This window comes from Vitis riparia, chromosome 2 (genome assembly GCF_004353265.1).
Source record: "Vitis riparia cultivar Riparia Gloire de Montpellier isolate 1030 chromosome 2, EGFV_Vit.rip_1.0, whole genome shotgun sequence".
In the NCBI taxonomy this organism is placed as follows: domain Eukaryota; kingdom Viridiplantae; phylum Streptophyta; class Magnoliopsida; order Vitales; family Vitaceae; genus Vitis; species Vitis riparia.
Genome location: NC_048432.1, coordinates 953,120 through 1,025,208, shown reverse-complemented (window position 1 = coordinate 1,025,208; position 72,089 = coordinate 953,120). Strand labels below are relative to the sequence as shown.

The following is a 72,089-nucleotide window of genomic DNA, read 5'->3' as shown; positions in this document are numbered from 1 at the left end:
TTGTGAAAATTGCTTTCCAGAAAGAAAGATGACAACAAAATTTTATTGGAAATGGGACTCTTGGGTGATCTTAAAAACTCTAAGGATGAAAGATATGATGCTTTGAAATGGTTTTTTTTTAAAAAGAAGTTATAAAACGAGGATCCAAACATGTCTGACGGGGGAAGGTGAATCGCCTTCTTCTCTCATCTAGCGTCAGGCGTCGGATGTGAGATATCCGGAGAAGGCGGAACCTCGGCTGGACAGAATTCCGGATGCGAGACATTCGGAGAAGGTGGAACATCGGCGGACAGGATTCCAGATGTGAGGCATCCGGAGAAGGTAGAATGTCGGCAGGACAGGATTCCAGATGCGAGACATCCGGAGAAGGTGGAATATCGGCGGACAGGATTCCGGATGCAAGACATCCGGAGAAGGTGGAATATCGGCCGGATAGAATTCCAGATGTGAGACATTCGGAGAAGGTGGAACATCGGCGAACAGAATTCCGGATGTGAGGCATCCGGAGAAGGTGGAATGTCGACCGGACAAGATTCCGGATGCGAGACATCCGAAGAAGGTGGAATGTCGGCCAGACAGAGTTCCAGATGCGAGACATCCGGAGAATGTGGAATATCGACCGGATAGAATTCTGGATGTGAGACATCCAGAGAAGGGTGGGACGATAAATAAATAAATAAACAAACGAAATGCAAGCACGACCCCACAAATCAAAAGCATGTGATGAATTTTCTCTCAAAATTTTCCAGAACAAAGAGAATGAGTAAGTATACTCCAGGCATCAAGGATAACCGCAAACAATCAAGAAGCAGAGGAGAGTAGTTTAAAATATTCGGTGTAAACAAGTTGAAAGCCAAGTTAGAAATCAAGCACAACATGGAGGCAAACGAACTCAGATTCCATAAGAACATAATAAAATCTCCAATGCTCGCATCCAAACACCAAAATAGAATCTTATCGATATCCAAAAACAACATAGAGAAGGTAATGAACAAGGTCCATACCTGAAAAGCTTCCTCGCAGATGGAAGCTCACCTAACTTCGAGCCCTATTTTTATGACCCTTTTGGAAGATGCCCAAATCAGGACCTCTTTTCCAAAGGCTACTCTTCGAACTCTCCTCTTCTCCTTTTCAAATATCTCTAGCCAAACACCAGGAAAAACTTGAATGCTCTCCTCCCTCCACTCACTAAAACCAAGCTCTCCCTCAAAAAAATGCTTTTCCCCTTACTCCTCCTTCCTTCTCTCTTTTTTCCTTACTCAACTGGTCACCATCCCAACTAACGCCATGGCCACAGTCAGCTGCTCCGGCACGTGTTTCATGTAGCTAGCTTGAAGAAAATAGGTCTCCCACTTCTGGCAACTGGCCCTCTCCATAACAGAAGGAATACACTCCTGCAGATTCCTTGCCAGGTGTCGCCTTTTGGTTGCTTCTTCAAAAGAACTATTGTGATCCCTTACCAGTCAATCAGGAGACAGCATGTGGCACCTTGAGAGCCTTCCACCTGCAAAGATGAGCTGTAGGAAAAATGAGGTATAATGAATCCCAAACGGGGTCTATAGTAGGTTAAAAACATTTCATGTTCCTAAATAGATTTGTTTTAAAAAATAGTTATCAAATAGGACCTAAATATTTGGTAAAATTTAGAAAGCACTTTAAAATTTTTTTTAAATTGCTTGCAATGTTAAAAAATTATTTGTAGTATTTTATGGAAAAACACTTCAAACTTTTGTACTGAACTGTTGTATGAAAAATCACTTGCAATATTAATTATAACTTTTATTATACCATAAGTATCCTTAAAAATTATAACTAAAGCTCCAAAACTAAAATCAAAACCAAAAAAACTATCCCAGAAGGTCTTTAGATACATTTCATCTTGCTTAAATAAAACCCAATATTTTCATAACCAAATCGGTCATTGAATTGAAAAAGTTTTCAATTCACGTTCACTGATCGGACCAGTGGTCGAATTGCTGTTGAATCAATGATATTATAATTATATAATTTATATATTATATAAAATTAAATTTTTTAATAATATTTCATTTTTATATTTGATATGTCAAATTAAATTATAAAGATAAATATAAATATATTAATATTTTAAATTTTATTAAATAGAACTTGTATAATATTTAAGTATGAAATATGTTTAAGATAAAAAAGAAAATTATAATATTGAATTTTACCTCCATATCTTTTTATTTTATTATTTTAAAATTATTATATTAATTATTTATATTATTTTCATAATTTTTATTATAAAAATAAACATCAATGTAAATATTTACATTTGTTCAAAGTTTTATATGACAAATATTTGAAAAAATAAAATAAAATCTTCCTATATATTTAATATTACAACACTAATTTACTACTGCTGACCATTACTTGGCAGGCCTTCATATGGATTGGCCTTTGGGTGGTTGAAGCCTCTTTGGGCTTTTGTTAGTGGGACTCAAGTGATTTTTGGCCTCCTTGGTTTTCTGGGCTTCGCCATCCCCATATGGCTCCACAGCAAGAGGAAGATTGGCCCAGTTTTGAGCTTCACCAGTTCGACGGTTCAATTGCCGGCTTGGGCGGTTCAATACCAGTTCAATAGGAAAACGGTTTTCGGGAGTAAACCGGACCAAAGAGATCGCCGGTTGACGGTCCGACCGATGGTCCAATTTTCAAAACATTGATAAAACCTCTCCTTAAATTTGGACTTTCTAATGGAAATAATAATAATAATAATAATAAAATTATTAAATTTGGTTTTCTGGGTTGGTTTCTTTCTACTTTTTTTTTAATAATATTATTAATCAATTTAATTACATTTTAATGTACTCTTCTACGTGCACTAGGTTGTATTATTCATTTAAAATTTGGGGCTTCTACATAATTTGATTCAGGAAAAAGTTAAAAAAATAAAAATTCTTCATAAGAAGCATTTACTTTTGGTGTTTAGTTCGCGGTCCATTAACTTTAAAGTTATATTTGGTTTTTAGAAAATATGAAGAAAAATGTATGAGAAATAAAATAGAAAAGAAAAGCATGATAAAAAAAAAGTGAAAAAAACTAAAAAATAAAATTAAAGTAAATAAATTATTTTTATTTGTTATTTTAAACTCATTTTATTTATTTTAATACATTAATATAAAAATTAAATAATTTAAAAATATGTCTTTAATTAATTCTAATTATATTTGATTTTTTTTTTGAAATTTTTCATAAAAATCTTTTTTTTTTTTTAACATTTTTTTCTTCTCTTTTAACACTTTTGGAAACCAAACATAACCTAAGAGTTTGCCTAATTAATAGCCTGGATATACCTCAATGAAGTCTTATGGAATAACTTGTTACCTATTGTTAGCTTGACCTATATGGATGCTATGGGGTAGGAAAAATGAAGATTAGTTTGTATCTTATGCATGGATGAGAATGGAGTTAGAATGCTGCTCAATGGTCACCCCAGTTTCTAACCAGGAATAGGGCAGACTATTTTTCATTACAGTATAGTTAAGGAGAAGGAAGAAGGCCCATCCTATAACCTAGCTCCTTGTTGCCAACCCTAGTAACACTAGATTGCATGAGATAACCAAAACTCTGGCATTTGTTCAGTCTCGTAATGATGTGCCTGAAAAGTTCATTAAATGGACATTTTATGATCTTGTTTATGAAACTACCAAAATTTTGATTTTTAATTTGTTTTTTTTGCTCCAATATTAATTGAAAGTCTATGATATTGTTTACAAAATTGCCAAAGGGGGTGAGTAGACGGCACTCCCCTTTAATTTAGCCCAAAATTTATCAATGTTTTTCAATGAGCATACGAATATGTTTGATATATATGAAAAATCACCTATAAAGTCTCTCGGAGGTTTTGCCGATGCAAAAATCATAGAATCAGGAACTGTGAGTTATAATTAATCCACTAAATATGAAGAAGAGGTATACAAATTTTAGTTAAGGGTTACTACTTCCCTAAGACTTATATCCTATAACCTACACCTAATATAACCTCCACAAAGCAACATCATTGTACTCTTTTATGGACTCCCCAATGTCTTAAGGGGATGTAAACCTCTCTCACAAATCCAAGAATGAAACACAAATCGATTTTGAGAATTTTGGGATAAGCGCATAGAACAATGACAAGCTTAAGCACATAAGTTCTTGAAAACCTAGTGGACTGGGACTTAATTTAGAAATCATATTTTACCAAAAAAATAAAAATAAAAATAAAAATAGGGAACTTAGAAAATTTTAAAAAGATTTGAAAATATTCTTTCTTTTGAATTCAAACAGATTTCTTTTGCCGAAATTTTTCTTTTTAAATGAAAAGAGATTTGGAAAGATTTTCTTTTTCAAAATTTTAAATTTAAATTTGTTTCCAAATTTCATTTATTCTTAATTTTCATATAAGCCCATTAAATGTCTTATATATACTATTATTATCAATTAACCCAGCCATACTTATATGTTTAATCTCGGGTTGATTATACAACAACCTTGAATCTTTAAAAAAATGTAAATCATGAGAAAAAACGCAAAACCCTAAACCAAACGGGATGGAACGAAATTATCAACTTAATTTAAATAATAATAAAAATGTACATTGTTTAAATAGATTGATAGTGTTGTATGTACGTAATACAAAAAATGCCTAAATGAAACTTTTCACCAAAGGCTCCATTTCATGATGAGCCACCCCTAGAGTTGATGAGCTAGTTTATGTCTAAAACCAGAAAGAAGCATTAGAATATTATTAAATGGATATTTTGATATCTAAGGGGCTGTAGAGGCGTTGGTCTGATGTATGAAAAGTGGCAGAATGCAGAAACGAAAATAGTGGGCGGTGGACCACGCCCTCTCAGTATATGATTCAATGATAGTCAAAGTGTAATTTATCTCACAAAGAATCAAATTTTCCATGAGACCATAAAGCACGGTGACATTAGACTACATTCATTTCATAAGGGATGTGATTGACTAAGGGGCGCTTGAAGTTAAGAAAATCTTTCAACTTGAAAGCATATATGATTACAAAACCTCTTCCCAAATTCAACTTCAAATTCTGCTTTGTCAAAGGTTTAGAGTTGCCCTCCAAGGGCTCTCATGGTGATCAAAGGAAAGATTAATTAATGATCCAAGTGGAGAATTGTTGTAAGGGGCTTAATAAACCTTTCTAGCTCAAGGGCATCGGTGGAAGAAAGTTGGAGAAGAAGATAACTAGTGTTGCAGTTATAGTTTCAGGACACACCCCATATATCTGCTGTGGGAAACTTAATTCTGCTTTTCCATACATATGGTATAAGATAGGATCTTCCCCCAGTGTGAATGGGTAAGTGAACTTTTAGAAGTCTCCAAAGAAAAAGTGCTTAGGTCCTTGGGGTTTTGGTATCTGTTGGAATGCTTGTTTGGATTGTGAGAAAGTGAAGGAATTGAACTTGTTGGGTACAATCTCGATTTCTTATTGTTAGCTAGATTGATTTCTTTGACTGCTTATGTATGCAAGTTCTTTGTCGAACTGAACTACTACGTAAATCTCTGTCTCTTGAGTCAGTACTTTCCTATTGCAACTTGGTTGTCATCTTGATCAATTGCTTCTATGATTCTGTGGTCTCCAGATGGTGGGGTGCAACAATGCTACTCTTAAGCTTGGGGGTGGATCACCCAAATGATGGCTCTTAGAAGAGGCACGCAAGGAGTGATATCGATCAATTAATGACATGAAAAGTTTGGCCAACCCACTGAACGCCGATTAGTTTTCAGATGAGAAGGTCAAAGCCCGATCCAACAAAACTCTTGCCGTACCAGATTAGGCTTTAATAATGGTTCCAAAACACTACAAAAAATAATGGCAATTTAGTAGAAACTTTTTATTGCTGAAAATTTGAACTTCCGGTAATGGTTAAAAATCTATTATCTTAAAACTTCATTTTGCAGTCTCGTTGCATATTGTTGAAGATATGTTCTTAATTTTCTGGTTGTTATTTTATGCTTTAACCTTAGAATCAGGAATTTGTTGTCGATATGCTTGAGGCTAAAAGAAAGATACCCTTATAATTCTGGTACCAGATACTAATCACCTGAACTTCCATGAACCCATTCCTAATTTATTACATCTGTCGATTCATATACACTTTTAGCCACATACTTTTGTTATTTTTATCAGGACAGAAACTATTTTTGTCTTGATCATCAGCGTATACTAATACAATGGCTATTTAAATGTACAAGCAGTCGATAAGATGGAATATATAGCAGCTAAAGTTGAAGATGAGTTGCAGTCATGGGCTGCAAAATGGAGTCTGATTCCAGTGCAGCAGCCAGTTCCGGCCATAAGATGGCGGACACAGTCCAAGAGCCATCACCTCTAGCACTCTGCCTTTGGTTGATGTAACCAACACCAAGCCTTTCTATAGTGGAGCAGACAGTTCCAAGAACTGGAGTTCCAAAGCCGAAGTCCAGTTCGCTAACAGGAAACCGCCTTCCTGAGGACACAACAAGTGTAGGTCCACCGCGACCTAGTACCGTCCTTGACAGCATCAGTCCAGGCCTGTGGCACTCAATCCAGTCGATCAAATCCAAGAAATGAGCTTTGTTAGTTACCTTGGAGATTACTTTGTGGACGATCTTGGCGACATCCAATATAGAGCCTTGCTTCACTTCAACCACACTGGCCTCCCCAACAGCGACTGATAGGACATTTCCTATGTAATTCGACAGGGAGTTCTGGCCTGCACACATGCTCATCCGTCCATCAACTAACCATCCCATGTTACACTTTTCATGTTTTTCATCTATGGCCTTGACCATAACCTTCCATAAGTAAGCTGAGAAAGCCTCAATTTTTGTTCTCTTATGCCCATTAAGACATGCAAGTTTTTGCAGATGATTAATGCTTGATGCATCAACATGATAAAGGCGCTTAAGCAAGGTGTTCATTGTTGGAATATTGACAATCTCTTCCATGGTACACTTCACAAACGTACGGTCCAATAATGGATCATAAGTAGGAGGGCAGCGCGCGTGAAGGTTCCTCCGATGATCAGGTATGCAGGAAAGTGGCCTCCTTAGCGCTATTTCAGACCATGAGAAGAGAAACTTACCAAAGGCGCTCGCGTCTCCAAGAGCATGGTCGAAGGTGAATGTTATGGAAATGCCTCCACAAGTGTAGTTTGTTACTTGGACTTGGAAAGGAAATTCAGGGTTGATGGATACTAGTTTTCCTTGCAAAGATAGGTTAAGGTTGTGGAAGTCTAGGTCTTTTAGAGGGATATTGGCATGAGCTTCTACAACTAGGGCACCACTATTGTCACAAATGATTTCGGGCTCATTAGTATTCGGGTTTTCGGCAATTCGACCAGAAAAGGGATAGTAGTGGTTGAGAATTTTGGCTAATGAGCACTTAAGAGCCTCAATGATAGAGCTGAAGTCATCCAATACTGGTCTATGGTAGAAATAAAAGTATGTGACAGGGAAACGACCCGAGAGGAGGTCAAGGTTTGAAAGAGTAATGATATGGGGCTCAGGCAAAGGGCCGATAGCTTTGATGACAGTTTTGCTGGTGAAGTTCACTTCAAATTTTCCATGGACATCAGCTTGATGAACTTCCATGTTGAAGCCTAGCCTTTTGTGAATGGCCCTTGCTCCCTAGCTAGTTTCCAGTGAATGGAAGTGCTTGAAAACGTGGCTTCAGTTAATGAACATAGCAATACTTATATAGTGGATGTGTTATTGTGATTTCTTGTTGATCAACTGAAACATGACCTTAATAACCAAGCTAAGTGCTTCTATAATCTACACTATTATATATACATAGAAATAATAATGAAAAATAAAGTGTATTAATGAATGAAAGAAGGGAAATCGAGTGCATTTGACAATGATTCTAAAAAATGTTCTAATTTTTTTAATACTTAAAAGATAAAAAAATTTAAGTGTTAAGACTAAAAATATTTCTTAAAATCATTGTTAAACGTATTCTAAATTTAATTAAATTATGAAGGTAAATAAAAATGGTGAGATTGTAGGATGAAACCTATACATGTAAATGAACCAACTTTATGCGGTCAAACGACAACCTAAATTAATAAAGAAATTTTTACATGCTACTAAATGCAATTTTAAGCTCACTATGGACGTTCAAAAGAATTTGGAAAAGGAATTTATGATGTTTTCTTTTCTTCCCTTTTTTATTTTCCCTTGAAATTAATGGAATGGAATAGTGTGAATGGGCCAAAAAAAAATTGAAATGGTGGTGGTGTTTTTGGACTTGACCCATATGCGTCCCACATTACCTCATTGAGACACTGGCTACCCATGCCTGGTTGCATTCAACATGCTTCTGTCGCATAGAAAAAGGCTTGATCACTAAAAAAGGAGACTCATTGAACCGTGAAGAGTGGTGACCGAAAGCATATGAAGTCTATATTGGTTTTTTAACCAATACTTAGAAGCCAAGACATATGAATGTGTGAGAGAGAGAGGAAAAGAGAGATTGATTGGAGTACCTTTTAAGGAAATAAAGGCGATCATTGGAGAATTGAAAGTGCCTCAAAGATGCCCAATTGATTTATGATGCGCAAATCAAAAGTATGCATTATGGACTTTTTGAAGTGGGAATCAAATCAAAGTCTCCATGGACTTTGATTTGGACACCATTTTCTTATCATAATTATTTAAAACCTGAAATTGATCGGTCACTAGCTTGAAATTGCATGGCGTAAGCATTCTGATCATCTTGTCTCTGAAAATCTTCTCTCAACAATGATGGTGCTTATCACTGTAGAAGGCAGTGAAGATCACTTTTTTTGTGGGAATAAACTTTGTCATCACTATTGTTAGTGCTTGTCAATGTAAAGAATCTCCACGAAGATTTTATTTGATTCAATAATATCAGTGGCTGGGTTTTGTTAATAGACCATTCAAGTACTTCTGTTGAAAGGGATGTGTTATTTATGTGAATCAAATTTCTTGAATGGTGATGTTTTCTAAGTTTATTTTGATTTAGAGATATAAGAATGTTTTGAAAACTCAATAGTTGTATCTAGTTTTCATTTTTTGTAGTATTTTATAATGGAACGATTCTCTCTTGTCCATGAATCGATGTAAACCGAGTTATCTGAATCACGTTAAAACCTATGTGAATAATGTGAGTTTTTTGCATTAAAGCTTCCACTTGCACAATTGTCTCTAATTATTTCATGCTGATGATAATGGCTGATTATATGAGAGGGTTTGAGACTAACTTCTTAACAGAATTTGAGGCTGGTTGCACAGGAGTTGACTGGATCTATTCCCATTTTTGGAGGATAGTCTTTTCAGCCCCCTCAAGATGGAAGGTGGAATGATATGGTTCCCCTGCTTTAAATGAAATTGCGTGGGATTTGGTAAGAGCACCTGCGCTCAATTTGAATTGTGGAGGAATACATGCTGTGACAATGACCCCAATAGCTAGTTTTTCTCAGACAAAGTGGCAGACTAATTCAATTTGAATTTGGTTGTTCCTGCATGGAAAACAGGATCAACCATCATCTTCAGTGCACTAAGGTTATACCATACAAATTGAGGAGGTAGAGATTATTTCACACCAATGTCACCGAAAGGAAATCTAGGTGAATCCAGCTGCAGTGAAGGATGTTAAAAAGTAATCTTCAATTAAGAAAGTTACCAAAAATTATGATGAATTTGATTTTTAAAAGTTAATTAATAGTTTGAGTGACTGGTTTAGTTTCTATATTTAAACAATTCAATTTCACAGGCTTACAGAAAAAAAAAAAAAAAAATTGTTAGGTAAAATGATTTTCTTATTTGGTTTTACTATGGAAAATCAGAAAGAGAATCAAATGTACTTAAAAGTAATTAGAAATTTGTACATTTTTAAGTTATTTAATCTTTACATAAAAAAAGAAAAATAAGTAAAATGAATTTGAAATAATATATAAAAATAATTTATTGTTTTTAAATCAATTTTTATCTTGTTAAATTACAAACACCAATTTATAAGAGGTCTACATTTAGTGGATAGTAGATCATAAATCAGAAGAATTGATTAAATTAGATCAAATTAATTCTTATCTCAATGTAATGACATGAGATAATAGATTACAATTAACTGTTTTTAATGGAATATTTAGTCAACTTCATAATTGGATTCTAAAAAAATTAATATTTTTCTATAAGTCTTAGTGGCCCTCATTTGAGCTCATAGTCTTCGTTGGTATAAAGGTTTGAAGAAAATTGAAGAATTAATCATTTATGTGCATAATGACATTTTGATCAAAGCATAAGGTTACACAATATTTAATGATTAATTATAATGGGTTTTTCTATAGTAGACTAATTAATTAATTGGAGCTGGGTGAAGCTAATTAAAATTAATTAGGACGTAGTTTGTTAGATTAAGTAATTCAAGCCCAAATTAGGCCAAAGATAAGCTAACGACTCTTAAGCCCAAAAGAGTGGCTATATCAACCTCTTAGTTTAAAATTAATCATTTTATTCACTCTATTCTTGATCTACTAGAGAAAAAGCCTTAACATCCATCTCTCTCCCTCTTGAGTATATTGTGACCCTATACATGTGCTAAGGATCAAAAATAGAGTTATTGGGTTAAAGATTCATGGTTTTTTTTTAATCTCTATTGCAAAAAGAATTAGGTTTGAGAACATTCAAACCCCAAGTATGATTTATAACACACCATATGGGGTTAAAGTTATGTTTTTTATCGCTTTCGTAATGCTTAGGTCTTAAATGCATGCATCTCAAAGCTCAAATGAATATCGAATCACCAATAGATTTTTCATTATAATCAGACTATTGTATTATCAACAACGATTTCACAACTATCATGCTCAAGACATAACTTTCAAACCTAGAATCCTAAAAATAATACTATCCCACTAAATGTGAGGTCTTAAACTGATCAAGAACATAAATACCTAATTTGTAGACCAAATACACTACTCCCCTTAAAACCAAGACCTAGACTTAATGAAACACTAACAATGTAGTCATAAGTTAAAAGCAAAGACAAAAAATGACCTAAAACTGTCAAAATGAAATAGTCCTATGGATAAAAAATGAAATATAAGACCATAACCAAGGCTTTGAAATAAAATGTTATTTAAAAGTGGAAGCTTCTAAAAATTTCCTAGGATATAAAATCCTTAGTTGTAAAGGAGTGAAATAAGAATGCATCAAACTATTACTTTGTAGTATTAGAATGCATCAAACTATTAGTTTGTAGTGCAACTAAGCCATTTTTATAATCTAAATTTGTCTAGTTTTATCGAATTTTGAAAAATAAATTTGAAGACTTGGAAGTAGAAGTACAAAAAAAAAAAAAGGAATCATGAAAATTAGTCCTTGGCTTAGCTTGGGTTGGAGCTTTGGAAACCCATTTATTATTATTTCTTTTCCTATTATATAGGATCATATCAATCACAAGCTTATTAATTTGCTTATGGAATTCCTCAAACTTTCTAATATAATACTTATCACTAATATGACATTTTTCTTATAATAAAATAAACATCTATACATGCATACATACATAATATATATATACCTCTTTAGTTGGGAATCACCTTTTTGGCCTTGGCAAAGTTAGTATTTACACAACTAGGAGTGGTAGACTCATCAACATAACCTAGGCCTCTCTTGACACTAGAAGACTTACTCAAATTTATCTAATTATTCAACAATTTAGAATTTAAGTGTTCCTTCTTACAAGTTAGTGTTTTTCAATCTTATAATTTATAATTTCAAGAGCCATAACATCATTATTTTTAACCATACTTCTATGTTCATATTGAAGAAACTTATTCTTATTAAGCATATTTTGATGTTTAGAATTTAGCTTCTTAATCTTATCTAGCAAGCAAAGATTTCCATATTTCATGAATTTGAGCTAATTATCATTTGTATTATGGTTCTTAGTTTTCATAGAACTAATATGAGATAGATAAATTTCTCTTTAGTTTAATATTCTCACTTTAGATTTTGAAGCTTTCCTCGTATAAAGCATCATAGGCATCTTTTAACTCGTCACATTCCACTTCATCCTTATCACTAGAGTTCTCATCTTTCATGATATCGACTCTGTTACCTCTATAGAGATTACAAAGGCAATATATATATCTTGATAAGACAAACGAAAATAACGCGGGAAGGGGGGGGGGGGGGGGGCGGGGCGGACTTTCTTCATTTTCAAATTATTAATCATGTCTTACTACTTCTTTGATTCAAGAGTAAAAGATTCACCTAAATTTCCTTAGTTTTTGGGTTTCTTATTCAACCTTCTATTTCCTTTACTCAATCTTTCCCAATCAAGATAATTTTTTCAAAAAATTAATGTAAACTAATTTTCTTTCCTTCAAACTCCATGTTATCAAGAATAGAGGTAGGAATAAAAAAAATACTAAAGTTAATTTTCACCTATTCTAATACCAATTGAGAGTCTGTCTTGATCACAAAACTACTTAGAGTTGGAGAGAATATATGGTCCAAGCAATATATTTTCCAATTTTTAAATATATCGAAATTTTCTTAATTATTAACTAATTTCAATCAAAAATATTTAAAAAAAATCAACACAAAGAAACACTAATTATAGGTGAAAAACCATCTGCATAATCTCTCAACAATTCTACAAATGCCAATAAACATAAAAAATAAAAAACATTATAAAAATTGGTTCTTAAAAATTTGGGAAATTTTTAACATCTAATTACCATACCTCTGATGCTTGAGAAACTTGACCTCAATCGAAACTATTAACATCCAAGGAAGTAAGAAGTGTCAGACCAATGTATAATTGGAAATTGTCAACCTAATCCGAAGCACCGCCAATTCCCCAATCATTGTAATGTCAATCTTTTTAAGATTCCCTTCAATATTGAATAATCACATGTAGTAAAGACAACCCAATACTTAGGAAATTGTGTTGCATGCATGACACTTCATTGTATGTGTTGGGGACCATGAATAATGCCGTGCATCTTTCCATTATTTACCGACATTTGCCTTATTTCTTTTCATTCTATCTTCCTTTGCAACAAGGATATCTTTTCGACAAAAAGGTGGTGATTGTCTAAATGTAAGTAGACATGCAAACAATTGAATAACAGTCAGTACACAACATCTTTGTCCCTTTCTCCCAAATGGTATAATGTAGAAAAATGAATTAGACATTATAGCATAAAATTATTGTCTCCAAATGTGACAGTCTAGTTCCTATTGGAAATTTAATTTAAATTCAAGATTTTAGAATTAGAATGAATCTCTTAGAGGATTCTTCTTTTAATTATCTTTAATTTGGTTGGTGAAGTACTATTCTTCTTTATGAAATGATTGGAAAAAAATTGATCATATGGGACTTTAGCTTCTTAGTTTTTTACAGAATTTAGGTTTGTTTGATTCCTGAAAAATTTGAGGGAAAATACGAAAAAAAAAATTAAAGGAAAAAAATAAAAATAAATTTGAAATCAATAAATTGTTTTTATATGTTACTTCAAATTCATTTCAATTATTTAATTCTTTTATATAAAGATTAAATAATTTTAAAATATATAAATTTTTCAATAATTTTAATTATATTTAACTTTCTTTTATATTTTTCATGTTAAAATCAAATATGAAAAAAATCATTTGTTTTAATAATTTTTTTTCTTTAATTCTTTCTGAAAACCAAAGATAATCTTAGAGTGATGGTAACTTGTGATTACTACGGCATTGCTATAAGCTATTTAGAGGCGATCATGATTTAATTTATTGAAACAATAATTTGGAAGTAGTGATGATAGGTTTTCTGAAAATATTTTCTACAATTTCATCACCAGTGATGTAACTATTATCTTTCTCCACATTGAAATCACATTCAATTTTGTCACCAAGGATGTAATTAACCATTGTCTATTCAATTTCGTCACTAAGGATGTAATCATTATCTCCTCCCAAATTAAAGTCACATTCAATTTCGTCACTAGTGATGTAACTATTGTCATCCTCACAAATTGAAGTGACATTTAATTTTCTTGTAAAAGCATTTCAAAATAATTTCTACTTAATTTTGTTTTAGCATAATAATGAAAATTTAAGTAGAAATCATCATTGGATCCACTTTGAATGATAGGTCCTTGGAAGAATAATAAAGTAGAGATTCAGATGCACCAAATGGTCTGACCTATATATCATTAAAATACTTCGATTAATCATTAGCTCTTAGATCCTATAAATTGCATTTCTAAAATTAATGTAGCATTAGCTAGCACCAAAGCCAAAGGTGCATCATTGCCAAATGGAAATCAAATTGGCTTATGTAATCAATTATATGTATAAAAAGTTGTTCCATTTGGAATGTTTTAAATCATTAATAACTTAATTTTTGGGAGTGATTATATTTTATTAATATTCTAGTTAGCTATGGAAGAAATTTGGTAGCCAAGGATCTTAGGTCAAATATTTGTATGTTCTAGTTTTTTTTTTCCCATTTTGGGGAAATTTTTATTTTTCATCATCCTACACATATGCAACACAATTTCAAGTATTTTTGGTATTAGAGAAGGGAGACTTTTTCTAAATGATATAATTTATTTATTTTTTTTTTGTTCTTCTGTGTCCTTGGTAGTTTGGTTTTGAAACCAATAAAATCTTTTTGAATTGATTTTTAAGAAATTAAAAGCTTTTTTTAAAGTTTAATAAATGTTTTTAAGTTTGTTCAGTTGTTTTTTTTTTTTTTTTTATCAGAACCCTTTAGTTAAAAATAAAAGAAATTAAATTAAAAATTTAAAAATAAAAAACCTTAATATGAAAGTGAGAAAAATATTATTTTTTTTAAAAGCTTTATTATGACTTATGTAAGAATTTCCTTGATATTTAAAAAAAAAATTACAAGGCTAATATTGTTACTTAAAAATTGTGACTTTACCTTCAACTTTAACTTTCATTTAAAACCAAAAATAAAAATTTATCTAAAATAAAACCTAATACTTGGATTCTGTTTTTGATATTTCTACACAAATTGACAAATTTAGAATAAACAATTTAAGACTCAACTCATATTATTGTCATTTGTGCACAAATTAAAAAGGTTGGACTATCTTTTTGGATATTTCTACAAGTGTATATTTACATTCATGTACGTATAAATTATTCTTAACTTCATAAATATGATTTAAAGTTATAAGGATCCTTATACCCAAAACGGTCAATATCTAACACAGATCTTAGGCCTATAGAGTGAATTGGAGTAATCTACTTGTTGTTTAGGAAAAGTCCATGACATCGAAGAAAATTGATGCATGTCTTCAAGATTATTGAAAGAAGAGGAAATCTAATTAAGATAGAAAAATATCAAAGCTTATGTCAGATATAGTCCAAGTTAAAATGCTTGGCCGAACATCAACCTTCCCCGAAAGTGAGTAGTTGCCAAAACGGATGCTTTTCTTAAACAATACCGAGGATTGGTGACTTTCCACCATTCTTACATGACTTCTTTCTATTTTGATTTTGCAACCAACAAAACCTTTGCGCTAATAAACAGATTTAGGACAAAGTACTATTCAAGAATTGAACTCTTATATCTGACATTTGTACAACAAAAATTCTGTCTTATGTTTGAAATCATTGTTAATCAGCAGTCCAAAACTAGCAATCTACCTTACCTTAATTGGTGTGACACAAGCATTTTTCCCTTCAATATTTATGTGCTCATCTTTGTGGTTTCATTTTAAACTTCCACAATCCATTATCTTTGGAAATTTGAATGCAGCTACACCTTTCATAGTCTTGCAAACCAGTCAATATTACAGGCCAAAAGGCGTTGCAGATGTACATACAACAGGATATTTAAGAGCAAAGAAGAAAAAGGACAAAAAGAGTGGTGGCTTCTATATATCTATGGCCTTAAATTCAAGGTGACCCACATTACCATTTCAAGTTGTTGGTTCAAAAACCACCTAAACCAGTTATCGTACTACAACATTTATTGAGCTGCCCTACAATGTATAATCACATAAAGAAAAGACACCCAATACTTGGGACACTGTTGGATGTATGACATTTCATATATAGCTTGGGACCATGAAATAATGTTGTGCCTTTTCAAATTTAACCTGCATCATCCTGATTTGTTTTGATTCTTTCTTCCTTTACAACAATGGTTACTCTTTCTGCAAAATTAAATAGCGGCTAGTACACGGCGTCTCTGACTTTTTCTCACAAAGGGTATAATATGGTGTCTCCAAATGTGACAGCCTAGTTCCCTGTTGGGAATTTAATTTAAAGTCGAGCTTTTGGAAGTAGATATTTGCTTCTACATCTAGTTTTTTACAAAATTTGTATTGTTCAAATAATTTATTTTTTTTTACTTTTTATTGACTTATTATTTATTTCTTAAATTTTTTTAAGAAATCAAAATATTTGATTTTTTTTTAATGTTAAAAGTAACTTGTTGGAACCAATCAATACAACCTATACATTGAAATCAACTAATAAAACACAATTTAAAACCCGATCCTTACCTGTCAACCAGCATAATTGAATTGAACTTGCTAAAATTTTTTACATCTTAATAATTAATAAAGATTAAATATTAAAAAAGCAAACAACTTAATATTCTAAAACTATTAAGCTTTATATAATCTTAAGTTTTACTTAAAATTAAGTAAAATAAACAAACATCACCTTAGACTTATGGTAACTTGTGATCTATAGAGTTGTTATTAGTATTTAGTAGTAGATTTTGATATATATTTTTTGAGGCCTTTTTTACCTTTAGGGTGAAATTTGACTTTTAGGGTGAAAACAAAAACTTGTGGTGTAGGCATCATTTTCCTTGAACTTGTGGGAATGCCGATGATAAATATCTACTAAAATTTCATCACTAGTGGTGTAGGTATCGTTTTCCTTTCAAATTGTGGTCACATTCAACTTTATTTTTTTATTGTTATCACAAACATCATTATTAAGTCAATTGCGTAAGAGAATTAAGAAGGAAGATTTTGGCAAAGAAAAGCCCTATCATCATATCAAGACATTCAAAATCATCTCATGAGTGGTCCAATCCAAATCGTTTACTAATGGACAAATAATTTAGATTTTCTAAATAAATGATAGTTTACATGATATCTTACGAGATTATTGAATTAAACCCCTTGGAACCAAGTAGCGTATATTTTGAGATATATGTAAGCACAAATTCTAGACCTGGTCAAAGCAACCTATGTGCACATACATATATGTTTTTAATTACTTGATCCTATATATTAACTTTTTAATTTTATCGAGGTTTTGTAAGAAAAAAAATACCTTAATTAAGCCTATATTAATTGACATCAACAAAAATAATAAAAAGTGAAGCCTCCTTAATATGATAATAGGAGAATAGTCTTAGGTTTAAGGCTTTATGGTGATGTTTTTATATCTCTAAAAACATCAATAAATTATTTCCTTTGATTTGGAATTTTGGAGTTTAGCTCAAATCATGGAAAGTCGAAGTGAAAATAGATGAACAAAAATATATGAAGGAAGAAAAGGGAAGGAAAATAAAGGAAAATTAAAAATGGCAAGATATATGAAAATGTTACCCTAAACATTTTTGGTGCTTTCAAAGATGAAATTAATGACCATGTTCAATTTTTTTAATTCAAGAGACTAATGTGATCTACTCCTCTTATGCTTGAATGCGCATAAAAGACGTATCAAATATGTATTGAAGTATAAATCATATTTCAATCGAATTTATAGATACTCTATTTAATAATCTTTTTTTGATAAAAAATAAAAATAAAAATAAAATAAAAAAATTAGAACTCAAAGGATAACTCACAATAAGAGATTACTTCTTTCCATGGTCTTTTCCTTTTTCTTCTTCTTCTTCTTTTAGTAAAACCCTATATCACCAGTCTACACTGGTGGGGGCAAGTTAGTTTCCTTATTTATCGATGAACTTTTCTTCTTCTTCTAATAAAACCCTACATTAATAGTCTATGTTTTGTGGGCGTCAGTCGGTTTCCCTATTTATCGATAGATTTTGCTTTCGCTAGACCCACTATGCCTGCCAAAAAAATAATTTGTGGATGAGAATCAGTCCCTAAGATGGGGCTGTGTGATCACATGTTAGCCCTTGGGGACATTGCCAAAGTCTACACTTGCAAGTTGCCAAACCTTGGCCAGACTTCTACTAATAGTATGCCAAATTAGTCCCCCTCCCCCCTCTCCACCAACCCCCCGCCCCCCGGATTAATTTCTTAAGGAGAGGAATGAGATTAGTTAACCGATTTTCATGAAACAAATACTTTGTGGATGTACATAAAAGTTAAACCATTAAAGCAAGTCCGGAGGTGAAAAATGGAATAACATATTATCCTTAGTACATATATATATATGCATATAAACATGATTTATATAATCAATAATCGTGCACACCGCCTTCTATTATCTCTTAAGCTCAAATTTAAAGCTCGATAATCTTCTTGTACAAATCAAATTTGCAATGATTAAAGAGAAAAAGTAACATTTTACATAAGATAGGGAAAAAAGTTCATGATACTATATATGTACGGGTTTTTCTTAACTTTATAAACAAGGTTTAAAGTCATAGGAGCTAGTCGATTCCCGACCTGGGTTTGGGAGTTTGTTTGGCCCAGTAATGTCAAATAGAGAAAACATTTCATAAAATTATATATATAGTTGCAAAGGTCATTGGCCATTGTGCTCTACATGATTGAAAGTGGATTGTTACGGAAAAAAAAAAAACCCCTAGTGGTTAACTTAATTTGATCTTAATAAATTAGGAGATTTCTAACATAAACCCTGTATCCACCCCACCGCATCACACGCCACAGGTCCCTTTTCTTCTGAATTGTGCCCCCATTGGAGCGTTTACCATTGTATTATTAGGGCGGCCCTAGCTAGTCTGTACCATGAGTTGTGTAACCAAGCTGGCATGCAAGTATATGAAAAAGATGGGACAAGCCTGCTGGTTAAAGAGGGACCCTACATTTCATGTTTGGTCCCATACATTTAACATCCCTCAAACCCCATTGAGATCAGCCTCTATATAAAGCAGAAGATGAACATTTCTCAAATCCCACTCCAGAACTTTGATTTCCTTGACACACTTCATGGCCAATTTCTCAACACCCCATTACCAAAATTCACGGCTGTGTCTAAGAGGAAACCATGTTAAGGTGGAAAATTACTCTGAAGAACGAATGAGAGGTGCTAAGGCCGGTAACAAACCATGGCCAGCTAAGCTGATCCAGAGGCACAGGCGAGGACATCGGACACAAGAACTGGATCAACTAGGCTTTTCGTATCTCGCATCTTCCCTAAGACACTTCCTAAGCAAGGCAAAAGAATTTTACAACAGGTTCTTCCTCGAGGCCATTGACAACCCGATGGGAAGAACTGAAGTGATGCTGGTTGATCCATATTTCTCATTTCCAGTTGTTCCTGCAACAACCTTTGCTCCCTTCTAATTGTTTTCTCCAATACCAGAATCAATGGTGGAAACCAAAAAGAAAACAATTGCATATATATTCTAGTACACTAACCCTTCATCTTTATCATAATGTTTACATATATATATATATACATATGAATCTGTGACTTTTTTCACCTTGATTAATTACATCAAAGAGCAACATGTTATCATAAGCAAACAAAAAGCTAGGTACAAATTGTCCCAAGAGCACAGAAATTTGACCATGTGAAATGATAAACGAAGCTAGTTAAGAACAAAAATAATATGCAATTTTCCTATGGGATTTCACCCTTTGACAAATCTGGATCATCAACTCTATAGTGGGAGTTCATTTTGAATGAGACTGTAATGCATAAAATCCAAATCTTGAGCACCAATTATTGTTCATGGTAATGTATGTAGACTTGTTTTCAATTAATGTACTGAAAGATCTAGATCCCTCGATGCTCACACGGGCGGTTGGCAATGCCCCGTGCCGGCAGCTCAAGGCAATCAAAGCATAAGATACGTTGTCCCAATGAAAATGACATAGAAATAGTATCAATCAGATTTTTACATGGTCATATTTCAAAACATGCTTAATTATAATCTACCAACTCAAGCAAGTAAGAGACTGCTCATGCTTTTATATGGCCACATGGGATTGCATATGCGGAAGGGAAAAGACTACGGACAACTAACATAGGGTTTACTTTTGCCAGAATTACCTACTTTATGTAGTGTCCCTCATCGGTCTACTTAACATTTTTTATTGATCATTTGCTTTCACCAGACCCACCTTACAATTAGGAAGAATGATTAAGATATATTTGAATGATACATATATCTACTACTTAATATTGGACCACGATTAAATGACAGTATTTTGGGACGCAGCAATTGTCCATCTCATGGTTAAACCTTTTTTTCAGCGCTACTGAGTAATAGAGGCAGACAGTAGTTAGCTCATGGGGTCTAAAAATTGGTTCAGATTTGGTGAAAATTTGACTAGTGAAAGGCACTTCCCCAAGGAACTATACTTGGTGAAAGAAGGGTATTCTCAAAGTCAAATTAATTTTTTATCGATAACGACACAGCGATGATTCATGCAAAGAGAGAATTGGCAGTTAAATTGTTCTATGCATGTCTGTCCAATGCTAAAAAAATTGTTCATAGCAGTGAAATTACTCTATTGAGCTTGAACACTTAGAAATGGAAGTAGCAAGGTGGAAGAGAGACTGAGACCTGTAGGAATATGGAAAGACTTTACCTATAACTCTCTCCTATCTTTAGAAATGAAGGTTTGTGCCTCAAAACCAAAAAAAAAATATTATATAATAACTACCTTGTTCTAGATTAATGATTTGAAGGAGCATTTAATAAAATAAGAAATATAATATATATTTGGAGAGAGAGAGATAGAGAGAGAGGGAGCTAAAGTGGACATTTCTGGAGTTATATAGCATGGGGCAAGTTAAAATCTAGGGTTGGGTTATTTGGACCTAAAGAGGTCATTAGTGATATCTATGGTTGAAGAGCACATTTGGACAGACAATTTCTCTGGGGTTTTCTCCTTCCAAAAACAAAGTTAGGCAACAAAATTTGTATTCGAATTAAACTAATCGTTATTGGTTGGGTGTTTATGCATTGTCCTTGAGGGAAAGGATCAGTGAAATTGACTTCATATTAACACCATGTTTCTAAGATTGTTTTCCCTTTTCACATCCTTAGCAAAAAAGTGTTCTACTAGAAAAACAACTTCAGTAATAATAATAAGTTTGATTTTAGGAGATTCTTGCTAGAGAAACCTGAAGAATCTACCATGGAATCATATGAGCTAGAACCAACTAGAATGTACACAGTTTCATGAAAATTAATGACAATGACAGAAGCCAGCCTGTTAGAGTGGGGCTTCACATTTCACATGTCAAGTACTTTTGGGTCCATCCAAATTATATGTTGATAGCCTCCAAAAGCCAACCTCTCAATACCCTCTATATAAACCATATATACTCATTTCCCCAATCCCACTCCACAATTTTTGGCTTTACCTTAAGTTCTACTCTATTCTTATGGCCACCCAACAACTTGTAAGCATAAGCCAGAAACCTATGCATGCAGCCTCTTACGGAGACAGAAGGAGCAAGTCTTCACCGTCTCACCGCCTGAGAACTCGCTCTAGAGAACAAATTGGTGGTGCAATGAACGAAAAGCTATGGAAGGCTAAGCTTCAGAGAAGGCGCCAATCAGGAGATACTCGGCTATTAGGATTCAAGTACCTCGCATATTCTGTAAGTTGCATGATCATGAGCAAGGCAAAAGCGATTTGCAACCGGGTTTTTAGAGATTTTGTCAAGAAAACTCCAGAGGTGGGAAATGAAGTAATGTTGGTAGATCCATATTTCTCAATCCCAGTTGTCCCAGCCACAGGTTCAACCCCATGTGTATAGCGTATGTAGTAGTATCCAGCTCAGCAGCTGTGAATTACTTACTATTTGTTGGGTTATTGAATAAATGTTTATTTAAAATTGACTTTGTATTATGATGTCATTGTATGTAGATTTCTTGGCAGTGTCGTGATAGGGATTGAAAATTCATATTGCATGAAATAACTAATTTAGGAAAGAGGTGTTTTTAACCTTTATGGCCAAATTTGGAGAGTTATTAGCTTAGAGTACGTTTGATAATGTTTTTGATCGAAGTATTTTTAGAGTAAGTGTTTTCTAAGTATTTTTAAGGAAATCATATACCAAGTATTTTTTTTCAAAAAAACACTATAAGTGATTTTTCATATTTTTAAAAATGTTTTCTAAATTTTGTGTTTGGAAATCTAAAATATTTTTAACATGTTTTTAATATTTTTTTTAATATATATTAAAAATAATTTTTATAACTAGTACTTTTTTTAAATCATTTTACATGTTTATATAAGTATTTTTTTAAACAGTTCTCAAAAACCAAGTGGAAATAATACAAAACAACTAAAAAACATTCTTTAAAAACACCTTTTTTTTGTTTTTAAAAACATAAAATAGTAAAAAAATTCTAATTATTAAACGTATTTTCTTGTTCTTTTATTTTAAAAAATAAAAAACTATTTTTGAAAACAATTTTCTAACAAACCTTAATATATAAGAACAAGAAATATTGATTGAGCATGGAAAAATGCATAATGTGTTGTTTTATATGTCACACATCAAATGACAAAAACACATAAAAATAGCCATTAATTTGGGGTGTATTTTTTAGGTGGGCTACATTGGGGTTTATTTTTTAGGTGGGATCATTTTCCCATAAACTTGATATATATTATATTGTTGACCTAATGCAAAACAACTTAGATCAATCCATAACTTAACATGGTATCAAAATCTTTTTTTAAGAAATTATGAATTCCATCCTCATCACTTACTATTAAAGATGTTAGACTTTAAATAGCCATATATTTGCATGTTTCAATGTAGATTAAAAATATTTTTAATTAAAAGAACTTCGAGATGGCCTCTTGTTTATTTCATGATAGATTAAAAATACTTTCGAAAGTTGTTTAAGATTTTGAACCACTTAAGATGAGTTTGCTTTGGGGAACATTTAGATAGGATTGAATGAAGGTATTATATTCTAATCAATTTTAGGGTTATCACCTTTCACCAAAACTAGGGAAAAAAATGTTTATAATCAAGAAGTTAGATGAGAGACTAGAAATTATTATTCAACTCCAACTCTATGCTCCTTATTTGCAAAATATATGGAAATCTCATGGAAAAGAGAAGATTTTTGCATCATACTACTATGGTTGCTAAATGCCCCAACCAAATGCTAGATCTATATGCAAAGGGCATGAAAGTAAGGAATCATTCATAATAGCAGCCCCAAAATGTATAGAGATATAAGTTTATACCATCCACAAAGATGAAAGCTAGGAATAGCCTTTCGCCTTGATACAATTGGACTAGTGCACCTTGATTGTATGGGCAATCAAAACTTGAGAAAGGTGGGAGAGGAAGAGAATGGGTTGGTAGCTACTAGGGTTTCACAAATGAGTGTCTTCCACTACTAAAGCATAGGGAACTTCTTTCATCTTATTTTTCTCCTCAATGATTTTTGAACTCTAATCTTAAGAAAGAGAAACTTTGTGTATGAAAGGTAACATGCCTTTCATACAATCCTACATTGCATATTTGACTAATATTTTATCAATGTATGCAGTTTGAGATAGCTCAATCTTCTTATTCTTCGGATCTCGCAAAAGGTAAATACCAAAAATATACTGAGCATCTCCCAAATCTTTTATCTAGAATTGTATAGATAACCAACTCTTAACTATATATAATAACCTTACATCATTCCTAATTAATCGAATATCATCCACATATAATACCAAAAATACCACTACGCTACCCTATGTTCTATTGTACATGCATGGTTTATCTTTGTTTTAATCAAAACCAAAGGCCTTGATTATCTTATTAAAGTGTTTAATTATTCCATAATTTGGATGCTTGCTGAAGTCAATAAGTGGACTTATAGAACTTGCATACCATCTTGGTCCTTAGCTATAAATCCATATGATTGCTTCATGTTGATGTCTTCATGAAGATAGACATTAAGAGAAGTTATCTTAACATTCATTTGTTGAATTCCATAATCAAAATAAGTCGTAATGGATAAGAGGATCCTAATTGATTTAAGCATGGCCACTAACAAAAAGGTCTTATCATAGTCAAAACTAGATTTTTAACTATAACCTTTTGCAATAAACCTACCATCAAAGTTTCCACCTTTCCATGTGCTTCTCTCTTTCTCTTCTAATCCTACTTACACCTTATAGGTTTTATTCATTCAGATGCTTCTACAAGTTCCCAAACCTTATTAGAGTACATAAACTCTATCTCAACCTCCATAACTCCTTAGCAAAGATCTGCATCTTATCACCTACTGTTTCATCATAATCTATGGGTTTTGTTTCATATTCTTCAAGAACTACCTTGAAAGACTATCAAATACATGAATCTCTTATATTATGTATCAACTCTCTCACTACAACAAGACATCAATGGTGTAATAGGATCATTAGGTATAACTAGTCCTAGTATTACTTTGGATATTATATCCTGTGGTCTGCTATGGAGCTTTCATTACACTCTTTCTAGTCAATATCACCTCTAGCTTTGTATCCAATCATTCAAAAATCTAACATTTATATTTACAAATACCTTCTAGCTAGCTTTCCTAATAAAAATAATATCCCCTTATACCTTTAATTAGGATATCCACATCTCCATAAGAGTCTCAAGTAGTAATTTTATTTCTATTATCATATCAAGTCTAAGAGATTATTAATGGTTGGTAAATATTCTTGAATTTATTGAAATCCTTGTTTCTAAATTCTAGATCTGCAGGGAGATTATGGCTATTGTTGAATAAAATGAAAAATAAATAAAATAGTTTATTTTACTAATTTCGCCATTATTCTTGATATTTTTCAAAATCAACAAGATATTAGATATTCTAATTTCTAATATTTCTCCAAAAAAAAAAAATTCATTATTGCATTGCTCTTCAAACATATATGTATATATATTCTTTATTTTCCTCCACACATTCATTTTGTGTTTTTGGTTGTGAAATATTGATGATGAATTTAAAACTTAAAAAAGACGTGTACTTTTTTGGACCCCCACTATACTATTTTGAGCTTGTTGCCCTAACATTCAAGGAAATAGGCTTCCATTTCCTTCATCTTTTCAATTTTTAGGAACCCACATTCTTATCATCAAGGATATTGACAATCCAATTATTTGCTCCAATCAATCTTTTTTAAAAAAGATTTGAACCATCCATTTAGGTGTGACGACTATCAATATTACATAGATTGATGATGGAAGAAAATCATGCACCGTTTAGGTTTAGCAATCAATATTAATTACTCATAAGTAAAGTGACTGATGATGCAGTAGCACTTGTCATCCACTAAGTCACGTTTGACATTTTTCTGTACCTGAATTTTTCTAGAAGAAAATGACTACCACCAAAAAAACAAATCACCAGCATTTTCACAATATGTATTTTGCTCAAGAAAATGAATTATGTAATAATTATGATTAGTTTCTTTCACAAAAATGTTCCTTTTAAATAAAGCAAATACTTAGTGGGTGTTTGGTGAATCAAATTAATAATTTAAAGTGATTTAATAATTTAATTTAAATATTAAGTAAATTAAGTGTATTTAGTATAATAACTTAATGGTATGACTTAAAGTCAAAAACTTATTCTTAAGTTCATATCTTTATTTTACCATTTTATTCTCGTTTACCCCCTAATTACCTCCACGATTTTTTTTGCTACTCCATGACCTTCATTGTTACGCAACCTCTTTTACTCTAGTTATAATTTATGAAGATAAATATGTCAATCTGATAATTTAAAATAAATTTTAAGTTAATTTTATCAAACAACCTTAATATTTAAAATAAGAATTAAATAATGAGTTTTAAGTCAACAACTTAAAGTATAATTTAACTTAAAATCAACTTTACTTGTTAATAATAAATATTAAGTTTTACCAAACACCACCTTACTTTTAACCTATTTTTTCTTCAATTTTATGAATTAAGAGGTTAGTTATTACATGACTAGACTGTAATACCCCAAGCCCAATTTAGGGGTAAAATCATAATTTAAAAATTAATTAATTAAATTAATTAATCTAATAAGGGTAGAAAAGTCTTTTCACTTTTAAAAGCCTTAAGTATAAATTAAATTTTTCTTATCTTCTAGACCGAACTTCTCTATTGTACCAAAACACTTAGCCTTTTTACGTAACAACTCTGGTAAAAAAAAAAACTAGAGAAATAGTCACTACGGCTTTTGTAGTACTCTGAATATCGTCCTCAAGGACTGGCTTATGGAAATTGTCAATACTAGAATAAATGAATTGCTTTTGTTTAAATCTGAAAGTTAAAATCAATATGTGAATAATGTGAAACTAAGTAAAAGAAATTATATTAATAAAAAAATGAATATTGATTTTAAATTCAATTGATTCAAGTTTGGAGTTTTCCACAATCCAACCTAAGGTATAGAAATTAGAGAAAACAAGGGTCTTTTAAGTAATATGATCTTAGGGTTTTGGGATCCTTGGCCGCTCGCGATCAAGTTGAGTTCTATAACTCAAAATTGCATCTGAAACCTAATTTTTCCTTTTTAAAATAGATTCCTAAAACCATCAAATGAATGAGATTGATTACCAGTTTAATATTTGGTTTTTTAACCTTCCTACTCCTTATAACTTTTTTTGGGGGCAAATAACGATAGGGAAGACGAGGATAACCAATAATCAAGAATTACCAAGAATCATTAGTATCATGTAATAACCTACCGTATCATTCCCTAAACTAACTCACAATGATAGAATATAAAAAAAAAATTGATAAATTGTCACCCAACCAATAATTAATCTCATTGTTATAATAATTTACCCATTGTCCCTATAAATTTTCTACCCCTTAGGTTTTCATGCTTCAAGCCTCAAGTTGGCTCTCAGCCTCTCATGGGGGTGATGTCACATTCACAATCCATAATAAGGTAAAAATCCATAATTTGAATCAAAAGAAACTAAAAACAATATATTTAATAAAATAAAATAAAAACCAAAATTCTCGTCTTCTTCCATCTTCAATATCAAACTCTCTAGAAAAAAATCTCAGATCCCTAAAACCTAGAATTAAGAGAATTTATATAATATCATCAATTACCTAACATGTGGCACACTCTTATTGGCCACTTATTACAAAATAATTTCCTAAAAATGATTAAAAAATAATAAAATTGTGATTTCTAGTCAAGTGGGGTCCACTTAGGGCGGATGAAGTGCCTTAGATGCAATTCCCAAGATGGAGGAGGTGAAACAACAAAGTGGTAGTGGGTGAATTCGAAATTTGTGTCATTTTGAAGTGGATTTCGAATTCATAAGTTGGATTTCGAATTCATAAGTTGAATTTCGAAATCATTTTGAAATGACCCTTCAGCTTGGTGTAGTTGTCTTCAAATGGCCATAACTTCTTCATTTCATCTTTGATTTGCACACCATTTGAAGCGTTGGACTCCTGATTTCCCAATCTTCGAAATGATATATAGTATGTATAAAATGGACTCCAATAATTGCTCCAAATTTGTCCTTAAAGTCAAAGTATATATTGTCATCATATTTTTGAGTTCTAAATTTCCATGCAGCTGAATCTTGCTTCATGCCTCATTTCCCACTTTTTCTTGCCTCCTTTCTTACTCTATAATGGTCATTTCTCATCTTCAAAACTCATGATGTCCTCGTCTTGCCTTTCCTTATGGTCCATAAGTCTTGACTCACTTATTTCCTCATTTAGCCTTTTTTTTATCTTTCAAAATCTAAAGTGATTCAACTTGCACCCTTTTCTTCCCTTGAACCTGAGATAAGTCTCCAAAGTACAAATTAAACTCATGGCTAGGGCCTTAGCATCTATTTAAGTTAAGTTGGGTGATTTGAATGTCCTTTGGTGCACAAATCATATCGAATATGTGTCATTAGAGCACATATTTTGGCTCTAATCACTTCTCTATTTAAAAAAAAAAAAAAAAAACCCCTTTTTGCATGGACATCAGAAAAATCAAAGAGCATAGGGTTGAAAATTCGGAGGTTTAGGGTTTGAAGATTAACTTTTCAGGTAAGATTTTAATCATCGGATTAATATTTTATATTCATTAATTAGATTTGAATACTTTAGAAATCCCAATCTAAATTAGGGTTTGTTTATTTAATTTTTTTTTTAGACCAAAAGATTGGAAATTTATGACTTGTAGATTAATTTATTGATGAAAATAGGAAAATTTTAATTGAATAGAAAATAAATAAATGAAAAATTAGTGGAAAAAGAGAAATTTTAGATTTAGAAAATAAATAAATAAATAAATCGTTTGTGGAGGCTTTAGATTGGAAAAAGAAAATAATAATAATTGTAGGGTTTCTGGATTTTGGAATTGGAGGTGGTATGTTAGGGTGACAATTTCAAAAAAATAAAAAAAGCCAATCTCACCATGAGAGCCAAAGGGTGAAAGAGTGGTAGTGGAATTAATTAAAATAATAATAATAAGTAGAGTTTGTGGGGTTGTTGTTGGAGTTGTTAAAAGTACATGGTAGTTTGTTAAGTAAGAGAGGATATTGGGATTATTAATAATAATAATAGTTTTTGTATAAGCTTTAATTTAATTTAAGTAGATAAAGAAATAAATAGTTAGGATAAAATTAAGGAAGAATATGAATTTTATAAAAATTTCGACACTTATTAAATTAATTTATTATTGTTTAGAAAGTTGAAAATAATATTATCTCTAGATAAATAATCAATAATAAATGTTATGTATGATATTATGTTAGGTGATGAGTAAATTCTTCAAGTTTTTGAGTGCTTCTTTGAGGTAAGGAAAATTAATGCAAATTTTGTAAAAGGAAATAAGTTTCTTTTATATTATATTTTGAAATGTGTAAAAATATTGTTTTTATTTCTATGCATGGATCAAATATAAGTTTTGTATGAAAAATATGTTTGAACATTTTCTTTGTTTATGAAAAATGAAAATTGTGGAGATATGATATTTTGTTTTGTAAGTTTGAATTAATGAAATAAAGTGTTTGACTCTGATTTCTATTACCCTAGTCAACGGGTTATAATTGTTGACATTTCTATGACCCTAGTTAATGGATTATAATTGTTGACATATCCGGTCTCAATCAACGGGTTATAATAGTTGATATTATATGACCCTAATCAACGAGTTATAATAATTGACTTTATGGCCCCTTGTCAATAAGTTATAGTTGTTGACTTTTGGTTTTGTTCACCTTAAATGGAACAAATTTGAAATTAGTCACTCATTTGTAAAGTCCTACCTAATTTGGTATCATTTGTTATTTGATAACTAAAGTAAATATATTTTGAATATATTTGATTTGGTTTTGATAAGAAATTGTTTTAGAATGGATATAAGAAAGTTTTATTGTAAAGTTTGATTATATTAGCATTTTAAACTCGAAAGTTTTTATGAAAATAATTATATGTTGTATCTCCAGTTTGTAATTGTAATTAAAAATGTTTGATCCATGAAACTACATTGATGTTCCTTATTAAGCTTTAAGCTCATGCCCCTTCATTGATAATTTTTCAGGTACTCTCAATTCGGGCGAGGAGTGATAGCTAGGCTGAGGAATTTTTCTTTGTTAAGAGTTTGGTTCAAATTTTATTTTGGACATTGTTTAGATGTTAAAATTTAATTCTCATTTGGATTATTTGAATTTGGAGTTATTTGGACAATAACACTTGGGTAGATGTTAGTTTATAAAGTTGAGAATTCTGGATTATAAAATTTATTTATTTTACTACTCTGAATAGGAATTAAGTAATTGGTAATCTCCAATTACAAGATGAATATTTGTATTGTTTCCAGTTTGAGTCTTCGAGTTTGAGGTGTGAAATAATCATCATGCCCATGGAGTAGATTTTGAGGCGTAACATAGACACACTTTCACTAGCTATTTTGTTGTGTACCAAAAACTTAATGGGGATTAAATTAATGAGTTTAATTATAAATTAATAAAATGCTATTTTTACTTTAAAAGGTTAAAGTTTTTTTTTTCTAAAAATTTGATGGTTATTAACCAAAATAAAATTACTAAAATAATTCAATCCAATTAAAGTACCCACTAAAACCTATATATATATATATATATAGGTTTTAGGCTTTGGTACAAATATGCCTCTAATCTATATAAAAATAATAATAATAAAATATGTAAAAAAGAAAATTAAAATTCTAAAATCTAGCTCTCTCTAAAAGATTTTCTAAGCTCTTAAGCCTCAATAATTTCCTACCTTTAATTGATGTATGATATGTTTGAACCTGATTAATATTTTCGTTCTTGTCGATATTTAAAAAGTCCAACAAACCATACTTAGAGATAATAAGACCTCCATGAACCAAAATAAAAAAAAAATCAAAAAATATCATTATGATGAAAGAAGATTGGGGTTGTTTTATATTTCCAATTTAGACTTCCATTTTGAAAAGCTTTGTTAATTTTCCATTTTTGTAAATGATTGTTATGCTAAATTATTTCAATCTACAATTCAATTATAAGTATATTTGCCTTTATAAATTATAATTAGGATAAAAGAAGTCAAATAATAGTGGAGGTTGTGGAGTAGTAAAAAGGAATGTAGAGATAATTGTTAGGAATTTGAGGCTAATCCAACCTATGGTAATCACCCTAGAGGGGGGGTGAATAGGGTGATGGTCTCTTTTTGCAAATTTAAACTAAGTGAATGTAAGAGATAATTATATGCAAGTATATATGATAAACAATATAAAAACAATTGCATATAAATTAAAGGAGAATGCAAACACAAGATTTATAGTGGTTCGGCACAACCCGGCCTACATCCACTCTCCTCTAGCTTCAATCCCAAGCTTGAGGTTCCACTAATTCAAGGCTTCCAAACCAAGCCTTCAAGCAATACAATTGGATTATGGTTTCAATCCACCCTCTTGGATTTTTGGCTCCAAGCACCCTTTACACTTCTCAAGAGATACCACACTCTTGGAAAACTTCCTCACAAAGATATACAAATAAAGATCTCTCAAAATCCTAGTAATAGAACTTTAGGCTCAAAGATACAAGAAAAACTAGGATTGAATGGTGCACTAAAGATATGCAAGTTTTGGAATAATGGTGCACTCAAAAATACTCTTCTAAGGCTCAAATATACTTAAGAATGATTTAGGAAGGTTAAGCTCTTTAAACAATGAAGATTGGAGCCTTTTTATAGAAGAAAAAAGTCAAACTAGCCGTTTGGGCTTCGACCGGTCGAGCTGGGGGTCGACCGGTTGACTAGCCGTTAGCATTTAATGCTTGGCAGGTGACCGTTGGGCCTCGACCGGGCCTCGACCGGACCTCGACCGGACGAGGTTCAACCTTGACCGGTTGAACAACCGTTCTGGGAGAAAGAGAAAATTTTTGCATTTTTCGAACGGTCGACCGGTTACTGTTCATACCCCTCAACCGGTTGAGCTGGGGGTCAACCGGTTACTGTTCATCCGGTTCAACCGGTTGAGCCATTTTTGGCTCAACACCCAACTTTTTCAACTTAAAACCTTTAAAACAAGTTTGGAAAATATTTGACACAAGGTTTTAATTGAAAACATGAAATCATCCAATTTTAAAAGGATTTAAAATGAATTAATTCTTGGATGATTTTGGTGCATAAGTAAAGAATGTAATGCATGAAAAACCTAGTGCACCAACAACCTTACAAAGAGATCCTAAGAAGCTTTGGTCTTGAAAAAATCTTCTCTTTGAGGTGGTCTTCTTCTTCATGATTTCTCCTTGACTTGATTTGCCTTTGGATTGCCATTTTGGAAATCATCTTGCCTAATTACACTTAAAATATAATCATTAGTTTTAAACAATGTTTTGTTATCATCAAAACCGAGATTAACCAAACCTTGGTTTCACAATAATTAAGGCAAATAAGGGTAAAAATGTAAAATAAAAATATGAACTTAGAAATAAGTTAATTATTTTTACTTATTACTTGAAATTATTTTTTACTTTAAATCATACCATTGAGTTATTTTACCAAGCATATTTAATTTACTTAACGACTTAAATTAAGTTATTACTTAAGTCACTTTAAGTTATTAAGTTGGTTTACCAAACACCCATTTAGTTTAATTCTTATATCTACAATTTATTTTTTCATTTTAACAACGGTTAATTCATTTTCATTATTTACATATGAGTACCTAAATTTCATCACCAAAGGGCAAGTGAAATTGAGATTTTTCTTCATATCTCTACTTTAAGCCTCCTATAAGCTTTATTGAATTAGGAAGCTTTATTGCAATTAGCTCATTGGAATCATGCATTATTGTAAGAAGAAGAGGGTCCAAAGTCAATTGTTCTTGGATGCATTAATTATTTGCCAATCATTTAATTTTTAAATACATCTAAATTCCAAACTTGTAGGTAAGACAATGTCATGGTTTTAAAAACCGGATCGGACCGGACCGGCCGGTCCGACCGGTTGGACCGCCGGCCGATCACCGTTTCATTTCGGTTTGGTCATTAGATCGGATGGAGACCGAACCGGGATTGGACAGTTTGAACCGACGGTCCAACCGATGAACCGGATGAACCGGCCGGTTCAAATGATTTTAATTTTTTTTTTTTTTACAGCATTAAACGACGTCGTTTTGGTTGCTTATATAAGGAAATTAAAACCAGACTGACCTCCAAGCCGCCGACCCTTCCTCCTCTGGTCACCGTCAACGCGATGCCCACAATAGCCCCGCCGGCAGCCTCGACGCCCACAACAGCCGCGACGCTCATAGCAGCACTGTCGGCAGCTCGTGACTCCCACAGCAGCACCGCCGGCAGCTCGCAACGCCCACAAGCCACAACAATCCCGTCGGCAGCCCACTCTCTTCTCTCTTCGCAATCTCCGTGGCCCTACTGCAGTCAAGCGCTCATTCTCGGTTGGGTTTTTTTTTGTTAAAATTTTATTTTTAATTTGAATATATACTAGTAGAACCTCTTGATTATTGGCTGCTTGGTGAACAATTCAAAGTGAGAGATCTTGGTTTCACCATCATGTATAAGGCCAATTAGTAAAGATTTGTTTGAAATGTACTTTATCCCAAAAAGCTTAATAGATTATTTGTTGGTTTTGTTTAGATGATTAATTTCTATGACACTATTAAAACTGGAGTTTTTTCGCTTTGATTTTGAATATATGGTGAATGGAGCATCTAATGTGAAAGTTATTTGCTCAACATGAATGGATGAGTGTTATAATTTTTCTATGTATTGATTATGGGGCATCCTTTCAAATTTTCAATGCCACAACTGGATCTGGATTAACATATTGAACTGGCAAACGGTTATGCTTCTGAATCTTTCAAAACTTAGTAAGTTAACACCAGTTGAACATTTGCAAGGAAACTTAATTCAAAAAGTCTAGAACATATAAGATGTGAGAAATGCTACACCATTTAATGTCTACTCAACTCGAGAAAGCCTTAAATCTCCAATTACTTCAGGTAGTTCTCCTAATGAACGGTGTTTTTGGCGCTTTTCAATCTTGTGAGTTTTGATAATGCCCTTTGGTCAATGGCTAATTGTCTTTAGTGGGATACTCCTGTAGAGCAGTGGACTGTTTCATTGTGCTTGTATTTTAACTAGAGGTGTTGTGTGCTTAATTTCCAACTTCTATCTTTGTAATTTGAATTTATTTGTGATATGCCTAGTGCATGTAGTAAAGCTTGTCTGATTTGAAAAGCTTTGAGTCTCTCCTGAAATCTTAAAAAGGTTTTGGGGCTGCCCTGTCAAATTTTGTTGAATATTATTCCATGTCAGGTCCATGTTTTGGTGTTGGAAATGCCTTTTTCGGGATGATCTTGGAAATGCTATAATTTTATTGTTAGTTTTTTAGATGGAAATCTGAAAGATCATTTTAAATTGTCGTTTTCATGTAATCTAAGCCATTTATGAAACATGTTCTCCTATGATTAGAAAATCCATTTTATGATATTAGATTGCAACTCAACCATAGATTCATGTGCCTAAAATGTGATAATGATTTGATGTTTGATTATCTAAGGAATCATAGGTGAAAAAGTGTATTTTTTTACTATCATTAATATGTGATATGTGATTGTAAATTGTTGATGACTTGATTATAAATCATTAAATTGTTGATGACTTTCATTCTCTAGATTGATGTGGGATTTTTGTTTCTAATTTGATAGGGAAATAAAAAATGGCATCAAACTTGACTCCATCCTCTAGTCAAGATTCAACTACCCATTCTCAATCAAGTAGAAGTAAGACCGATCCTGCATGGGAGCATGTTTCTGAAGAAAGATATGGAAATGAAATGAGAGCTCTTATTTGTTTGTTTTGTAAAAAGATTACAAAAGGTGGAGGTATTCATAGAATGAAACTACATCTTGCTGGAGTGAAAGGAGATATTGGTCCATGTAAATCGGTTCCACCTGATGTCAGATTTCACATGGAAAATTCTTTACAAGAGTTTGTGAATGCTAAGAAAGCAACCAAAGAAGCAGATGAATATAGAAATCCTTATGGTCCTAATGTTTCACAATTTGAAGGGGATATGACAGAAGGTGAAGAAGAGGTTCAAGAAATGCAAAGTCGTATGGCAGCTAGTAGTGGAAAAAGGAAAAAATCAACAGTGGATAAGTATTTTGCACCAAGAAATATTGAAGGAGCTCAACCTTCCATGAGGAGTGTGCTAGCTGGGCGGTTGGGAGATTCTTTTATTATGCATGCATTCCTACCAATGGTGTGAATTCTTTCTACTTCAAGCCAATGTTGGATGTTATATCTGCAATTGGTCCTAGATATAAGGGTCCAAATTACTATCAGTTGCGGATTAATCTTTTAAAGGATGCCAAGAAGGAAGTTCAGTTACTTGTGGACTCTTATCGTGCAATTTGGGCAAAAGTTGGGTGTACAATAATGGGTGATGGTTGGACAGATAATAGACAAAGAACACTCATCAACTTCCTTGTGTATTGTCCTGAAGGAATATCGTTTGTGAAATCAGTTGATGCAACTAATTTGTTTCAGTTATTTGATGAGGTGATTGAATGGGTGGGTCCACTCAATGTAGTTCATGTAGTGACTGATAATGCAGCAAATTATGTGGCCGCGGGGAGATTGATTTCTCAGAAGCATAAACACATTAATTGGTCACCTTGTGCAGCTCATTGTCTTAATTTGATCTTTAAGGATATTGGTAAGATAGACCATGTTACTGAACTTGTAAGACGTGCATCAAAGGTGACAATTTTTGTGTATAATCATGTTGCTTTGTTAAGTTGGTTGAGAAAAAGAGAAGGATGGACAGAGATTCTGCGACCTGGTGCAACTCGCTTTGCTACTACTTTCATTGCACTCAAGAGTCTTCATGATCATAAACATGACTTGCAAGCTTTGGTGACTAGTAAGTTCTTTGTGGACTCTAGATATTCAAAGGATTATAAAAGCCAAGTTGCAGTTTCCATCATCTTGGATAATAGATTTTGGAATGATTGTTTGATTGTTGTGAATCTTATGTCTCTACTAATGCGTTTAGTATTGTTGATTGTGATGAGAGGCCTTCGATGGGATATGTGTATGAAGCCATGTATAGGGTTCGTTTGGGCATCAAGAAATTGTTTAACTACAGCGAAAGACTATACAAGCCTTATACAGAGATCATAAAGTAACGTTGGGATCAACAACTAAAGAAAAACATTCATTCAGCAGCTTATTAGTTGAATCCATGTTTCCAATATGATCAGGAAAACTTTTGTAATAAGCCAAATGTTATTGGAGGTGTCATGGATGTTATTGATCAAAATGTTCTGAAAGGCAAGCTTGAAACAATGAATGAAATGAGGTTATTTCGTGATTGATTGAGAAGTTTTGGAAAAGACCTTGCTTATTCTTCACGTGAAGTACTTCAATCTGGTAAAATATTATTTTCATTTATTAGTGTGTTTGTTCTTTTTTATTAGTTACCTATTTACTATTCAATATTTTAAACTTGCTAATGTGTTTTATTTTTTTTCTTATTTTTAATGTGAAATGGTAACTAGATGAATGGTGGAGGCTACATGGATACAGTGCACCACATTTACAAAAGTTGGCTATTCAAATATTGAGCCAAATCGCATCGTCTTCTGGATGTGAGAGGAATTGGAGTGTCTTTGAACGTATACATACCAAAAGAAGGAATAGATTGGAACATCAAAGGCTTAATGATCTTGTATACGTTCATTACAATTTGCGGCTAAAAAATCGGTATAAATGTTTTCTTAATTGTTTTGAATTTAAACTCTTCTATTCACAATTATGAATAATTATATGCTTTTCTTTTTTAGGTTTTATAACAAGAAAAGAATCTATGATCCCATTGACTATGCATGCATTGATGAGACCGATTTTTGGATAGTTGATGACGATCAGCCAGTAGAGCTAGATGTTGAAGAATTGGAAAATCTTCTATATGAAGAAGGGTCAATTCCAATAAATGAAGTGGAAGGTTCAAGTTCTCACATTGGTTAGTAAAATATTTAAACTTATAAAAGTTCAATAATTATATTTTTTTTCTTCAAAAATGATTTCTTATTGATATATATTCAATATTTTTGTAGATGATGAGGATGGTGGTGACGTGGCTAGAGAAGGGCTTAATGTGGAGAATTTTGGTTTTCCAAATGCTCATTTTCAATCTCCATATTCCAATTTCCAAAACGAATGAAGACATAAATTTTATATTTATTAGTATGCAAAAATCTTCATGAATATTCAAACATTGACATGTTATGTTTTTATTTTGAGTAATTATTTAAGTGTTGCGGATCTATGGTTGACATTTGTATTATTTGTTATGGACAATGTGTTAAGTTAACAACTCTTTGATAATTTGGTTATTATAGGATATTAATGGTTTGATTATTTGATAAATATTGAGTTTATTGACATTATGAATGTATAACATCTTATATTGTGTTATAAATATCATATATGATAATTGATGACTTCTACAGGTAAAACATTTTGTGACAAAACTCAAGTTACTCAATAAACAAAGTAGATGCTGTCAAAATTTACATAGAATTTATTAATTTTTAATTTTTTATATTATATAAAATAATAAAATATATATTTATGACGTCACCAGTTCGATAGCGGTTCGACCGACGGTCCGACCAGTGAACCATGAACCGGTAACTTTTTCAGTTCAATGACTGGTCCGGTTTTTAAAACATTGGACAATGTCTATTGTTGAATAAAATATAAAAAATAAAATTGTATGTTTTTCTCATTACATTTTCAGAATATGTAATTTTCTTGAGAAAATGAATTTCTATAATTATTATAATTAAATGTTTTTGCATTCATTTTTACAATCATTTAATGCATAAATATTCCTTTCATTTAAAGGCAAATATTTACTTCCATCTTCTTTTTTTTAGATTATATGAATTAATTCTCACTTAGTAATTACAAAATGAAATACAATTTCAATATTTTTTTATAAACTAAAAAGTTAATGAAGATTAAATTAATGAGTTCAATTATAAATCCCCTTATTCTTTTTTATTTGAAAGGTTTAACCCTATTGTTTTGTCTAAAACTTGGATGGGTGATTAATCAAAATAAATTACTAAAATGATTAAATCCAATTTATCTTTTCTAAACTTAAAAAGCAACTATATTGTAAACTTACTTGCTTATAATATTTATATAAATTAAAATTTATATAATATGTCAAAAGAATTAATATGCAAAAGTTTATGTCTGAAATTTTTTTAGCTTTTAAGCATGTATCCATCATCTTTTGTTGTAAATTAAAGTTTCTAGGTGATTTTCATGGATATTTTCAATCTTGTGGATACCAAAAATATCCAAGAAATTGTATTTCTATTTAAAAAAATCTAAAATATATAACTAAGATAGAGTTACAATCAATGTTTTCATAATCGAACTAGTCATTGAATCAGAAAAGTTACCAATTCACGGTTCACTGATTAGATCAACGGTTGAATCGGGATCGGACCGGTGATATCATAAATATGTAATTTATAAATTATTAAAATTTAAAATAATTATAAAAAAATAATGATAATTTATATATTATTTAAAAATTAAAGTTTTATTTGAAAATCCAAAAATTAGTTTCAAATTTAAAATTTAAAGTAAAATCATAATTTTAATTTAAAATTAAAAAAATTAAAATTCATTTTTAAATAAAAAAACTTATTTTAAAATCTGAAATTTATTTAAAATTGTAATGTTTTTATTAATTTAAATTAAAATCATAAATTTTAAACATGAAGTAAAAAAATAATAACTATAAAAATAAATAAATAATAGTGAGATGAGGTAAAAATAATAATAAATAAATAAATAATTGGAAGAAAGGAGAAGAGGGTCGGGCAAAAAAGGGAACAGTTTGTCACTTTTTCCAGTATGGGGGGCTCCAGTGTGATCGCTGGGAGGAAGGGGGTTTTCCAGCAGCACGGGGTGAGGAGGAGGGGGGCGGGGGTTGGCTTTTCCGGCGTAGGGTGTGGACAGGAGGGTTCCTGGGGTAGCATGGGGACGGGGTTTTCAGCACGGGGGGGTGTTCCGACGGGCAAAAAATGGAAGTTTTTCCAACACAGGGGGGTTCCAGCGAAGGGTGGGTGGGTTTCCAGCGCGGGGTGGGGGTGGGGAGTTCCAACGGGGTAGCGGGGGTCTTGCCGGCGAGGGACGACGACAGTGGAAGGAAAAAAAAAAAAAGTTGAACTGAACTGTTCGGAGGGAACCGGACAGTTTGCCAGTCAGACCACCGGTTTAACCAATCCAATTCATGTTCAACCACTTTCCCGTCCAATTGATCGGATCAGAACGGTGACCGACCATCAGTCAGACCAGCCAATACGATCCGGTTTTTAAAACCATAGTTGCAACTAAGTTGCAAATTCAAAGTATATCTAGAACGTGTTTGTCAGTGATTTTAAAAAATATTTCTAGTCTTTTTTAACACTTAAAATTTTTTATCTTTAAAATGTATAAAAAAAAATAAAAAAATAAAAGAAAAATAAACTATAAACACTTATTAGAATCACTGTCAAACACAGTCTTATAAATATATTTGACAATAATTTTAAAAAGTGTTTACACTATTTCTAATACTTAAAATTTTCAAAGGAAATGTTTCTCCCCTTTCTAAAATTACTGTCAAACACACTCAAGTGTTCTTCCAAGAAACGTTACAAGTGATTTTTCATATTTTTAAAAGTATGTTCTAAATTTTATCAAACGCTAAATTTTTTTAAAAAAACTTTTTAAGCTAAAAACGTTTCCTAAAATCACTATCAAATGATTTTTTTAGTCCAACATAGTCATAATAAAAAAAATTATAAAAAATTTGAAAAACACCTAATAAAAAAATTAGTAATTATATTTAACAGGTGTAGTAACAATAAATTTCAATTATCTTCATTGTTGTTACATTCCATATACAAATTGAACAAATAAAGTAGATAAAGTAGCATATGAAGCACATGAATGTCAGTGTCAACTTTTTATTATTGAAAATTATAAAAATTTAAGGTTATCAAATAAACTTTGATTCGATAAAGCATCCAATAACAGTTTTTAAAAACTGTTTTTTAAAGTTGTTTTCAAAAACACTTCTCAAACAAAACTTGAAGTGTTTTTAGTGAAAATGTTTTTCAAAAAAATATTTTTTTTTTAAATCACCTATAAAATATTTCTTCAAAAAACATTACAAGTAATTTTCAACACTATCAATGATTTTTCAATTTTTTAAAAATATTTTCTAAATTTTACTAAATACCAAATAGTTTTTTAAAAAACACTTTTTAGATTTAAAAAGCCTCTTAAAATCATTGTTTGATCATTGTCAAACAAACTCTTACAATGTGTTTGACAGTGATTCTAAGAAATATTTCTAACTTATTTTTATCTTTCAAATATTAGAAAGGTTAAAAACACTTCTTAAAATCACTGTAAAACGCACTCTAAAAATCCATCATTTTCTAAATAACAACAAAGCATTGTTGCAAACTTAAACGAGACAAAATCCAAAGGCCAATCCACCAATAAATCTAAAGAGACTTCATTTGTATTCACTCTTTTGTCCTTTTCCCCATTTTTCTCTTTTCTGTTTGAAAGTGCAGTTCTGTGCTGATCAATGCATGCAGCAAATATTCCCAGCAAAACCACAAAATCCAAATTTTTCAGCTTGAAAATCTTATTTGTTCCATACATTTTGTTCAAAATAATGTAGTACATCACTGTAACGAATAAATGAATGAAATATCTAGCAAAAATGTCAACCTGATAACACTATGTTTTTCTGTGTCTCAGTTTCTGGGCTACCATTGTCATCTCTTGCTATCAGAAAAAGAGGAACAAGTAGAAGCTTTTAGAGAATGTAAGTGTGACTTACCAAAGTAGAGATTCTATTCCCCGGTAACTTTGAATTCAGCACCAATTGGTAGATGATCACTTGGGTGGTGGTGGTTTGGTAGTCCACCGGCCACATCAGAAGAATCTGGTTCCGGGAGTTCAAGGAAGCTGACTGGTTTGATGTGGCCAGAAGGGGAAAAGAATATATAATCAAGAGTATTGGTGAAGTCAGGAGTGCAGTTTGTGAATGGTGGTTCTCCTCTTGTGAAATCGTATACGCTGCATAAGGGAATAGGAAGCCCGTCCAAACATTCCAGCTGTGGCACTGACGAGTTGCCTGAAACAAGGTACTGGTAGACCTGAAACAGTGAGGATATTAGAATTTATCACAAGAACTCAACTGTCTGCAAACTTCTGAATTGTTTCTCAAAGCTTGCTATTTCGTTGAAGGTTCATCTAGAGCAGGTAAACAATTAAACATGATCTCTAGACAAGCTGTGAATGAAAAATGTTGGATTCTACCCAAGTGAGATCATGAAATCTCAGGTTGGTGCCTTGCTGCTAAAATAACATAAATCCCAGGAGAAACTTCCAAAAGATGAAGAAAGTTAGCATATGATGTAAGGCTATAATGGGCAAAATTTAGTAGCTCTGAGCAAAATTGAGAAGAGAGGAGAGTCTATGTTGTGCAAGTATGTGCGCAAGTTTTGAACTCTAAGATACATATGGCCGTTGGATCAGACCCATGAAAAAGATGGGTAAAGGCTGAACAGGATTACATAAGATTAAGGTAAAGCTTGAGCATAATAGATCTTCAACTGAGAGGAGATTGAATGACTCGCTACTCAGCAACACTTGATTCAATTACACCCCTAAATTTATTACTGAACAGTTGATTCGTAATGGAAGAAAAACTCTGGCATGTGATCCAATGGTATTTATCAACCCTAAGGATTCTTCTACAGACATATCCTGTAAATGGTAGCTTTGCAAGGTAATAAAAACTCTCACCTAGATTCTCACCATTCATGATATCACGCTACTACTGATCAAAAAAAGAAAAGAAATGATATCACTCAACTAGTGGAATAGAAACAAAGTTTGTAGCCACAACAACCTTTGCAATGAAAAATCTTTTCAAAAAAATTAGCTAGTAGTCATCACTAACTGATCAAAATATAGGGTAAAGATCAGATGCTAGAAAGATGATCTTTAGCTTGACAAGCATTTAGATTTTAAGTTTGAAGTTTCTTAATCAACTTCAAGCCAATTCAGGGTTGCCATTAGCCATCAACTCCTCTTCTAAAATGTAAATCTCCTTAGACAACCCAAGATTCCAACATCAAATCACTTAAAAGCCTGTGTTCCCAATCATTCTCAAAATATCATAAAACAACATCAATTTACTTTCTCTAAAAAAAAAAAAATTTACCTATTTTTTTAATCAAAGTTTTCGATAATAGGTAACAAACAAATTCTTTAGGTGTTTCCAAATGTGTTTCCAAAGGCAGAAATTGTCTTGCAGAACATAGGAAAACATGCCCATAATCTCTCTTTTAGCCTGTCTCTCTCTTCTATTATCTTCTCATTTCACTTTGTTTCTACATCGAAACCCAAGGAACGGACAAACCCAACTATGTAACCAAAGTCACTTCAAATAGCAAGAAAAATAAAGAGAATGAATTAAACCAATACAATGTAGATACAAAAATAGGTAAGCGAAAAAAGAATTTAGATCAACTACAAATATGAGTGTCGAAACAAACCTTATCCCCTGGGATTGAATTGAAATCACCAGCTACGAGTACAGAAGGCGTACATTCAAATTTGTCTGACACTGCTGTTTTAAATTGAGCTAAGCGTGACAGAAGATATTTAGCTTGCGCAAGCTTGACATCAGCCCATTCTGGATCCCTGGAGGAGAAAATTTCCAATATGTAGATTAGATGTACAAAAAAAATAAAACCATAATTAATGTTGTGACAGAAAATGAAAGGGGAACAAACTTACCAATAAAGGTGAGTGTTTGCCACAATAACAAGATGATGAGAAGGATCTTTAAGCCTGAATGCAGCCATGATTCCAACACAATCACGCTTCAATCTCACACGAGGATCATTAGGATCCCCTCGCTCCTCTGTAGTGTTCTGTGGTGATGAACCTGAAAATGTTTCAATGAAGAAGTAAGCTGACAGTACGTTTTGCCACTCATTCAGTCTCCATCCTGTATCAATAAGGACTTGAAAAGAGTACTGAATCAAATAGTGACTAGCAAAAGACTGCAATTACACCTTAGATATTAGTAATGGTTCAATTATCAAACATTAAAAAAAAAAATTTCCAGAAACTGCAATGTATGTGTGAAATTAAAACATTCCCTTGAAATGGTCTGTTTCTCAAGGAGATAAAACATCCCAGGAAAGTTAGGCTATGTTTGGTTCCTGGAAAATTTGAGGGAAAATGCGAGGGAAAGAAAATACAAAGGAAAAGTAGAAGGAAAGAAAAAGTGAAGGAAAATAAAAAAATAGATTAAAAGTTGATAAATTATTTTTTTTGTTACTTCAAACTCATTTTATTTATTTTAACTCATCAATATAAAGATTAAATAATTTAAAAATACATAAGTTTTTAATTAGTTTTAATTATATTTGATTTTCTTTGATATTTTTCATAGGACAACCAAACATGAGAAAATCATTTTCCTTAGCATTTTTTTTCTTTCCTTTGTACTTTCCGGGAACCAAACATAGCCTTGAACTCTTAGGAAAAAAAACAGGACTAATAAGTAAACATTTTAACTTATGACACATTATCTTTACAATATGAGTGTTTCAATATAATATAACAAAATTAAAATTAAAGCAAATAGATAAAAAATAATTAATCATTCCGTGATGTTTGTTCCATTAGTTTACTGCATATTGGTATCTCCAACTTTTGTGAAAGGCTGCATTTATCAATCTGTGAAAGTAGCGTATGTTTACAAGAGTTGAATGCATAATTCTCAAACTTCAAGCACAAGTTTGTGGATTTGGCTAATTTTTAAAATTTGAGATCCTAAGAATTACAGAAAAACAGGACATAAATTACCTTTTTTTGGTTCAGCATCACTATTTGCACTTGCTGGTGTATCACAATGCCTATCATTGCTATATGAACCATCATCATTCAAGTCTACAAGATCATTGTATTCTATTTTCTCCTCAAGGACCAGCTCTGCACTGAATAAGATATAAACAAAAGACAATTACTAGAATTGCAACTAAAATGGATGATTTTTTTTTTTTCTTTTTTCTTTCTTCTTTTTCCTCTAAAGAAAAGAGTTAGTGAAGTTAGAAATTCAACAGAGGGATGCTCAGTAAAATTACAGTCACTTCTACTACATTGCCCAAGAAAATGCCAAAGATTAAATTACAAAAGAGTTTGATATCTCAGACAAATTAAGCATCCCTCTTTCACTCCCAACTGACTTTCATGTGAATGATTTGATGTTCTCAAGGAAGCAACTTCACTTCTATGGGATTTCCATTTGTGCATTGGAAAATGGTTAGATTTTCTATACTTATGGCCTGCTCCATTCGAAGCTCCAAGGAAATGGATCAATATGTTCCTCAAGTCTGGTTTCTACATGATTCAAGTTCAAAGCTGCTCATCTTACATGTACTTAGAATCAATGAATAGTTTAGGTTCAGTATACCTATTGTGCTTATAGAAAATCCCACAACCATCATGTTTCTGCCCACTTCTCTGAACATAGATACTTGAATAGCCATTGCTGTCCATATTTCCTTTATAGAAGCTATCATACTCATCTACTTCCTGGGAAATTCGTAATATCAATCAAATAATTGGAAAAAAAAAAACGGAAGATGAGGATTGAAGGAACTCAGATAAAAAATAAGCACACCTAAAGAGAAGTACATATTTTTTTAATTAAGGGGATACTAGTGAGGAGTAAAAACCTGCAGGCAGAGGAAGTCAGCCCCAAGGTTCCTCAGAACGGTCAAAATGGCCTGGGAACGAGCTTTCCACCTGTAAGACGTAATTGAAAAACAATACACTGACTTAAATACGATATTCCCTGCTGGAAGTAACAAATCAACTGACAGAAACCTGGAATCTCACTAGGAGAAAGACTGCAAGAAGTTAAAATTGAGCTAAGTAATTAATCAACTGAAAGAACATAGTAAAACTGCAAAGTAAGCAGTTGTCTAAGCAAACTTGAAGACTTCTGGAAACAAATAAAACATCCTTCTATTTTGTTTTTTGTAAATAATGGCCAGTGATTAAACTCTTTTCTTCTTTTTTACTTCTACCTATAACCCTCTGCCACTATGACTCTAATTTCAAAATTCAAGTTGACACCAAACAGCTAGATAAACTCCAAAAAAGTATTAGAATCTAATCTGGAATGGAAAACTAAGTAACATCACTTGACAAAATAGTGCATCCTGCAAGAGTGGCAAATGGGGCTTGCTTCTTAAAGGCCTCCATGTCATCAATTCCCTAAGAAGCATAAGAATTATCCTTCAATTTCTCTATTATAAACCTTCTATCTATGTTGTTTGAGTGGAGTTCTTGGTTGGAGCAAGTCAGCCACTTGGAAAGATAAGGTGTCCAAGTTTGAGGAGATAGCAGAGCAGATTAAGAGGTGAGAGTGGGTAGGAGAGGTGGCAATGGTCCCATATGACAAGCTCACATGTTGCCAAACCTCAGGTTCAATGAGAACAAAGAGAATTGGTGAAGCAAGTTTCAATTCCATCTTCCATTTGTTAAAAAAGAAATTGGTTTTTACAGTACTCTTGAAAAGTAAGTTCCACCTCCAATGAAATAGAAACTCTGGATGATGACATGTTTCTCTTTAATACTAGAGGGTTCAACCCCCATCATCCCTTCTTATTCTTACAAAAAACAAGCTAGATGCATATTAAACCTGCCTCAATGAGCATCCAGTGCTAACCATTAAACTGAGATCCTCAAACTAGTCTCAATGTGCTTAGCGGAGGAAGCCAAGTCATTCCCCCAAAGCCTAGCTCCCCACTTGATCAAGCACAATAGCAATAGGGTGCAAAAGAGCATCCAATGCTAACCATTAAACCAAGATCCTCAAACTAGTCTCAAAGTTCTTAGTTGAGGAAGCCAAGCCATTCCCCCAAAGCCTAGCTCCCGACTTGACCAAGCACGATAGCAATAGGGTGCAAAATCATGCAGATGATACCTTTGAAAAGGTATAGGACAATCATTAGGCAATTGCCATCTTTGATGAACATTGATTTTCATCTTGCAATAAGAATGAATTAGTCTTCATCTTTATATCCATATGGTGCCACCTCCACCAAAAGAAAAGTAGAAGAATCCCCTCATATCTGCTACAATAGCCATTTACAAGTCATAGGCATCCAAAGTTTTCAGGCATCTACCTAAAGGTAAGCATCGATTCCCCAGTATGCAATACTATGGCACCAGGAGAAATGAGGAGATAGTAAATAGGGGAAAAAAGGTACAGAGTGAGCATCTGGTGCATTTATCGAAAGCTAGAAAATCCCCATGCTCTTATAAGGGAAAGTATAGTCTCCATGGCATTAGTTGTAAGCCACATGACATAGTATGACAGATCATGTAGAATACGAAAAATAGGACATCAAAATATGTTAAACTAGGTACCAAGTAACTTTTCCATCAAAAGAAAATAATTCAGGATAAGTAATATCCAACCGATAGTAAAATCCAAGTTCCAATTTCCAAGAAAACAATCAAGCTCATATTTCTTATTCTTAATATTCTCTTGACAACATCATCCAAAACAGTTGGCAAAGAATAGTCCCTCAACTTATATATATTCAGAGAGCTTGGTGTATCTAGAATTATAATATAAATGCCACATTTGTTTCCACCTATTCAATACTACTAAAAATCAAACAATTAATGAAAGAACCGAAGGATTAGCACAATCAAAGCTTCAATAGTTCAAAATGCCATGTACAGGAATGCAAAATACCATAAATACCAAAAACACATATATGCAGCATACATGCATAACAATGTTAACTGGGATTTCCTTCTTTCAATAATAGGCAAAATAGGGTTTAGTGAGATATGGATTAGCTGGATCAAGTTCTATATATCCTTTTTTCTTCGTATACGACGTGTGTACTTTTTTTCTTTTAATACAATTCTTATTTGCCCATCAAAAAAAAAAAAAAAAAAAGGTTCTATATTTCCAAGGTTAAGTTTCTGAATGTTGTTTAATTTGCTTTCAACAGATTTTTCTCAAACCTCAAGAAATTTGAGATAGGGCGACCCTATCTCTCACTACTTACTCTTCAGGTGGTGGAGACCATGAGTTTCTTCTTTGATATAATGATAGGACAGTGGAGGGAGGTTTTATCAACAATTTCAAGACGGGGGGTAGAGCTCAAGAAGATGCTGAGATTTCACACTTACTATTTTCTAATGATTCTCCTCTATTTTTTGTGGAAAAAATAATGATCAATTATTGTATTGAAGTTGGATTCATCTTTGCTTTGAGGTGGTTGCAAGAGTTAAAAGCCAATTTGGACAATAAAAAACTTGAATAAATAAATAAATAAACTATTTCTGATCAAGAATGTGTGAGATATGGATCTATCGGTGCTGAGGATCCATAGTAGGAAGTGTACGTATTGGATATCCCACTGGTAGCCCCATTAAAATTAATTTGGTGTGGAATTCCTATGAGCAGAGGTTCAATAGAATACTTGCATCTTGGAAAAGGCAATTTTTGTATTTCATGAAATTTACAAAATATATTACTAAATACTCAGAATTATAAATCTTGAAAAAATAAAAATAAAAATAAAAAATTGCCAATACGAATTTAATGGAATTGATGCACGTAATGGATGTCAGCGGTGGTGGAACCTCATAACACAAATGCAACACATGTCTTAATGTTTTATATATTGACATGCAACACAAATCCAACTCTTATCTCATGTGTGTATATATATATATATGCCCTCTCAGTTTCTTCTACTAGCTTTGCCTTCTAAAAACATTAGAAACAAGCAAAATTCAGGGATATTCTGGCCCATGTAAAATTTTAATTATTTCAAAGTAGACCGCATTGGGTTTAATAAAGAGGTCTTTAAATTATTACATCAATAGAACCACACATCAGGCAAACATGTACGCAAAAGGCAAATTTAAATTAAAAGTTAAGTTAGAATATCTACTTGAGACAAGGGGATGGAGAGTGCGGAAACAGAGAACTCTTCACATAAACCTACATATAAAATGACTTCGAAGGGTTAGACAAACACATTATTGAGAGTGAGTTACAGTATAATATACTGACACAAAATATAGGATGAAAAATAATAAGTTATCTCTCTATTAGATTGACTATACACACAGTTTATATAGGAGATTACAACAGAAGAAATAGAAAACAAGAGACATAATAGGAAACTAACTTATTTCTAAATCATAAAACTATCTATTTACAGAAATAGGAAACTAATAAACCTATCTATTTATAGAAATAGGAAACTAACATAACAAGAAAAAAAATTCTCCTGTTCTATTTATAGCTCAACACTCCCCCTCAAGCTGAGGAATAGATGTCTTCCATTCCCAACTTGAATACAAGATCGTGAAACATTGAACTGTTCGGCCCTTTTGCTAGAATATCAGCTAATTGATGTTCTGATGGAACATAGGACATACACACTACTCCTTCCTCCAATTTTTCTTTAATGAAATGTCTATCAATCTCAATATGTTTTGTCCTATCGTGTTGTATAGGGTTATGAGCAATATTGATAGCTGACTTGTTGTCACAATAGAGCTTCATAGGACCATCCCACTTGATTCTCAAATCATCTAGAATAATCTTCAGCCAAAGTAGTTCACACAACCCTTGAGCAATGACCCTAAACTCTGATTCTGCAGACGACCTTCCTACCACATTTTGCTTTTTACTTCTCCATGTTACCAGATTTCCTCCAAGAAAAGTACAATACCCTCTAGTTGATCTTCGATCCACTAGGGAACCTGCATAGTCAGCATCGGTGTATGCTTCTAGAGCAAGAGTATTGTTCTTCTTGAACAAAATTCCTTTCCCAGGGTTTCCTTTCAAGTAATGTAGCACCCTATAAGCAGCTTGAAGATGAGGTTCTCTTAGATCATGCATGAATTGACTAATCACGCTCACCGAGTAGGCGATGTCTGGCCGAGTGTGAGCAAGGTATATGAGTCTACCAACCAGCCTCTGGTACATTCTTTTATCCACCATTAGTTCCTCTTTAGCTTCTCCCAACTTGTGGTTTGGATCCATTGGGGTAGAGACTGGTTTACACCCAATCTTCCCTATTTCTGCCAATAAATCAGTCACATACTTTTGTTAAAAGATGAAGATCCCTTGTGTGGAATATGCTTCCTCAATACCGACGAAGTACTTTAGTTTCCCTAGTTCCTTTATCTCAAACTCTGTTGCTAATCTCTACTTCACTTCATGCTTTTCTCTCTCATCATTTCCAGTCACTATGATGTCGTCAACATAGACTAGAAGAGCAGTTATTCCCCCTGTAGCCGAGTGCTTAATGAAAAGAGTGTGGTCACCTTGGCTTTGTTTGTACCCAGACTCTTTCATGACTTTTGCAAATCTCCCAAACCAAGCCCTGGGAGATTGTTTTAGCCCATACAGGGCCTTCTTCAGCTTGCACACCTTGTTACCTGTGTTTTCCTCAAATCCTGATGGGATGTTCATGTAAATCTCTTCATCTAAATCACCATGAAGAAATGCATTCTTAACATCATACTGTAGGAGTTGCCAATTGTAATGGGCAGCCAGTGACAACAGGATTCTTACAGTATTCATTTTTGCAACTGGAGCAAAAGTCTCCTGATAATCAACTCCATAATTTTGAGTGTACCCTTTGGCTACCAATCTTGCTTTATGTCTCTCTAGAGATCCATCAACCTTATATTTCAGTGTGAAAATCCACTTGCAATCAACAATGTTTTTCCCTTTCAATCGTTCAACAATCTCTCATGTTTTATTCTTTTCTAATGCACTCATCTCCTTTCTCATAGCATCCTTCCATTCCCTTTTTGTCAATGCCTCAGAAACAGTGTTAGGAATGATAGTGGAGTTTAGACTCACAATAAAATTCTTGTGGGCTGGTGATAGGTGCTTAAGAGACACATAGTGTGATAGTGGATAAAGTGGTCGGTTAGTGCATTCTCTGGTGTTTTTTCTGACAACAATGGGAAGGTCTCGGTCTAGGTTGTCTGTTGAGTCAGTGGAAGTTTCACCAAGTTGTGTATGTAAAGGTGGGTCTGATCTTACCGTGATTTCATTCCCAAGGTCTGAGTTGGATTCTTGGACTTGCTTTTGTTCTGGAATGGCCTTTTCCCTTGAATACACCTTAGGAAACTGTGGAAAATTGTGAGTGACACTGGCTAGAACAGAGGATGACACAGGTTCTTCATCACCATGGGTTGAGACATGAGGAAGATCAAGAGGTTCAAATGACTCATAAGGACTATCTTCTATCATTGAAATCTCCCCCTGAAGAGAGGACTTGTGGAAAAAAGGTTTATTTTCTGTGAATGTGACATCTGCAGAGATGTAAAATTTTATAGCTGAGGGATTGTAACACTTGCATCCTTTTTGAGTGGATGAGTAACCAAGGAAGACACATTTTATGGCTCGGGGGTCTAGCTTGTCTCTATGTTGGTTGTGGACATGAACAAATGTAGTGCACCCAAATACCCTAGGAGTGAGCCCATTTGAGGTTCTAAAGTGTGGATAGAAACTCTTAAGTATCTCGACGGGGCTTTTATTGTCTAATATTCGTGAGGGAATTCTATTTATCATGTATCTGGCAGTAAGAACAGCTTCCCCCCAATAGGACTTAGGAACATTCCCTTGAAAGAGTAAGGCTCGGGTTGTGTTGAGTAAATGCCCATTTTTCCTCTCGGCTACCCCATTTTGTTGGGGTGTGTTAACACATGATGAGTCATGGAGAATGCCTTGTGATTGAAAATAGGGTGACAAAATCTAGTTGAAGTAATCTCTGACATTGTCTGTCCTAAAGCTTTTTATTTTAACCCTAACCCCAAATTGGTTTTGAACCATTGAGTGGAAATTAGGTATAACAATACTAATATCAGATTTTTGTTTAAGAAGAAAGATCCATGTAACCCGAGTGCAGTCATCAATTAAGGATACAAACCAACGAGCCCCAGAAACATTAGGTATAGTCGAAGGACCCCATATGTCACTATGAATCAAATGAAAAAGATGAGAACTTCTTTTATTACTAATAGGAAAAGATACATGAGTATGTTTTGCTAATTCACAAGTTTCGCAATGAAACTCAGAAATATCTAATCCTTGGAACAAATGAGGAAACATGACCTTTAAAACCCTAAAAGATGAATGACCTAGACGTAGGTGATACAACCAAATGGTATCTTTATTTGAGGAACTGAGAAGAGACAACGGCAAATTATTACTAGTTTTCTGAGATGATTCAAGGTGGTAAAGACCGCTCATTTCCTTAGCAAGTCCAATCCTCCTCCCCGAGCCTTGTTCTTGAAGAACACAATAAGAAGGGAAAAAAATAGCATAACATTTAAGATCATAGGTAAGCTTTTGAATGGAAACAAAGTTGGCCGACAATTTTGGTACATGGAGGACATTTTTAAGAATAAGGGTAGGTGTGATGTATATGTCTCCGAAACCTGCAATGGTAACTAAAGAGCCATTGGCCACTACAATTTTCTTGTTACTTGGGCTTAGGGTATAGGTATTGAAAAGTTGAGATTTGGAGGTCATATGGTCTGTGGCACCGGAGTCTATTATCCAAGAGTCATCATAAACTCTGTGTGAGGCATTTATGTAAAAAGAGAATGAAGGTGTACCTGAATTTTCTAACATCTTCCACGAAAAAACCTGATCTCTTGGAATTAAGGCAGATCGCGAAACAAAAAAATCAACAGCAATGAAGGCTGGTAAAAGAACACGTGAATAAAAAAAAATCCAGCTATGAAGGCCAGAAAAATGGCGATGAAGGCCAGAATGATGCCCAAGTCTTAAAAACCTACAGCTCTGATACCACGATACGAAATATGGGATGAAAAATAATAAGTTCTCTCTCTATTAGATTGACTATACACACGGTCTATATAGGAGATTACAAGAGAAGAAATAGGAAACAAGAGACATAATAGGAAACTAACTTGTTCCTAAACTAACTTATTTCTAAATCATAAAACTATCTATTTACAGAAATAGGAAACTAATAAACCTATCTATTTACAAAAATAGGAAACTAACATAATAGGAAAAAAAATTCTCCTATTTTATTTATAGCTCAACATATACCATTGAGAACTGCACATAAATAAAAATTAATAAGAACATAATTATGTTTGCATAACAAACTCAAACTTTATAAAAGATCCATTTTGCCACATAAAATGATGTCATGAAGATTACAGCAATGCCTTCCTAGATTGTCTACACAAAGGTAACAGAGAGCATATGTATGTCACGCACTGGGTGTTGGATATGAGAGACACTATAAATAACATTCAGTGTGCTTGGTATAGACTTTTCACAAAAACATCACTTATGAAGTACACTTCACAGAACAACTTACTACAAAGAAAAGAGTAGTAGAGAGCCGTAACAATCAACACATAATTCCAAGGACCCCATGAAGAAAGTAGAACAGACGAGGAAATTCCCATAGCACATTAGTCCCCTACAACTTATATGGTATAGAGCTTAAATCAAAGCCAGCAGATAGAAGTGACCTTTCAAGAAACTAGAATGAGGAAATTTCTATCTTTTAAGATTCTCCACATATGGGCATCCAACTCACATGGCATCATTCCACCAAAACTTATACCTAACAACATAAGCTCTCTCCTGAACCAGGTCATCACCAGGCCAGGGAAAACAATACACAGAGGACTTTTCCCACTAATGTATATCCTTCCAAAAGCTAGCCTTATCATTTCCATTAATTTTAAATGCAAAGGTTTCTGCAAATCACTGGAGACTTTCTTGATAGATTTCTAAATGTGTCCCATAAGGTCTGTTTAGGCATCAACAACTCTAATCAAAAACAAAGATACTCGAGGCCCAGTTGATTGATACCAATCCCAAATTAGTTAAAATGTGTTGTTTTTGTTAAATGGATTTCAAATTTTAATAGGTTTTTATAATTTATTTGTGTTAAATAACACTAAGGGCAACAACTAATGAGTGTGACAAACCAGGATACAACATGGAAAAAATTATGTCCGGGGGAAGAGAGCCATTTTAAGCTTGTTAGCTTATTCAAGGCTTCAAGGGTTAGCAACTTAGAATGAACAAAAGGGCAATAAGAGGTAAGCCAAGCCTAAATAGCATGGAACTCTTAAAAGAACCTTACTAGCTTAGCATTCACTGCCACAAAGGAAGCCAAAGGAATCCATCTTTCCATCCAAGCTTTCTATACCTAGATTCAATCCCAAGTGACAAGAAGAAAATTCCCAGCACCAAGGATGATCACCTTGAAAGTTAATTTTGCGAGAATTACTGATTACTACTCAAAAACAACACATTTTAAATAATAATTCTCATGAATTTCACACCTTTTAAGTAGTAATTATGCTTAATATGCCCAAGTAATACATTGTTGCCCTTACAAGTGATACTAACGATTTTTGTGAAGTTTTGGAGATATTTCAAGGTGATTTTTGAAGCATTGAGTGACAAAAGAGAAATGGAATTGAGGAAGGCAAATAATGTAGATGATACGAGGAAGAATTAATGCACTTGGACCAAGATTTGGAGCTGATTTGGAGGTGGTTGAGGTGGATTCAAAAGAAAGAAATGGAAGAAATGACAAAAAGGAGTTTAAAAATTAAATATTTCCATTTCGCATGACTATGCGAAATGGACCAAAAGGTGGATTTGTGCTGCAAGCCAAGGGGAATTTCAAAGTTGATTTCGCATGATCATGCGAAAATTTCGTGCAGTCATGCGAAATGCTCCAGGAAGATGTAAATTGTTGTTGCTGCATTTTTTATTTCGCACAATCATACGAAATTGTTTGAGCTCTTGCGAAATGGTCATTTTATTATTAAACTCCAGATTGCTTGATGAAGAAGCTTCCGGAAGACCCCTTAGATGATGCCAAGTGTCCACTTGACCTTATCTTATAAATAGAAACTTGATTTTCTCATGAGAGAGCTTTTTGGACATTTCTAATTGTAGAATTTTCCAGATTTTCTCTCTCAATAGAATTCTCTATTTTCCTTCATTTTCTCGCTAGCCAAATATGCCTTATAAGACCAAATCTCCAAGCATGAGTGGCTAAATCTCATTTTTCTCAAAGGAAAGAGGATTTAGAGGCAAGATCTATGGTGAATTAGAGAAATGAGCTTGAATTACAAAGGTAATTTGATCTAATTGATTAATTAATTGAATTTTGGGGATATTTCTCTTCAAATTGTCTTGGATGATTACTACAATGTAAACTAGGTAGATTCATTAAATTCTTAAAGCTAGATTTGATGAGATTGAATAGTTGCATTGAGTGAATCATTGGAAGATAACATAAGATGAATTGAATATATGATTTGAATTGATCTCTTGGATTAAATGACTTAATTTGAAGATAAATTAGATCTAAACTTAAAGTTAAATCAAAAATCGGTTTAGATGAAAATTTAGGTTTTTAATCTAACTTTGTGAAAATTAGATCTCAACATCTATTCACCATGGAAATTGTTTTTTAGAAAATCCTAACTCCGAGAATTTCATTTCCTATTAATTTTCTTCTATTTCACATTTCATTGTTCTTCTCAATTTGAGACTATTGTTAAATTGATTTTTCATCATGAATTTTCAAATCAATTTCACTTTATCACAATCATTTCTTCTCCTCTCATTCAAGCCTTAATTACCGAGAATAATCCATCCTAGTGGATGATACCTAAAAACCGCTATACTACGGTAGTTTGTACTAAAACCATTTTTTATCAGGTACAAGCTACTCTAATAGTGAATTAGGTTATAAATTGTGTTTTGATCCAATAAACAACGAAAAACCAAACGATCAATTACCCAAAGACCTACACCATTGCCCCAAATTTATGCATTCATTAAAGAGAAAAACCTCCATATTATCCCTATTGAACTCTCTCCCTTTTTCCTTCTTGTTGGGCTTGGCACCGTAGGAACATAGTATTATTTCACTCCCATATCACATCAAAAAAACATGATAATAATACCTATAAAAAAAAAACATGATAATAATGGGACTCATAATAGAATTAGAAATTAGGGTGTTCATGACGCAGTTGAACTTCAGTGAGAGACTAATTTACGTAAGATTTTTATTTTTAAAATGTTTTGCTTATGAAAACTTGGAGGACAATTTTCACAAAAGTTGAAGTCCACTTTCAAAAAGCAATCTCCATAGTTTATTTGATTTATTGATCTTGGCATATATGATTACATTAGGACCTTTTGGTGTGTCTAGGGCTAGAAAATAAAATTATATAAAGGGGCAAAGTTGCCTATAATTTATTAGCAGGTGACAAATCTTTGGTGAGTTACAATTTAATAAAGAATTTTCAGTCCCCACCTTCCCCCTCCCTTTTCTTTTCTCCTCAATTCTTCTGCCTCTTTTCTTACCTTTTATAGCTGTATTTCAATTTCCTAGAGGCTTAGAAGATTCCTTTACAACAATCCATTTTATCTACTCTCTTATCTTCTATAATTTGACATTCTTTCAGCACAAAAAATAAATCCCCTCAACAAATTCATCTTTCCTTCAACCCCTTTAATTTTCTTCCTTTGTTTCTTAAGAAGGAAATATCTTCTCCCTCATTTTGAAGCCCAGTCCCGCAATTTGGGAAAAATAGAAAATTCACTAGGAGAAAGTACATGAAAAAACGTCTAAACAGCTAAAAATGATGAGTGAAAAAGTAGAGCCACATTCAAGATTAGTGGCAAACCCACCCAAGAACGAGCATTGTCAATATCAATTTGTTCATCCAAACAAAGGGGTAGGAACTCTATGAGGGTTGAGTTGTAGAAGAACATCAATCAAATTGAGGTAATGAGAAATAACATCTTACAAGATTTAGTATAGTTGAAATCAAGATGTTAAAATTGATGTGAGTTAAGACATATCATGAGGCCAATACATGGAAAAATGACAGTAATTCAATAGAAATGGTTTGTTCATATACAATTAAAATCATAGTTGGCTCTCAATTTGTACAATTTAGGGTTAGGTTATAGGAGTTGGTGTTGTTACACTTATATAGGCCTTTTGTCTATTGTATAGTCTTCCTTGTTTTGTGGAGGTTTACTTAGTTACTTTTGATCAGGTTTGTACTTCATGAGGAAGACCTCTCATCCTTCTTATGCTTTTATTATCTATTAATACATTTGTTTGTTTTTGATAAAAAAAAAAAAAAAAACCAATAAGGATTAACATTGTTTAGGTGATGAAACAAAAAGGACAAAGGAATGGCCAAAGATGGTGTAGGTTAAGGTAATGAGAAAACACTCAATGCCTGTGATTTTTCTTTTATGGATTACAAAAAAAAAAAAGGAAGGAAATATGAGTATATCAGAAATACAATCTTGATAAAAAATCCAGAGCTAATAGCTCAGGATAAAGCCTAGTCAAGGAGAATTTTTATAAGCATGTATGCATCATCAAACAAAAATCCAAGGTTGTTAAGAAAGAGCAATATTTACAACAAACTGACTAAATTAAGATGCCATATAGAATGCCTTACATCTTGCCCCCTTATAAAATAAATACTTGACACCACTGAAACTCATTATTTCACCAAATACCCCATAAGCAATGATATCGATGTAATAAAGGAAGAATAAGTTACAACATTAAGGTCCATAAATTTTAACGAACTGTTGATGATAAGTTTCTCATACCTGTGCCAAAATGTTATAAGAGACAAGACTGAATCTGAAGCCTGCAATATCAACATTCACCATGACATACCATAATTGTAAATCACAAACATAAAAATTGTGGATCTTATATATTTCTTTCTAACAGAATGCAAGTGGACAAAGTAATTAAATTCATTCATGGTTTTAAAAACAAAAAAAAAAACGGGAAAAGGTCCCAAGTGGACAAAAGGAGAACATAACAATATCCAACTTGCACTTTTATAATAGACAAAATTTTAGTCATTTGGTAATGAGAAAATAAAACAGGAAGGGAAGGACTTGGTCTAAGTGTAAACTAGCATCAAGTGATACACAATATAAACAAAGAAGGCCAAAAGAAGACAGAAGTATAATAGCAGTTCTTTCTCCTTTGACAATGAGGACAATAGTCCCCCCAAAAGTTTGAGCCCTACCAAAGCACCCACGCCAAGGTGTTCATTTTGTTATTGGCTGATCTACAAGCCCTAGAAGCATTGATGCCTAAGGAAGAAAATCTAGCTATGATTGACTTCATGAAGTGGGCATATCTCTAATATCCACAACTCCTACCCTTAAGAAATTAGTGCCATCAGATGCCCCTCAATGAAGATCTGTCTCAAAGCTCAAACAAGGTAGCTTTTCTAAGGCCTTACAACAAAGGCAAGGTCTCAACCTCCACAATGAAACCATCATCGTTGGTCTGGAGTAAGCAAACGGCCTTGCATTCAAGATCCCTACTGATACCCCCAATTCTCACGCAGACTGAATTTCCCAAGAATGACTATCAAGGTTGAGCTCAAGACAACTCTAGGGAGGATTGCTTGACAGGAACAAAAACCAAGTTCTCTGCTCCTAATGGTAGCATTCAAGGTCCTCCAGTTAGTCAAAATAATAGTGTTAGCCCAAGGGTTCTCCTAATCAGGTTTTGATAATAACAAACCATGATTAAGTGACTAATTGGTTTGAATGGTAAAGAATCTCAGGTATAAATTCAGAAATTCATCAAAGGACCAAATGGATACAAGATCGAGACTTTCGGAAGACTTTTAATCATAGCAAACAAATGTAAGATGAATGCATGGGTGCACTTAGGGTTTACATATCTTTTTATGCATCTTTGGAAAACTCGGTTTGTTCTTTAAATTCAATTTCATTAAAACTCGAGTTTTATCAAATGTACCTTAGGCAAAACGTTTCAAAATTGGCATATTAATTTACCTAAAGACCTTGCCTAAGTGTTAGAAAAGAAAAGAAGTAAAAAAGATAGGTTTTCGGGGCCAAAAGGCTGAACCGGTCGAGGCTCTAGCCAACCGGCTCAACCAGTTGGGGAATCGGTCAATCGGTTGCCCTTGTCCGGTCGAGGAGTATCAAAAATACTCTCTCTCTTCCAATAGCCTTCCTTTCCCGGTTGAGGTTCCCTCCTTCCCTTTCGACCTCTGGTCGAGGTCCGATCGAGGCAACGATAACCTGCCAAAGCATTAAATGCTCCAACAGCTAGTGAACTGGTTGACCCTCAGCTCGACCGGTTGAGGCTGCTTTTTGTTGTTCTTGGCTCCTGAGCTTAGAAACCTATAAATTGAGAGTTCCACTTCGTTTATGATATAAAGAACACTTGCAATCAATTGTCTACCCACTTGTTCTTGTCTTAAAAGCTCTCATTTCTTTCTTAGTACATTAAATCCTCACTTGCATATCTTTTAGTGCACCCTTGTGAATCATTCTAACTTTGTTTTGTATTTGAGCTATCATTCAGCTAGGTTGAGGGATTCATTCTTGTAAAAACTAAGTATTAAAGCCTTCAAGAAGTTTGAATCTTGAAGAGATTGTGTAAGAGCTCATTGGAGCCGGAATCCAAGTGTAAGAAGATTGGAAACTTGGTTGAAGCTTCAAGTTAGTGGAACCCTCACTTGGTTAGGAGATTGAGGAGAGTGGACATAGGCAAGGAAGTGTCGAACCACTATAAAATCCGAGTTTGAATTCTCTAACTCTATCTCTTTATTTTTTATTATATTATGCTTGAATTTGTTGTGTTGAAAAAGTTTTTGAAAAACCCAATTCACCCCCTCTTGAGTGTTTTGTCTCTTTTAAGCATAGCCTTTATTTTCTCAAATAGTAAAACTCCATCAAAACTATCTTAACCAACATACATAGAGAGGACAGGAAAAGGACCTTATATCAGACATCCCCCACAGAATTCTCCCCATCTCCAACAACTCTGATTTTCCTCTCAATCCCAAATAATCCAGATAACAGTCATGACAACACCGTTACATAAGGTTTTGTATGTCCAAGTTTCCAGCATAGCATGTATTTCTTTAAAGGCAAGCCAAGGGATATCAGTTAAAAGAGTTTTCAACCAAATTTCACAAAGGGTGGGGGGGTGGCAATGACGAACTCTGGTCAGTTGACTTACTGCTTCTTCTACACTTAAAACATACATATGGACAAACGAATTTGAGGTGTTCTAGCATAATTATTACCAGTGCTCTCTTTCTTGTGTGCCATAGCCTAAGCGAATGGCCCAATTTTAGGAGAGATATTGGCCTTCCTTATCAAGTGGCTAGGATGAAAGATGCTTCGAAAATATAAATCACCCACTATCATGAAGTGTCCAACAACTTCCATCCCAGTAACCAAACAAGAGAACAATTTCCAATGAGAAGGTCATTTCCCCATCCAACAAACATGCAAATCAAGGGGAAGGGAATCAAAATAAAAAAATAAAAAAAATGTTAAAAAATCCCAAAACAGTGCTGATGACCTCAAAACAAAACCAGGAAAAGAGATGATTACATAATTTCCCAGCCTAAATCTGCCATTTTCTATTTCCACTGCATTTACTGTTTATATTAGTAAGCATATGAAAAAAATAAATAAAATGAAATAAACAACTAACACCAAAGCTAAATAAAGATTCTTTCCAGCATGTGAAATAAGAAATAGAAGCTAATTAGCATTTAATCAAGAGAAAATATATGAATAATTAAAACACACAAGAAATATAAAAAGGAAAATACATGCATCCATGCACCAAAATCCAGATAGGGATGCTGAAAATACTCCTAAAATCCATACAAAATGAACTACAAGAATAAACCAACACATCTGGAGAATGTATACACACCATCAGGGATACTTCTTGAATTAATATCAACCCCTTCCACAGAAATGAATTTTGGGATTATCGGTGCAGCTGCAGTGCTCATTTTGCTCAAACGAATCCTGCTGCAGATTCAAACAGTAAAACATAATGTTAATAGATAGAGATATTGTCATATTTCCTTTTAGAAGCTTAAACATCACAACTCGTAAGTACCATCATCCACAGTTGTAAGAAAAAACAAAAATCAAGTAAAGCAACCTTTTTCATTTATAGAAACCCAATGAAGGTTTAGATTTTCACATAGTGTTCTTGAAATGGTTCTTTAACTGCTCAGAAACTATGTGAAAAGAAAAGAATACTCCAGAATTATAGTTGCCAACATATACCAATCCAAACCCAGCATATTATAAGATCCTAAACATTCACTTCTCCATGATCGGAATCCAGTGAAATATTTTGTAATGGAGCAATGATTTTATTTTCTAACTCAAGTGGAACCATAATCTTGGTCTTCAATGTTGGCATGAGTTGCATAGTAAAAGGAAATTAGAGTAATTATAGAAAATGGGATTTCTTTCCTTCACAGGTTAGCTTAATTATAGGAGCAAAATCTGTATAGCTTAGAATAGAAAATATATTCTGATATATACTCGTAGGGTTGTGGTAACAAAATAAGAAAATATTGAATAGAAAAAGAACTTTTTGACATGGTATCAGAGCCTAACCCTGGTACCCACCTACCTTAAACATTGCATCTCTCACCTCGCCCACCATGTCATCAGACTCCGATGCAAAACCCCAACCTGCTGCGTCTCAATCCGATTCCCTCTTCTCTGAATTCACGGCTAAGATGACTGAAGCTCTTATCAAAGTCCAACCACCAACTCTGACCACCGAACCCTCTACTGCTCTGATTGGCATCAAACTGGATGGAACCAACTATGCTCTCTGGTCCCAAGTTGTCGAGATGTATATCTCTGGCAAAGACAAGTTGGGATATATCAATGGTAATATACCACAACCACCTTCGACGGATCCAACATTTCGAAAATGGCGCACTGACAACGCCATTGTCAAAGGTTGGTTGATCAACTCCATGGATCCCTCTTTGATAGGGAATTTCATTCAGTTTCCTACAGCTAAGTTAGTGTGGGATTCCATTGCTACCACTTACTTTGATGGTAGTGACATGTCTTAGGTCTATGATCTTCGACGTCGTGTGACGCAGCTTAAACAGGCTAGAGGCTCCCTTGAGAAATACTACAATAACCTCCAAGGGTTGTGGCGTGAGATTGACTTCCGCCACCCTAATCCTATGGAGTGTGCAGTTGATATTCACAACTATAATCTTCTTCTTCAAGAAAACAGAGTGTATATTTTCTTGGATGGCCTGGATGATCGACTAGATAAGATTCGGGGCGACGTGTTGCAGCTTCGTCCATTCCCTACTGTGGAGCAAGCGTATGCCCACGTCCGCCGCGAAGCTCTCCGTCAATCTGTTATGATCACTGGCAATGCAGATGCGGTTTCTAGCGCTGTTCTCGCAACCAAAGGACTCAAACTTGGTTCCTCTGTCCAACCTCCTACTGTGCACAATGGCAAGCCTAAGTCTTGTACATCTTCAGAGGGCTTGAAGTGCTCTCATTGTGGCAATTCGAAGCACACTCGTGACACCTATTTTAAACTGCATGGGTATCCAAATTGGTGGAATGATCTCCGGGCTAAGAAGGGTCGTGACGCGGGCACTAAGGATGAAGGCTCCGCTACAGCAATTGTGGCTACTGCCGAACCTCAACTCTCATTCATACCACAGATGACAATGCCGAACTCAAGTAACTGTGGTTATGCTTGTTATACTTCGACTAATGATGGTTACCGTGGTACATGGCTATTGGATTCTGGCGCAACTAACCATATGAGGTTTACTGCTATGGATTTCACCACTACTTCCCTACCACGACGTACCAATATCGCCAATGCTAATGGTGTTACCTCCCCTGTCACTGGCACGGGCACTATGACCTTATCCCCTAAGTTGCAGCTGCATAATACTTTGCTTGTTCCATCCTTATCTCATAAGCTTCTCTCCGTGAGCCAAGTGACCTCTGATCTGAATTGCATTGTGCTAATGTATCCTACTTTCTGTCTTCTCCAGGACATTCTAACGAAGGAGATTATTGGGCGTGGTACTAAGAGGGGGGGACTCTACTATATGGAAGACCTGAGTGTGGACCGAGCACATCACACGCAACATACTCTTGATGTCAAAGAAAAGGAACTCTGGTTTTGGCACCGTCGGTTAGGACATCTGTCCTTCACCTATATGAAACATTTGTTTCCGGATTTATTTTCTCAGTTGAAAATTTTTTATTTTCAATGTGAAACTTGCATATTGGCCAAAAGTCATAGGGCTTCTTTTCCATTACATTTGAATAAAAAGGATACTCCATTTGCTTTGATCCACTCGGATGTGTGGGGACCTTCCCCAATTACTACTGTCAACGGTTTCAAATGGTTTGTGTTGTTTGTTGATGATTGTACCCGCATGACTTGGCTTTATTTGCTCAAACATAAAGATGAAGTACTAGGACTTTTTAAATCATTTCATGTTATGGTGCAAACACAATTTTCTGCTAAGGTTCAGGTCCTTCGATCGGATAATGGTGGTGAATATGTCAATCACCAATTTCGTGAATACTTTCAACAACATGGTATTATTCATGAGACTTCATGCCCCCAAACGCCTCAACAAAATGGCATTGTTGAGAGAAAAAACAGACATGTTCTTGAAACCGCTCGTGCTCTCTTAGTTGGTGCCCATGCTCCTACTCGGTTTTGGGCTAACGTCGTTACCACTGCAGTTCATTTGCTCGACCGAATGCCCTCTAAGGTGTTGGACTTCCAAACCCCCTTACAAGCCCTCTCGGGCTATACAGCTGTGCCTGCAATCTTGATGCTTCCCCCACGTGTATTTGGGTGCGTAGCATATGTCCATCTCCATAAAAACCAGCGGACTAAGTTAGACCCCTGTGCACGTCGTTGCTTATTTTTGGGCTATGCTTTTCACCAAAAAGGATATAGATGCTATGATCTCACTTCTGGTCGCATGTATATTACTATAGATGTCACCTTCATGGAAACCGAAACATTTTTTCCACCCAATTCTCCTCTTCAGGGGGAGACTAGACAGGAAGAGCAGAATTGGACAGAATTAAATTGGCCGAGCGTATCTGAAATACATGTGGAACTGAGGCAACCAAAACACGTTTCTCTAGCTACTGAACATCATGAAGATGAGCACGAAGCGCATGTTACTTCCCCCTCAACAATACCCGAAAACCCAACTCCTGAGAATGATCCTGAGGTAAGCTCTTTTAACACAAATATCTTGGCACCTCCTATTGGTTATGTGTTACCTAACAGGCACAATCGTGGCAAGCCTCCAAGCCGCTACTCACCAGACATTGAGGGAAGAAGATCAAGATATCCTATTGCCAATTATGTGTCCACAAACAAGCTGAATGAACCTCTCAAGACATTTGTGCATAACATTTCCGAGTGTCACGTTCCAACAAGGGTGGAGGAAGCCTTAGGAGACCCGAAGTGGACTCAGGCAATCAAAGATGAAATGGAGGCACTAATGAAGAACAAGACAAGGAATCTAGTGCCATTACCGGAAGGAAAAAAAACAGTGGGGTGCAAGTGGGTGTTTTCCATTAAACACAAAGCTGACGGATCTATAGAAAGATACAAGGCAAGACTCGTGGCAATAGGGTATACTCAAACATATGGTATAGACTATCAAGATACTTTCTCACCAGTAGCTAAATTAAATACTATTAGAGTATTGATATCTCTTGCAGCAAATTTAAATTGGCCACTACATCAGTTTGACGTGAAAAATGCTTTCCTTCATGGCGGGCTTGAAGAAGAAGTTTATATGGACATCCCTCCAGGCTACTCAGTGACCACGGGAACTATTGAGGTGTGTAAGTTGCAACGAGCCTTGTATGGGTTAAAACAATCGCCACGGGCATGGTTCGGGCGATTCAGCCTGGCAATGAAGAAATATGGTTTCCAACAGAGCAATGCAGACCACACTTTGTTTCTAAGAAAACAGCAAGGAAAAGTCATAGCTCTTATTGTCTATGTCGATGATATTGAAGAAATCTCACAGCTCCAAGGGCAGTTGGCTAGTGAATTTGAAATGAAGAATCTAGGTGGGCTCAAGTATTTCCTTGGGATAGAGGTTGCCAGATCAACCCAAGGCATATTTTTATCCCAAAGAAAATATGTTCTAGATTTATTATCTGAAGTTGGATTGTTGGAGTGCAAACCAGTGGATACCCCAATTGTCCAAAATCATAAACTTGGGATATATCCAAATCAAAAACCAACTGACAAAGGAAGATATCAACGGTTAGTTGGTAAGCTCATTTATCTCTCTCATACTCGTCCAGATATTGCGTATGCTATGAGTGTAGTAAGTCGATTTATGCATTGTCCAAGTGAAGAACACATGGAGGCTGTAATTCGGATACTAAGGTACTTGAAGTCTTCTCCAGGAAAAGGGCTCATGTTTTCTAAGAATGATCATGTGAGAGTTGATGGCTATACAGACGCAGATTGGGCTGGGAACATCTCTGATAGGAAGTCACGCCCATTTGAGAACGACATCAGGGTATTTCACATTGGTAGGTGGAAACCTTGTGACATGGAGAAGTAAGAAACAAAAGGTGGTGGCACTCTCTAGTGTAGAGGCAGAATTTCGTGGGATGGCCAAGGGTTTGTGTGAGCTTCTTTGGCTGAAAAGACTACTAACCGAGATCGGTTTTGCTCCCAAGTCTAAAATGAATCTCTTTTGTGACAATAAAGCAGCTATAGACATTTCACACAATCCGGTTCAACATGATCGAACAAAGCATGTAGAGGTTGATCGACACTTCATCAAATATAACCTAGAGACTAATACAATCCGGTTTCCATTTGTCAAATCTGAGGACCAGCTTGCAGATATACTCACCAAAGCCGTGTCAGGCAAAGACTTCCACAACTCACTGATCAAGTTGCGCATGAAGGATCCGTATGCATCAACTTGAGGGGGAGTGTTGGCGTGAGTTGTATAGTAAAAGGAAATTAGAGTAATTATAGAAAATGGGATTTCTTTCCTTCACAGGTTAGCTTAATTATAGGAGCAAAATATGTATAGCTTAGAATAGAAAATATATTCTGATATATACTCGTAGGGTTGTGGTAACAGAATAAGAAAATATTGAATAGAAAAAGAAGAACTTTTTGACATTCAATAAGTATTGCTTGATTTTAACAACCAATAAATTAATTTTGTAGCTAAAGCACTCTTCAGGCTTAAAAGTACAATTGGCAGCTCTCTGAAACCCTCAAAAATTACATTATTATTGTGAAATATGTCCAAGGAAAATCACAACAGAGTTTTCTTATTGGAATCTCCCCCATTTGAGAATTCTAACTATTCTCTGTTCGGTTTCTGAGAAAGCCAAGGAAAAATCTTTATCCTCCGTGTGCTCTTCCAAAGTGAATAAAAGAGCTTAATTCTAGCTTAACTTACCCGGTAACAGTACAAACGGGGTAGAAAATACGAGTCGCAAACTTTCCTTTCCTTTCTCAACCCCAAACAGAGCATTTCTCGAATAACAACTTCCGAGAGCATGAAATGCAGTTATCAACATCGGGACACCAAATTCAAGTAAAAACACAAAAGATTCAAATCACGCCCATTTGAGAAAACCAATTCTCCTATGTTTGGATGCTGAGAAGCCCAAAGAAAATTTTTAAAAAAAAATATGTAACCAACCCAGATAACTGAAACTTTGATTTTCTTTCTCAATAGCCAAACATAGCATTATTCTGAATCAAGATTGCCAAGACCATACAGAAATAGCTTAAAAAGAAAAGGATTAAATATTTAACCATTCCTAACTTCCCTCTATGTATTCATAGCTCATTTTCTCGGGAAACAAACAGAGCGTGAAAAAAAAAAAAAAAGAGGTACCTTGAGATGGAGAAAGAAGGAGAGAAGCGTGGGAGCACAAAAACACCTCCCTTGAGTAGCATTTGCTATTTATCATCTAAAACCCTTGTCGACATTTCAAACTTCAATTTATATGGTCCAATTTTTCCATTATTCCGAACTGATATATTCCACGTACATTTTTTAAAAAATAAATAAATATATAATGATTTAAAAAGTATTTTTAATATTTTTATATATTAGAACGTTTTCTAAAATCACTATCTAACACACTCAAAAATATAATAAAGGTTTGTTTAACCATAATTCTAAAAATACTTTTAACCTAAAAATTATATTTTTTTTAAATATTTAATAAATATTAGAAAATATTTTTAAAAGTCTAAAAAATCATTAGTATTATTGAAAAATCATTTATAATATTTTTTTTTAAGAAACATTTGAAAGACGATGCTTTTGAAAACACTTTCGAAGAAAATGCTTTTATTAAAAATACTACCAAACACATTCTAAATGTTATTAAAATGTTTTCGGAGTATCATAATTTAATTTTCTTAAATTATATGTTATGATTTGATATTTTTTCCCGAATTAAAATTCTTCGGAATTAATGAATAATGGAATCCACATTTTAAGCATGATCAAGCCGGGTCGGTTCGATTTGCTATCATCCGGGTCAATCCAATATGTGAATAATGGGCTCAGCCCAACCCTATGAGAATTGAGTCTAGGCCCTCATAAACAATGGGCTTGGGAAAGCCCATGGGCCTGCATCCATCAAGCTTAGTTAGATCCGTCCAAAGATGACTTTCACAATTATATCTTTGTAAATTTAGAGGTAGGACATAAAAAAAATTTTAAAAAAATCATAGTTCAATTAATATAAAGATCTATTAAGAAAATTTGTATTTAAAAAAAAAAAAAAGGATCGTGATTATTTTATAATTATCGATAAATTTCTCATACTTTAAAATAATTTAAAAAATAATATTTTTAATATTTTATTAAAGTATATGTTAAGAAATATTCTTATTTTTTTTACATATTTCTTTGAACTCTGTATATTTTTTTTTCTACATAAAAATTAAATAATTTAAAAATATGTAAATTCCTAATTAATTTTAATTATGTTTTATTTTCTTACATATTTTTAATAATAAATCAAATGAAAAACTCATTTTTCTTGATATATTTTTCTTTAGTACTTTTAAAACCAAATTTATTTGAAGTATGTTTCATTCTAGAAAAGTTATAAGAAAAGAAAAAGTAAAGAAAAATTGTTTAGATGTAAGTAGAAAAGTTGAAAAAATGAAAATTAATGATTTTTTTAGTTGTTTTCACTTATTTTATCAAAGATTTATGTTAAAAAATAATTATACAAATATATAAAATAATTAGAAAATAAAACACTACGTATAGAAATTATTTTTAAAAAATATTAAAAATATTTCAAGTCTCAAACAAACTTTTATTTTACAAAATATTATAAAATAATTTTCAAAAACTATTTTTCTAAGTTGTTTTCAAAAATAGTTATCAAACAAGAACTAGGTTATCAAGGCAGGAGCTTTTCTCAAACTTCTTTATATAAATTATGCTCAATTTTAAGAAAATATTAAGAAAAGAAAAAAAGCCAAATAGTTTAATACGAAAAAGATGAAGGAAATAAAATAAATAAAAAATAGTTTATAATGCTAAAAAAAATATGAAAAAATAGTTTATTAACTTTAAATCTATTTTTTTTCTTATATTTTGACAAAATAAATATAGTATAATTGAAAAAAAAAAAAAAAGAAGGCACATGCTTTTTCCTCATTGGATGTAGACTTCAATTAATTAAAAATTTTAAATATCAAAATTATTTTTATTTTTAATATGATTTTTGAAATACATTTATCAAATATAAAACCAATCCACAACAAAAAAACAAACACAAGGTTAAAAGTTTTCTCAAGTAAACCATTAATAGAACTTCCCCAATCATTTTCTCTGTGGGTACTAAAAAAACTCATGGTGAAATGTGGCATCAAAATTTTCAAATTTTATTTTCAAAATAAAATTTAAAAAATGGTAAAAATAAATAAATAAATAAAGATGGTTGTCATTTTCAAAAAATGGACAACAGCTAAGAGTGAAATTGTTATAGACCATGTTCAATGGTTTGGGGGTGTAGGCCAAAGTCCAAACAAAAACACAAGCAAACACACAAATTTATTGCATTTGCATGGCTTTCTTTTTTCTTCCTTTGTTTTCCTTTTTCAGTCTTGTCTTTTGCCGTTGTTCTCTTCTAAAATCATTGTCATGAAGAAAATTCAAATAAAAACTATATAAGTAAAATTAATAGCAATAAAGAACCCATAATAATGGGGTTGGTGAGGGACAAAAGCCCATAGGAATGCAATAAAGAACCCATAATAATGGGGTTGGTGAGGGACAAAAGCCCATAGGAATGCAACCATGTGAAAATTCAATATGCAAAAAAGCACTTGGTATTGAGACTTTACTCCACCCCACATCATTTCCAACTTTGAGTGGGCCATTGAAATGGACCTTGTCTTCCATTTTGGGATTTTTGCCTTTGCCCCATTAGAGGAAGATGAATGTCTTGTGGACTTTGGGTTTATTTTTTAATGACATATAATTTTCTTTTAAAAGCCAAGTTTGAATTATTTATGAATTTGTGTGAATGGTTAGATTCTATAATGTCTCCACCAATCAAGGGATTGGGTCGAAATTTTATTTTAGCATCAACAATTATGTTGTTTATGATTATATTAGTATTAATACAAAATGATATGGTTGTATAAACAAATTCGGTCTTTACAAGCTTCTAACTAATCCTATGAAACCAAGATTCTCGAGTTACCATCGAGGTGCAACAAATTCAATTAACTTCCTCAGATCCTATTCCCAACTCAAGAAAATTTGAAGGATTTAGGTATATACTATGCTATAAAACATTTTTACGAAAAAGTATGAGACGTGTCTTCAATATAAAAAATAAAAATAAAAATAAAAATTTACATTGACAATTGCTCATGTATACAACCATGATTAGATATTTTCACTCAATAAAATGAAAGGATTGGTGAAACCAATAAATGTTTATTAAGAAGGGACCACCCACTAGTCTCCTTAGAATATTACAAATAGGTCATTTTCATTCATCTTCTATTAAGATGAGTAAAAAACCTTTACTTCAAAAGCTGTTATGAGATCTTAATAACTCCTAACATCTAATCAAAAGACAAGCATAAGTGTCCAGTTGTTACTATATCTTAACATAACAAAGAAAAGTAGGAGATCAAGAAAAACGAAAGTTTTGTTCTACACAAATGCATAAATGTGAAATAAGGGTTATTTTGTCTTTTTTTTTTCCCTTGATGATAAAAGAAGAGTGTACCCCAAATGCATAGGAAAGCTGTCTCTTGATTTTAATTGGCATCTTTATTTGGTCTCTTCATTAATCTTGAAATTTTCGTATGAATTTTGAAAATATTTTTTTTATGATTTACCCTTATGAAGGGCTACATCATAAGTACATATTTTTTTCTTAACGATAAAAGATTCTCAATCAAAACCAACCACAAAATTGCTTCATCCATAAGATCAATAATGTTGGGCTTTAATATTTTTAGGTCAGCTTTCATAATCACTGATATGGAAAACTAGGATAAGCTCATGGAAAGAACAAAAATGATTGAGAATCCTTCATTAAGACATATTTGAACCATTCACCAAAAACCCTTTGATCAACATAATAGGGTTGTATAGACAAATTCGACATCTACAAGCTTCTAACTAATCTATCGAACCAAGATTCTTGAGTTACCATCAAGGTGCAACAAATTCAATTAACTTCCTTAGGTCCTATTCCCAACTCAAGTAAATTTGAAGTATTTAGGTATATACTATGCTATAAAACATTTTTACGAGCAAGTATGAGACACATCTTCAATATAAAAAATAAAAATAAAAATAAAAATTTACATTGACAATTGCTCATATAAACAACCATGATTAGATATTTCCACTCAATAAAATGAACAGGGTTGGTGAAACCAATAAATGTTTATAAAGAAGGGACCACCCACTAGCCTCCTTAGAATACTACAAATAGGTCGTTTTCATTCATCTTCTCTAACAAATGCTTCTATCATAAGATGAGTAAAAAAACTTTACTTCAAAAGCTGTTATGAAAACTTGATAATTCCTAGCATCTATTCAAAAGATAAGCATAAGTCTCAAGTTATCACTATAATTTAACATAACAAAGAAAACTAGGAGGTCAAGAAAAACAAATGTTTTGTTATACACAAATGCATGAATGTGAAATAAAGTTTTTTTTATCTTTTTTTTTTTTTTTCCTTCGATAAGAAAATGAAGAATTAATAAAAGAATAGTGTACCCCAATGCATAGGGAAGCTGTCTCCCGATCTTTATTATCATCTTTATTTGGTCTCTTCATTTTCTAAAGTCTCTATGCTAATCAACTCCAAATCTTGAAATTTTCACACAAATTTTGAAAATAATTTTTTTTTTTATGATTTACCCTATTGAGGGTTACATCATAAGTACATATTAAAAGATTCTCAATATAGAATCACCAACCACAAAATTGCTTCATCCACAAGATCAATAATGTTTAGCTTTAATTTTTTTAGGCTAGCTTTCATGATCACTGATATAGAAAATTAGGATAAGCTTATGGAAGGAACGAAAATGATCGAGAATCCTTCATTAAGACATATTTGGACCATTCACCAAAAACCCTTTGATGAACAAGTCAAATTCGTCCCTATGCCACGTTGAGGTTGATGTGATGTAGAAATTGACCTATGAATGAATCATGATTCCAATTATTTTTTTGCAATTCCAAAGGCCGGTCTAGAACAGTAGAGTTTGGTTTCATCAATGTCATATATTCAATATTTTGAAAATAAGTCTTAGTCACTTTCCCACTTATGTTGATTTCTTGATTGACAAATCACCAATCTTAGCTGTTTTGTAATTATTTATCTTTGGTGGTATGGTGAGTGTTTTTTTTTAAAAAAAATATATTTTTATAAAATAAAATTAATAAAGTTGAGTTGTGAAAAAAGTGATTTGTAACATGGGTCACATCCACTTGCTTGAGAAAATTTTAATAATAATAATTTTGTAAATAATAATAATATAAATAAATAAAGAAGAGAAAGTGGGTTTATTTTATCTATCAAAAAAAAAAAGAAAAAAAAAACCTTTGGTTAATTTTGGAATTGTCATTTTGTATTATATATATAATTAAATAAAAATTAATTTAATGTATATGTCATTTCCTTTTTTAAGATATATATATATATATATATATATATATATAATTACTTCTTATAAAATATATCTTGAAAATTTATAATATTTATAAATTACATTTACTTTTAATATAATTAAATATAAAAATTAAATAAGAAAAAAAAATTACATGGGATAAGATAAAGGGGCATATTTATTAGTATGATAGGAGTAAACAATTTTATTTTTTTTATTAAATGATTTTATGGTTTTTCATTAATGAATTTATCATATTCCGATAATTAAATTATAATAATTATTATTATATAAAATTTGTCGGTGTCCATGTGATTCCATCTCACTTGTAGTTGTCAAAGGCCAAAACATTAATGTCCAAAGATTTTCATCAATATTCTAGCATTATCATGTCCATGTGACTTTTTTATTAAATCTTATAAAAATCTTGTTCTACTTTGTTGACTTTTTTCAACAAAGTATCACTCCTCAAACACAAAGTATATTGGAAAAATGATTAGTTTGTAAAACTAATTTATAGAATATTTTATTTATTAATTAATTACAATTACTTAATAGATTTTTATAAGATTTTGCAAAATTGATACACTCTATTGAAAAGCCACTTTTATATAATGTTTAAGAGTGATTTTAAGAGAATTATAAATGTTTTTTTATTTTGATTAAAGAACTGGTTTATAAAAATTAGATATTTAGGTTATGTTTGAATCCCCACAATTTGAGAGAAAATAAGAATAAAAGAAAATAGAATGGAAAAAATATAAAGAAATAAAAAGTGAAGAAAAACAAAAAATAAAATAAATTAATAAATTTTTTTATATATTTTTTTTAAATTTATTTCTCTTATTTTTCTTCATTATATAAAGATTAAATAATTTTAAAATATAAAAAAATAGCTAATTTTAATTATATTTTATTTTATTTTTAATATTTTTTATGATAAAACCAAACATAAAAAAATCTATTTTTCTTAATATATATATATATATATATTTCCTAGAACCAAACATAAACTTAATATATATTAAAAAATCTAGAGAATTGTTTGAAATCATCACAATAATAATTTGATAAGTGATTTTTCCATACATCATTTTGTTTTATTTGTTAGCGCATGTAATAGTGATTTTAGGAAGTGTTTCCACCTTTTCCAATATTAATAGTGTTTTGGGTAAAAATTAAGTATTTGAGAATATTTTAAAATATATTTTTAAAAATCTAATAAAA

General features: G+C 32.9%; 3 protein-coding genes across 6 annotated transcripts; 1 reads left to right on the top strand and 2 right to left on the bottom strand.

The window, feature by feature from the left end:
* Positions 1 to 6,032: 6,032 nt before the first annotated feature.
* Positions 6,033 to 7,628, bottom strand: LOC117906306 (omega-hydroxypalmitate O-feruloyl transferase). The gene has a single exon (XM_034819295.1). It carries the CDS (start codon positions 7,606 to 7,608, stop codon positions 6,256 to 6,258), a length of 1,353 nt encoding a protein of 450 aa, XP_034675186.1. The 5' UTR covers positions 7,609 to 7,628; the 3' UTR covers positions 6,033 to 6,255.
* A 25,198-nt stretch (positions 7,629 to 32,826) lies between these two features.
* On the top strand, positions 32,827 to 38,659 carry LOC117905996. The gene is made up of 4 exons (XM_034818917.1): positions 32,827 to 33,033; positions 34,462 to 34,817; positions 34,916 to 35,357; positions 38,552 to 38,659. The coding sequence occupies exons 1-4, from the start codon at positions 32,827 to 32,829 to the stop codon at positions 38,657 to 38,659; spliced, it is 1,113 nt and encodes a 370-aa protein (XP_034674808.1).
* Positions 38,660 to 40,291: 1,632 nt separating this feature from the next.
* LOC117906904 (carbon catabolite repressor protein 4 homolog 4) lies at positions 40,292 to 65,659 on the bottom strand. Of its 4 annotated transcripts, none has more exons than XM_034820181.1 (10): positions 65,577 to 65,659; positions 59,567 to 59,667; positions 56,443 to 56,483; positions 47,699 to 47,748; positions 44,447 to 44,516; positions 44,182 to 44,303; positions 43,575 to 43,705; positions 42,495 to 42,645; positions 42,251 to 42,398; positions 40,292 to 40,843 (listed from the first exon to the last, which is right to left on the bottom strand). In XM_034820181.1, the coding sequence occupies exons 1-10, from the start codon at positions 65,636 to 65,638 to the stop codon at positions 40,538 to 40,540; spliced, it is 1,182 nt and encodes a 393-aa protein (XP_034676072.1). In that variant the 5' UTR covers positions 65,639 to 65,659; the 3' UTR covers positions 40,292 to 40,537. The 4 variants fall into 4 exon arrangements, with proteins under 4 accessions (XP_034676072.1, XP_034676088.1, XP_034676080.1 ...); XM_034820197.1 differs by lacking the exon at positions 65,577 to 65,659 and adding an exon at positions 65,133 to 65,151; XM_034820189.1 differs by lacking the exon at positions 65,577 to 65,659 and adding an exon at positions 60,287 to 60,400.
* Positions 65,660 to 72,089: the final 6,430 nt, after the last annotated feature.

What these genes read in the sequence shown, in the direction of transcription:
- LOC117906904 (XM_034820181.1), bottom strand. Translation starts at nt 65,638, where the DNA reads ATGCTACTCAAGGGAGGTGTTTTTGTGCTCCCACGCTTCTCTCCTTCT. An exon ending in CTTATAACATTTTGGCACAG is followed by an intron (nt 47,749 to 56,442) that starts GTATGAGAAACT and finishes TTTTATATGTAG; the next exon opens with GTTTATGTGAAGAGTTCTCT. An exon ending in TGATGCTGAACCAAAAAAAG is followed by an intron (nt 42,646 to 43,574) that starts GTAATTTATGTC and finishes AAACATTTTCAG; the next exon opens with GTTCATCACCACAGAACACT.
- LOC117906306 (XM_034819295.1), bottom strand. Translation starts at nt 7,608, where the DNA reads ATGGAAGTTCATCAAGCTGATGTCCATGGAAAATTTGAAGTGAACTTC.
- LOC117905996 (XM_034818917.1), top strand. Translation starts at nt 32,827, where the DNA reads ATGCCCACAATAGCCCCGCCGGCAGCCTCGACGCCCACAACAGCCGCG. An exon ending in AAGCGCTCATTCTCGGTTGG is followed by an intron (nt 33,034 to 34,461) that starts GTTTTTTTTTGT and finishes TTTTGTAAAAAG; the next exon opens with ATTACAAAAGGTGGAGGTAT. An exon ending in TTGTAAGACGTGCATCAAAG is followed by an intron (nt 35,358 to 38,551) that starts GTGACAATTTTT and finishes GGGGGGCTCCAG; the next exon opens with TGTGATCGCTGGGAGGAAGG.